This window comes from Lupinus angustifolius, chromosome LG15, assembly GCF_001865875.1.
Source record: "Lupinus angustifolius cultivar Tanjil chromosome LG15, LupAngTanjil_v1.0, whole genome shotgun sequence".
NCBI classification, from domain to species: Eukaryota; Viridiplantae; Streptophyta; class Magnoliopsida; order Fabales; family Fabaceae; genus Lupinus; species Lupinus angustifolius.
In genome coordinates this window covers 3,148,128-3,220,216 of record NC_032023.1, presented here as the reverse complement: position 1 = coordinate 3,220,216, position 72,089 = coordinate 3,148,128, and the positions used below count along the sequence as shown (strand labels likewise).

Sequence of the window (72,089 nt, the reverse complement as noted above, 5' to 3'; positions counted from 1 at the left end):
GGATTGAAAATCTAATTTAGGGAGAGTTCCCAGGATAAGGGTTACCGCCTTTACACTCACAAATCTTTATTTTGCTCTTTTTTATGAACTTTAAGTTGTGAGTGTGAATTGCTCTCGAGCTCTGACACGTGTACTCAATTGAAGTCGCATCTACTCTTGTGGTACAGTTATCAATCAAATCATTTACTTGGATCTTTCTATCCAATCACTTCGTAGCAGCCCAAGGTGAATTCCAGAAACCCCTAAGAATCTTAAGACTACTCTCGTGAATTAGGATTCTAGTTTGAATAACTGAATGGTCAGATAGTTGAGTTCACCTCTTAGTCCTTCCCCAATGTATCTAAGAGGTGTAATTTGTTGGCCAAACAACTCACACGAATAAAACTCAGTTTAATGATTCAAATCACAACACTCAATGAAATAGAAGTAAGAACAAGTGTTTATTGAATGTAAAAGGGCATAGCCCCAATCCTAGAAACAAAGGGAATTACTCACTCATCATGGAGAAAAGAATACCAAATTCTAAATTAGAGATTTGTAATGTAAAGTGTGAAGTGTTTCCATCCTTGAGGGAGAACTCTCATTTATCCTAATTACAAAATATTGGGCTAAACCCAACAAAACAAATCTAAAAAATAGGAATATAATAAACATTTATGGCTTCTTTTGACCCTTCTATTGGTCTTCGCATAGCCTCAACACTGAATTCCATCTTCTTACACCCAATCTTCATTCTTTTTGGCTTTAATCCATCCAAACTACACAACATAGCCAAAAACACCCGCTCAACCCGAACAAAGAGAAATAAAAGCTAAAAACAATCCTAAAGTCCTAATTATGTCCTAAAATGCAAGTTAAATGCAATGCAAATGCAGCATAATTCCATACTCATCAATTCCCATGTAACTTAAGGAGAGATGATTTGTTTCCTTTTGTGGTCATGTGATGCAAAGAGAGGGCGATATGATTTATTTCCTTTTTGGATTACCATGTGAGTTATAGAAATAGTTAAGAATGTTTTATTTGTTTCATTTTATAAGTACTCATTTGAATTCAAATAATTAGTACTTTAATGTCACGTGGTAAGATTTTTGTAAGAAAAAACATGTGGATTGAGAGTTGATTGCAATCAGCCATTAGTTGGTCATTGGTATCATAATTAGGTCATTCAAATGTTGATTTTTAGTGTTAATTTCGTGGAAGCCAAGTTGGCTAGCCACACATCTATATGTAACCGAATTTGACATAATAAATGATAACTTGGAAATTATTTTGGATTAAAATCCTTTTACTGAGCTTTGTCTCCTAAGTTCTTGGTTGAACCAAGACTCCCTTGTTCTTATCAAGAACCCTAAAAGTTCTTGTGGTGAACTACACCCTAGCTTATCAAACAATTCACCATTGTTTGTGGCGCCTTTGTTCTTATCAAGAATCTTTTCTTGTGACGAACTTCATCTCGGCTTATCAAACTCTTGTTTGTGGCGCCATCCCTCTTTATATATTAATCATCTTCTTTTATCCAATATACATAAAATACATATACAATTCTGCTTCATTATTATTCGTTACAATTCACAACACATGTCAAATACAGCAACTAATAAATGATCGTCCAAAAAGGAATCATCCCAAGAAGGTTGTTATCATTATTACATGTTATAAGTCAACTATACTCAAAGTACGACCTGACCAGGCCACTCGACAAGCATAAAGCAGCCTCCTAATCAGGAAGAGATGGTCGACAAGTCCAAACGGTTGTCATTGTGAACAACATTAGTCAGAGAATATTCCATGCACCCTACCACTATAAATAGAGGACTCACCCCATAAGGAAATATCATAATCTAACTGATTACCTATTCTCATATCTTGAACCCTATCTTTATCTTGAGTTATTACTCTCCTCTCTTTCTCTAAGTCATCTATTGACTTGATCGTCAGAGCACATTTTCAGGTACCTCCATCGTCGGGTCCAAGCTCAACTCAGGCGGGTCCAAGTACCACTATAAATAGAGGACTCACCCCATAAGAAAATATCATAATCTAACTGATTACCTATTCTCATATCTTGAACCCTATCTTTATCTTGAGTTATTAATCTCCTCTCTTTCTCTAAGTCATCTATTGACTTGATCGTCAGAGCATATTTTCAGGTACCTCCATCGTCGGGTCCAAGCTCAACTCAGGCGGGTCCAAGAAGCTTCCCAACCCAACTACTACTCGACCAGGCTCAGCTCAACCCGATGAGAAGACCCCTAAGCTTGCCTACTACTCAGCTCACCCTCATGTCTCCATAATGGAGAACAACCCTATTATTTTTATTTTACCATTTTAGTTATTAGCTTATAGGAATAGCAGTTTTCCATCAAGAATTCATTGAAATAGTATAAATTGTTGGAAAGTCCTTGATTTTGGACAAATGCTAAAATTTCCTTGAAATTAAAAAAAAAATAAGTTCTAATATATTTTGTTTCAAATTTTTGTGTTGCATCTAATATAATTAGATTTTTTTAAAGTTTAAGTGCTCCATTTTATTTCACATAGGGCCAAAAAATTATCAACACTTCTATCATTTAATAATGCCATGTGAATTGTAAAAAACATATGAAGTGTATGGCTAACCCAAAATCGAAAGTATCATAAGACTATGTTTGGAAGTCATGAGGGAAAAAGAAAGAGATGGATCAAAGAGTTGGGAAGGGGGAGGAAAGGAAGGGGAAATGAATGCAATCATCTCCATGTTTGGAGTATAAAAATTAGATGGGAAAACTAAACTAATGATAATGTTAGAATGTTTTTTATTATTCCTTTAAAAACGTAATTAACAATGAAAAATGGACAATAATATATAATTTTATAATTTTATTAAAAATATTTAAGTATTTTTCCATTTTGTCTCCGGAAAAAACCAAATTGGATGAACTATAAAAATAGACACATTGAGTGTTTTAGAGGATTTGAGAAACTCTCCAAAATATTCCTCTCTCATTCACTCAACTCCTAAACAATGGGAGGTTTTTTAAAGTCATCATTTTTCTTCCCCTCCAAAATCACATTCTCAAACAAAGCCTTAGGGAATTGGAGAAGACTACTATGAAACAAAAGATCTTCTTTTTAAAGAATTTGATTCGAAACTATGATACGTCTAAGGTTCAATATGAAAAAAATTCAAAGGTTTTCCTTGACTTTGTTTGTGTCAACAAACAATTCGAAATATATCAACTTTGTATAGCCACCCATTAGTCAAGTTGCAAAAAAACTACATCTGTATTTCAAATTTCTAATCATAGAGTTGAATGTTTTAAATTATGGTTATATTGAAAATCATGAGAAACTGTGACTAATACCACTGTTGTTAATATCGTATTGGTCATTAATTCGGTTAGGATACTGGTATAGTGGTATAGCGGTTCAACCGGTGGTTCACTAATTAAACCGCATACCAGCGTTAAATATAAAAATATAATGTATTATTATTAATGTTGAAATATCAATAAAAATCAATATTTTTTTCAATTTTATTAAAAAATTAATTTTAAATAAAAACTTGTCTTACCGGTACGGTTCAATTGAAAACCGGCCGGTATAACCGGTTTTGGCCGGTTTTAACCAGTATGATTGCATGACCGGTATAATTACTGTACCATACCGGTATTGAGACCGGTTCACCGGTTTATCGGTTGAACCGGCCGGCACGAACCAGTTTTTATAACACTTACTAATACTATTGCAATATCATTGTTGGTCACAATTTAAAACACTAATAATGTTTAACAACTGGTATAAAAAATAAAAACTGAACCCATTAACATCTTTATACACTATATCAAATCCACAAACATAAATCTCATTTTAGAGAAGCTTCATACCTCCAACAATGTATGTGAGAGCATCAGTCAAAGAAATAAAAAGTACTCTCCCTTCTTTCTGGTACAAAACATCTGTATTTTAATCTCTCTCACCAAACTCATTCTTCTTTAGCCACTCAGTCCCATTCCAAAACAGATCATCACCACATACTAAAAAAAGAATAATATGGAAGGAAAAACAATTAGACATATACCCAAGATTAGAGTTCGGTCTGAGTATAACATTATTATATTTCGTGGCTGCTAATTTAATATATGGGGCTGGCTAAGATATGTTGTCTCAAACTATATCTCGAACTAATGATATTTAATAAAATTAGAAAAATAATATATATTTAATTTTTTTAAATTAACATGTCATGTTTTTATTGATTTTAGATATACTTTAAAATACAAATCTTAACTACGTTTGATATTGTGTTCTTCAAAAGTTGGACCAGATTAGAGTCCGCGTGATACGAGTACTTGCAAATAGCATGTACCTGTATCAACTTTGAGATCTAAGAGTTGATTTGCTAGAATTGAATTAGCCATTATATACTGTCCCCATCTTATTCCATTTGCAAATTGGATCTTAGTTGTTCACCATAGCAAGTTCTTTGTATCAAATTAACTAGAATTTTATATTTATGTACCTAAGTGTAAAGTTTTTAATGATTAGTATATTATACAATGTTAATTTATATTTTTTAAGAGTAAATAATAATTAACAGATAAATGATAAATAATATATAGTGCAAAAACATTTACAATATCGACATTTCATATTAAATTGAATTAAATATCTGTTTCCATAGATAAAATGGATGCTTATATAGGTTTTATTAACGCGTTCGTATAAAATTTATTTGGTAGGCTATATATATATATATAAAAGGAGTAATGAGTAATGTTATATCCTCCTACTCGTTCTCCTATTTAAAATAAAGTAACACATTTAACTCGTAAACAATCATTAAAAAAAATATCACTTATGAGGATATTTTATTTTTGATGTCAAAGTATGGTTAACCAACTCAAAGAGAAATAAAGGAGCGCATGTTAAATATATATTCTCTTCTGTTAATGTATCTCATTAATATTCTTGTCCATTGGAAAGTGCCAAAAAAATCTTAATTTATTGACATTATATTGCTTTCTTGCGATGAAGTTGATGTAGTACGATTCCAATGAAGCCATTAAGTACAAGTGTGCAGGCCTACAAGATTATGAGTATTTAAATACTACATATAACATTCTGCAATCACAAGCACATCATTTTTTTATATATTTTGTCGAATATTAAGCACATGAAGCTCAAAGTCGTAACACTTGTGTTATTTCATAAGCATTCAATTCAATCTTATTGGAATTTAATTAAAAATATATACTGAACATTACAGCACTAATTAGCAAGGGATAGCCGAGTTGACTATGGTATAAGCTTTGGCTAGATCCCAAGTATTGTATAAAGTCAAATGATCAATGTTCCAACTTGAAGTGATATTTGTCTATGGTTACCATGAATTCTAAAAATTGATTTTTTGTAGGTATTTTATTACTTTATTGATAAAGATTTAAAAAAAAATTGTGACAATTCATCGCAATAAATGTCTCTCTCAACAATTGAATACTTAATATTTTAAAATCTAATGGAGACCTACATTATTTGACTAACATTGTAAATTCTAAAATTCATTGATTGTTTACATAAATAGGCTTGACGTTGACTAAAAACACCTAACAGGGCTGTTTGCATTGAATTATATATTCGGACAAAGAATTTTGCAAGGCTTCCTTATTCTTATGGAGTAATGGGATATATATTCAACACCCTTATTAATATTTTATACTTTTAAATTTATATGTGAGGAAATTACACTGACACCTCATGAGTTGTAGTGAAATTACATAAATCACTCCTCACTTTTTTATACTTATACAACTTCTCCTAGTTTTTATATTTTTGTTACATTCGTCAGCCCTATATAAGAAATAAGTGTAATCTTTTAAATAAAATATATAATAAATGCAATTAAGTTAAACAAAACATGATATATTGTTGAGAGAAGTCCAAATCATATACAAATCAATATATCTGCATTATTATTTTTACAAAATACGCCAATAGTTCTAAAGAGATATTGTTTAAATCACTCTTATATTTTATCGTAACAAACCAAAAATAATAAAAAAATATTAATTCATATATTAGTTGGACTTGTCTTCATATTATACTATGTTTTGGTTAACTTAATTGCATTTATCAAAAAAAATTATTTAAAAGATTACACTTGTTTCTCGTGCAGAGGTTATCAATGTAATGAAAGTATAAAACTTAGGGGGTTTGTGTAAGTATAAAAAAGTAAGGGTATGTAATTTCGCTAAAATTCGGGTGTCGGTGTAATTTACTCCTTACATTTTTATTTCAGTAGCATTCAATTCGATCTTATTGGATTATGAATTAAAAAAATGTAATAGTTAGCAGAGCTGTATGCATTGAATTTATATATGTAAATGGACAATGAATTTGCAAGATTTCCTTAATCTCATGGAGAAAAGACATATATATTCACAATTCAATACTCACATTATTTTTAAAAAAATATCCTATTATTTTCTCAGTGCAGATAATTCTCATGAAGATGAACCGGAATTGGTTATGATTTTTAATGTGTATATTATAAATGAAACCATAATTTATCAGTTGTAATCATTTATGTCCCTTAACACCTATACACAAATAGATAAAGGCCCCTCCTAAACAAGTGTGATCGCCTAATATCCACGATAATGAAGGATCAATTTTAAATAAAAAAAACCTCTAAATATCTTCATTTCTCTACTTTATTTTATTAGTATGTTTATTTTCATAAACCATACAATGACTTTATTATATATTTTTACTTGAAGTTCATTTAGAGACGACAATAATAGATATAAGAAGATTAAAACTTTAGAAATCTTTCGAATTTTAAAACTTATAAATTGATTTTTATTCTATTTTTTATGCTAAAAGTTTAAAAGTCACTAATGAAGAGAGAGTACCCAATAACTACACAATATTCCAAAAAAAAAAAAAAACTTTGCCTGCAATTTTGATTGAAGTGTAATATTTATACACTAATAGTATAAAAATTTATACACTATTAATGTATAATCCACGATTCATTTGGATAACTTTTAAAAAAAATCAATAACGACTAAAAATGAGTAGTAAATAATATAGGAACAATGTATAAAACTCATATAAAATGTATATATCTCTTTTTCTTCTTATTAGTTTCTCTTCCCATTTCTATCTTTCTCTCAACTTGCCCTCCCTTCCCTTTTTTATTGAGCGTATGACACTTTCAAAATCCACAGCTCTCTTTTTCTCCATTACTGGATCAATATTATACATATGTCAACAAGTATGACGATATTAAAGTAGTATAGCCTAAACTTTTATTTCAATTCAATAAGTTACTTCTTGGACAAAGATTATTTATCCCAATGATAACTAATTTATTGTCTTAAGTTAATTAGAATGTTACTTTTTATTTTTAATTTTTTTTTATTAACTATATAATAATATATGATTAGTATGAGATAAAGAATAGATACAATAGGACAGAGATAATCTTCACTTCTTTTTAGTGTAGTTGCTATAATTTGTGAAACACTTGTGTAGACTATAGGTCTATATTCATTTCATGAAATCCAAAACATGAATAATTGACCACAGGAAAAAGACAATTACATGCTGACTCAACTTTCTTGTTCTGAGCCAAGCATGCACGATAAGGATGTCTACATAATAAATAGAGGACGCAATTTATCCTTAATAAAAAGCATTCTATATGACTATCTTTATCACCAATAAAAATTAGTCACTTCGTTAAAAAAATAAAGATAATCATATAGAATACTTTTTATTATGGATAAATTATAAAAAAGTTGTCAAAACTTTTAACAGATGAATGTTTCTTACAAATAACAAGAATTATGATATAAAATATTGAGTGTAGAAGATTTCTGTTCGATTTAAGTGTTTCCTAATTATAAAGTTTCTAATTATAGTACCCTAATTTTTTATTATATTTATGTGACACTGCTTACTTGTTTTAAAATGCTACGGAAATAATTGGAAAAAAGGTATTTTGCTGCTTTGTTCAACTTAATTAGTTACGTCAAAAATTTAACAATGTAGAGTGTGAAAGTGGAGACGTTTGCAATTTTCGAGTACCTAATTGTATTTCTTATCTCACGAGGTTTTCTCACACCTGTGACACTAATCATCTTTAACAGTATCCATGTTGTCTTTCTCGGATTACTATATAATATGATGAGTTTGATATCTATGTATTGTCAGTGTAAAAATTTATATAAAATTATTATATTATCTACCCTTCATTTAGATTATTTTTTTGAAGAGTCAATGATAATTAAATATAATAATAAAAGATATAGTGATAATATATATAACAGTGTATAGATTATTTTCTTTGTATTATATATGAGCTATATATGACTTTTAGGATCATTTGGTAGATATTTTTTTTTTAGGAGAATGAATGAAAGAGATGGCTTGCAATTATGAGAAGGATCTCAAAATATTTTATTTCCCTTCAATCTCCTTTAAAAACATAGATATATTTTAACTTTTTGAATAAATTAAGATGTACTTTAAGATCAAAATTCAAGCAAAAGATTAAAATGTTTAATATTGCTTGAACTTCATAAGCCCATTAAGAATCACACTTATGATGACACCAATTCTAGATAGACCCGGGCTACCTTTGATGTAAAGAGGAGACAAGATGGGTCTACAGGATTTAATTGAACAAAGAAAAGAGTTGAAGAATAATAGGCATATGAATGAGGTAACTCTTACCAATTTCATGAACAAAATATGGGCAATAAGTCCAGCTTGATTTAAGGGCAATTATATTTGCATTATGATAAAGTCTAGTTACATCACTCTTTTATATGATTGACCTTACTTCATTAAACTCTAATATGGCTTCTATATTAAACCAAACTTGGCTTGTATATGCTTTGTCAAAGGCGCACTACTACTATTATTATTAACTTTAATGAAATATTTAATTCTCCTAAATAGTTTGAATTTGAATTTGTTTTTGAAAATATTTATGAGATTAAACCTCGTAGTAAGTTTGTTGCTCAAAAAATATAAGTTTAAATCCTAAAAAAAATATTAACTTTGTTAATAAAGTTACATAAATTCATTCTCCTCAAACCTCACTAATAAAAATCTTTTTATTAATAGAGATGCATGAGGTAAATCACAAGAAGTTAGATGTTTACCTTCTTTACTATAGTATATATTTTTAGTTTCAATTTGAATTGAAATGAATTTCATTTTTAGAGGACGATCTGCAATAAATCCCAAGTTATAAATAAAATATAAATTAATAGATTAATGAATTTAAACTTTGATATTATTATAATTAAATAGAAAGGCAACATAATTCAATTTAAGTAATATTATAGAATTTAATAAAATAATAAATTATAAATAAAAAAAATTTATTTTAAAAATAACATGTGTGGAATGGAAATTTTTCGGAACTACCTTGACTCAAAAATGATGTCCCAATATTTTTTTGGTATAACGGAAGAAAGAAAAGACTAAATAAATACAAGGTCTATATCTTTGATGTTGCATACTTTTATAGGAATTGCATCCTAAATTTTAATTGATCGGAACCTTTTGACCAAGTTTGACCATAAAATTTGTCAACATATTTCTCTTTCTTAAAATAAACTGTACTTGGATCAGCCAACTCTACACAAGCAAACCTCTCATGTTTTTTACAACACGACAAAGTAGATGCATACGAACCGAAATTCCATAAGGAATGATCTTGATAGCCTCTAGGCAATCACACTCTAGTATAACATGTCGATTACCCATATTTCAAGTCATCCTCAAACTTTGGTCCATAGCCATGAGTTTCATTATTATATGATATCCAATACCAAAGTTTGTCAAAAACCAAGATAGTCATATTCCCTCCTTGTTGCAGATGATGCCACCACTATCAATTATTTTGCCTCCCACAATACAAATTCAATCAATATTAAGCTTCTAGAAACACCAATGAACTTCAGGTAAACTATCATTATTATACTCATAAATATTGAAACTGGACCGGTCCTTAAAATCATAATGACTATTGCAAACCACATATCTCACCTTATAGTTCCAAGTATGTAATTGTTCCTCGACCAGATTAATATATATAGAGAATTTATTAACAAACTATTTGTAATTATGAGTTTTTTAAACAACGCCTAAGGCCAAGAGAATGAAAGGTTCCATAATAATAGGATGAGGAATCGCAACTCCCTTATCATGGTAAAGTAAAGGAAAATATAGGAGTATTTTTGTGAGATGGTTTTTGGAGTATAAATGATAAAATTAAAAAAAAATGATAGCATAAAATATACTTGTAAAATGATTTAATTCATTTACTTTTATTTATTCTTCTTCAAAGCTCACAAAAATATCACAAGAGACATGATTGAATGAAACAAATATGTAAAGTTCAAACAATATTCATTTATAACTACAATGTTGGGTTTGTGCTCCTTTCCTATATGGAGAAAGACTCAATTGGGCAAAACTTATTTGGCTCACTTAATCTAATGGATAGGAGTCTGATGTGGTAAGAGTGAGAAATTAGTTCAGGTAAAAGGAGGCAATAGAAAAGTGAGAGAGAAGTTGAAAGAACCCAACCCGCAGGAACTCATAGTAGTTGTGGGAGATTTGCGATTGCGTCTTCGTTCACCGTTGGACTAGGATGAAATTTGGACATAAGGTTCGTAGCTTCTGGTACTTCATTCTGAATGGTTGGATCAGTGAGAAGTCATCCGATGTGGTAGATTATGAGCCAAAACAGGGCCTGTTTTTTCGGGTTTTTCTACAACTTTGTGTTCTCATTTTCAAGCTTGTTGCTCTGTTTTATACTGTATTGTTGAACATGTTTTGTGCTGTATTTTAGAGACACTCTTGTATTCCTATTTTGATCAGAGTGAAGTTTGATTGACTGGCTTGTGCCCGTGGTTTTTACTTCTCAATCGGGAAGGTTTTCCACGATAAAAGTCTCTTCTGTGTTCTTACTTAATGCGATTATTTGTTATTGCTCCTCATAGATTCTAGCCAGTTGGGGAAATTATTATCCGCTGCATATACTCTATTAGATTTTTCCTTGTTATTGTGTTGAATTTCTCATCAGAGTGGCATCAGAGCTCTTTGATTTGATGTTATTTGACTTGCTTGAATGATGGAGGCAAATACATATAGAATGATATGTTTGAATGACACTATTAATCACTTGTGGAAAGGCAAAATGAAAGATTTATTATTTGTGAAGAATTTGCATATTCATGTGTTTGCTATTGAGAAGCCAGACTCGAAGTCTGATGACGATTGGAGTTTTCAACATCAACAAATTTGTGGTTTCATTCGAAAATATGTAGAAGACAATGTCTACAATCACATTGTTAATGAGGAAAATGCAAAATCTTTATTGAAGAAAATTGAGTCATTGTATGCTTCTAAATCAGGAAATAATAAATTATACTTGTTGAATTCCTTGATGAATTTGAGGTACAAGAGGGAGCTTCTATTTCAGATCACTTAAATGATTTTCAAGGGCTCATAGATCAATTATCAGGAATGGGTATCAAGATTGATGATGAACTGTTGGGACTATGGCTACTGAATACTCTACCAGATTCTTGGGAAGCATTTCGAGTTTCAATTACAAATTCAACCCGTGATGATATTGGCTCTTTAGAGAGTATAAAGGGAAGTATTCTTAATGAGGATATGAGAAGGAAATCACATGGTACTTCATCTCATTCTGAGGTGTTTGTCATTGAAAACAGAGGAAGAAGTCATAGAAATGAACCGAAAGGTGATAGAGAAAATGGCAGAAGTAAGTCCAAGTTCTGATACAAGAATGTGGAGTGTCACTATGTCAGAAAGCAGGTCACGTACAGAAGAATTGTTTTCAATGGAAATGGGAGAAAAAAGACAAGAAGGGCAAGCAAAACGAGAAGAATCGTGGTGATAATGATCGTGTTACTACTGCCACTTGTGACGATCTTGTTATTCTTTGATACCGTTATTCGGTTAATGTTATATCAGATGAGAGTATGTGGATAATTGGTAGTGGTGCTACATTGCATGTTACACCAAGGAATGAGTTCTCCACATCTTACACTTCTGGTAATTTTGGAGTATTAAAGAAGGATAATGATGGTGTGTCAAAGGTAGTTGGGATTGGTGATATTTGTTTGCATACCAACATAGGAGTGCAGTTATTGTTGAGAGGAGTTAAACATTCTCCAGATGTTCGTTTCAATTTGATCTCTGTGTAGATGCTTGATGATGATGGTTATGATAATCACTTTGGTTCTGGAAAATGGAAACTCACATAGGTAACTTGGTTGTGGTCGGGGAGAGAAATTTTCTAAATTGTATTGGCCAAAAGCTTTGGTTTCTTAAGAAAATGTAACTGTCATGGATATATAGGCTTCTTCGTGGCACCACAGACTCAGTCATATCAGTGAAAAATGGTTGAGTTGTTTAGCCAAAAATGATGTACTTCTAGGATTGAAGAGTGTAGAGTTGGAGAAATGTTTTCATTGCATGGCTGGTAAGCATACTAGAATATCTTTTAAGAAGCATCATCCCTCAAGGAAGTCAAAGTTGCTTAAATTGGTGCATTCATATGTTTGTGGTCCATTGAAGGTAAAGTCATTTGGTGGTGCACTTTACTTTATTACTTTAATTGATCATTGTTCAAACAATTCCATGTTTTGGTTGAGAGACATTCTGGTAAGAAGCTGAAATGCATTCGTACTGAAAACGATAGTGAGTATTGTGGATCGTTTGATATTTACTACAAGCAGCAAGGTATTAAACATGAAAAGACTCCTCCTAAAACTCCGCAGCTTATTGGCTTAGCGGAGAGGATGAACAAGACTTTGGTTGAAAGAGTTAGGTGTATGCTTTCTGAAGCAAAATAACCTAAACATTTTTGGGGTGAGCCTTTGTACAAGGCATTGCATGTTATTAATCTTAGTCCTGCAGTTGCTCTGAATGCTGAGGTAACAATCAAGATTTGGTTTGGCAAGAATATCAAGTACGATTATTTGCGAGTGTTTGGTTGCAAGACATTTGTGCATATTCCAAAGGATGAAAGGTCCAAGTTGGATGTGAAGACAAGGCAGTGCATCTTTATCGGTTATGGTGAAGATGAATTTGGCTATAGGTTGTATGATCATGTTAAGAAAAATGTTGTTAGAAGCTGTGATGTGAAGTTCATGGAATATCAAACCATTAAAGACATTGATAAGATGAAGAAGACTACACCCGAGGAAGATAGTAGATTGTCTAATTTTGATCCATTTTGGACGCCTATACATGATTTGGATATAGTAGAGAATAACACCCAAAATGGTGAGCAACATGATTATGTTGGTGATCAATAGCTTGTAGATGAGTTAGATTTTTCCATTGATATTGGTGAAGATGAACATAATATGTCACAAGATGAGAATCTTGGTGATGCTCCTAAACCACCTCAAGTTCAACTTCAGATGTCTAATAGGCAGAGGAAACCTTCTACATGGTACCCTTCTGATGACTATGTTGTTGTGACAGACGGAGGAGAACTTGAATATTATCATGAGGCCATGGAGAATGAAGAAAATAAGAAATGGTTGGATGCAATGCAGGAGGAAATGAAGTCCTTGCATGATAATCACACTTTTGATTTGATCAAATTCCCCAAGGGGGTGAAGGTTTTGGAAAACAGGTGGATTTATAGGGTGAAGCAAGAAAGTAATTTTACATCTCCAAGGTATAAAGCTAGATTGGTGGTTAAAGGTTTCAGATAGAGAAAGGGTGTTGATTTCAGTGAGATTTTTTCTCCTGTGGTGAAGATGTCATCCATTAGAATTATATTGAGTTTCGCTACTACTCTTGATTCGGAGGTAGAGCAAATGGATATAAAAATTGCTTTTCTTCATGGTGATTTGAAAGAAGAGATTTATATGAAACAACCTGATGGTTTTCTTGTTGAAGGGAAAGAAAACTATGTGTATAGGCTGAGAAAGTCTATATAGTTTGAAGCAAGCTCCACGGTAATGGTACAAGAAGTTTGAGTATGTTGTATGTGATCAAGACTATAAGAAGACTAATTCTGATCATTGTGTCTTCATTGGAAAGTTTGATGATGGTGATTTCATCATCTTGTTATTGTATGTTGATGACATACTTATTGTTGGGAAAAATATTTTCATGATTGACAAGTTAAAGAAGCAATTAGGCAAGTCATTTCTCATGAAAGACATGGGAGCTGCTAAGCAGATTCTTGGTATAAGAATCATGCGAGATAGAGAAAAGAAACTTTGGTTGTCACAGGAACACTATATTAAGAGAGTGCTACAGAAGTTCCAGATGAAAAATGCTAAGGCGGTAAGCACTCCTCTTGCTACGCATTTTAAGTTGAGTGCTAAACAGTATCCTTCAAATGAAGCTGAAAAATCATATATGCAACAGGTTCCTTATGCATCTGTTGTGGGAAGTTTGATGTATGCAATGGTCTGTACAAGTCCAGATATTGCATATGTTGTTGGTACAGTTAAGAGATTTCTGTCAAATCCAAGTAGAGAGTATTGGAATGCTGTGAAATAGATTTTGAGGTATCTTTGTGGTACTGCTAGTTTGAGGCTTTGTTTTGGAGGTGATAAACCTACTCTTGTGGGTTATACTGATTCTGATATGGTTGGAGAGATTAATTCCAGAAATTCCACTTCATGTTACTTGATTAAGTTTGTAGTGGGAGTTGTAGTATGTCAATCTAGGTTGCAAAAGTGTGTTACATTGTCCACTACTAAGGCAGAGTTCATTGTCATTACAGAAGCATGCAAGGAGTTGCTTTGGGTTAAGAAATTCTTGTAGGATCTTGGTTTTGTCCAAGACAAATACTTGTTATTTTGTGATAGTCAGTCCAATTCATCTTGGGAAGAAATCAAATTTTCATTCTAGTCCAAACACATTGATGTGAAGTATCATTGGATATATGATGCTTTGGATGCTAGGTTGCTGGAATTGGCTAAGGTTCATACAGATGATAATGGTGCTGATATGATGACTAAGGCCTTATCAAGGTGAAACTTAAAAAATTGTTGTGAGATCGTTGGTTTGATGATTCTCTCCACATAGTTGTGAGGAGAAGATTTGTTGGGTTTGGGCTCCCTTCCTATGTGGAGAAAGGCCTAATTGGGCATAACTCATTTGTCTCACTTAATCTAATGGATAAGGGTCAGATTTGGTAAGAGTGAGAAATCAGTTTAGGCAAAAAGAAGCAATACAAAAGTGAGAGAGAAGTTGAAAGAACTCAACCCGCAGGAACTCATAGCAGTTGTGGGAAATTTGCGACTGCGTCTTCGTTCACCGTTGGATCGGGCTGAAATTTGGACAGCAGGTTCACAGCTTTTGGTACTTCATTCTGAATAGTTGGATTGGTGAGAAGTCATCTGAGGTGGTAGAAAACGAGCCAAAACAATTGCTATTTTTTTCTACAACTTTAAGTTCTCATTTTCAAGCTTGTTGTATTGTTGAGCATGTTTTGTGATGTATTTTAGAGACACTCTTGTATTCCTATTTTGATCATATTGGAGTTTGATTGACTGACGTGTGCCCATGATTTTTACTTCTCACATCGGGAAGATTTTCCACGTTAAAAGTCCCTTATGTGTTCTTACTTACTGCCATTATTGGTATCGCTCCTCATAGATTCGAGCAAGTTTGGGAAATTATTATCCGCTACATATACTCTATTAGAGTTTTCCTTATTATTGTGTTGAACTTTCCATCATACAATACTTATCAAGCAATCACCCATCCAAGTTACAACACTATTACAAATAGACATTGGCCTCATCAACACTTTCACTCACTTGGCTAAAAAGGAGCACAATAAATTAATTTGAACATCCCTCCTTGTTATGCTATTTTTTATTGGTAATCTATTTAATATAAACTATAAATTGAATACTAAACTTTGTTCAAGCTTTAATCTTCCACAAATACTTAACAAAATATTAGACCTATCATTGACCGTGTAGAGAATTGGTTCAAAGATTTGAAAAGGCGTGAATAAGTTGATTTAATAGAAAAGTTACACGGTCATCAATGGCACACCTCCAACTTACCCTCCAAAAAATCGACATCGTGCAACATATAAGCAAACTCCTATGCTGGATCTTTTTCCTATAAAAAAACGTTTTCCCTCCAAACAAAATTTCTAATCCAACGACCATGAGACCAAAAGCCATAAATATGAATTAACTTACACTTATAAGTGGATATAACATAAACATATGGAAAAATGTTACTTAAAACACTGGAAATCTCACTATACATCCTCCGAAAATAAGGCATTATTACCACAATCAACTTACTTAGCTATACAAAAGAATAATTAATTCTCATAACTACCAAATCCTCTCATATTACACAAATCATTCCATCGCATAGAACTAGCTGCAAAGAAGGAATCCCACCTCGCTGTCAACTAAATTACAACGGAATTAACATATCTAGCATGAATGGCTCTAACCCATAAAGAATTTGTATCTTTCAACGGTTACTCCATTTGGAAAGAAGGGAAAAATTAAAACAACTTTCACTTCACCTAACTATGAACATCACTTACACCATGAAGAAAGTTTCTTTAAATACTACCAATAATCTTCAAAAACACATTTTAGTAGCCTGAAGGATAATAATAAACATATGTATAATCTATATATGCAATTTAATAAATAAGATCTATTAAATAAAAATAATTGTATATATATATATATATATATATACACCTTTTGTAATAATTAAATGATAAATTGAATCTTAGCATATATCTTCATATATTTCCAACCCTGAATCAGGAATTCAGAACCCGAACTCATACTTAGTGGGATTGAAAATAATGATATCATTCCCAATCTCGTTAGGTTTCGGGTAACCCGAACCCAACTAGAACCTGCCCAGTCATGATGGCCAAATATTTAACCACGCGCTGCCATATACCTATATTTTTTTAAAACCAACACCAAGATGCGCAGATGGTTTGAAAACAACAGAGATGAAGATGGAGAAGAATTATATAACAAAAGTATTCCTCCTTTAGAGATGCAAAGATGCCAAATGGTTTGAAAACAACATAATGCAAAAATCTGCAAATAATTTGTAAATTTTACAGTTTGGTTGCATAAAATACAATCAGTATGAGAAGACAAAGATGGAGCGGTGCTAGAAGAGATGCAATAAACCTTATTGTATAGTATTAAAATATATGGCTTTAATATATATCTAAGTTTACATCATTATATGGGTTCCGAGTGAATTCAGGATAGGATATCAATTGTATCATACCTGGGTAAAACCTGAACCGAGTTTCCCCAATAAATTCGGCCACATTGGATTTCCCGTTAAATTTGAGTTGGGTTCGAACATGTACGCACGGTTTCGATTTTCATTGTCATCCCAAGGTAGATGCAAATAGTCATACTTTATTTTTTTGATTTTATATTGTTTGCTTAAAAAAAGATAGGTCATAAAAAAATTATTTCCTTTTGTGACCTTACTCATTGAAGACAAAAAATCCATGACCTTCATTAGGAAAGTTATTTCATTTGGATGTAAAATGTAAATTTTAAAGGGGGGTGTGAAATTTTTTCATTCCTTTTATTTGCACTCTCTTTGTAGACACAGGGAGTCCTTAGAACTTTTGTCTGTATTCCCATTGGTACAGATATGTATGCATCCGAGTTACATGCTAGATTTTAAGGTTTAAAGGATGCAAAATGAAGTTTTCCTTACAAATTACAGCTGTTGTTATAGCATTTTGCTACAGTACTTCTTAATTTTGATCGTCAGAATTTTCGATCAGACAATATAAAATGGAACTAAGAGCATCTCTAGCACTAATCTAACAAAATAAGGTCTATAAATTTTGGTATAGCTAGCAGTGATATGTTCTTGTCCATAAATATAAAATCATTCTCTAATTAAAGCATAACTATTATTTCCACAAAGCCCTTACAATTTAAAAAATGAAGAAAGAGAAAGCCGCAAACATATTAACCAACAATGAAAGGGAAAGAAAATATAACAACTCTATTTTCTTGGGAGTTAGAGAAATATATATTTAACAGCACTCGTTTGAGTGGACGCAGTTAAAAGTAGACATTTAATAACGCTCCTTTGAGCGAACGCCGTTAAAAATAGACATTTAATAACACTCGTTTGAATAAACACTAATAAAAGTAGACATTTAACAAGTTTGAGTGAGCGCATAGACATTTAACATCGCTCATTTTAAGTGAGTGTTGTTACAAGTATAAAATAGATATTTAACAACGCTCGCATGAATAAGCACAATTAAAAATGTAAAGTTGATATTTAACAACACTTATTCAAGCAAGCGATGTTAAATGTGTAATTTCATTATTTAATAACGCTTGTTTGAGTGAGTACGATAGAAAGTAGACAAATGATGGAGTCCATTTAAAGACAAAAAGTGAGTTGCACCATTAGAGTGAAATGTGTAATTTCATTATTTAATAACCCTCGATTTGTGGGACATATTTAAGGATAGTAAATGGGTTGCACAGGATGCTCTAACAAAGAGGAAAAAACAAGATAGAAACAAGTGGTTGATAATAGAGAAAAGAGAATAAAGTATCTCTTGGTATAATGAGATAAGTTATTTCCTCTCGCCAGTAAAAGTATGACATCTGTCTTATTTAATTATTTTCTATAAAAATATTTCTAAAACTAAACAAAATAGTACACATGTCATACTTTTACTGTCAGGAATGATAAGTTATCTCCTGATACGAGGAGATACGAAAAAAGAGGGAGTATATATTGTACCACATCAATGTGTGTCACTTATGATTGATTAGAAGAAGTGTATCAACTTCATGTATCCCATCTTGTGATTGATCAAAAGATGACTAACTAATTCAATCAATCACAATAAGTGTGGTATAACTAATATGACACACTTCTTAATACAGAAGAAGTACTCTCTTTAGAGATACCAAATTCACAAATTACTACAAACAGTGATGTCATAGGCCAACAATTGCAGTGCTTTGGCTGCTTCGAAGAGACGTTGGTGAATAGTAAAAATCTACCCATCAACAAATATTCCACTCATACAAAACAAAGCTAAAAACTACTTAATAATAGCTTGGCATGGAACATAAAATTAAGCTAGTAAAATGACATATCAACTATTATATACTACATAAATTAGGCCTACTGGGCTATGTATGACTTCAGATACAGAACAGAATCTAACAACATATTCCTTATGTATAGCGGTAGTTACAAACATGTTAAAGTAGAAGCATGAACACATGAACAAGAAAGGACTCATTCATCTCGAGTAACAGGATCCATTCCTGCTGAAGGGCTATCAGCAAAATACTCTTGGTGCTTGACATTTACCCCATACTGTTCATATAAAGATAAATACACAGATTAAATGTAAAGCAATACTAACAGCTGAGAATTAATTAAAATGAAAAATACCTTGATCGGCTAATTATCTAGTCCAATTTAATAGAAATAAAATTAAACCCAGAAGAAACTTAAAAAACAACAAAAGAGCGGGTAGATATATGGAGGCATGCAGCCATACCCCCACAAGCGAAAAGACTATTTCTAGGATTTGAACTTATGCCCTTCACATTACAAGACAAGCAACCTTACCACAAGCATAAAAATAATTTTATGAAAATTTGACTTAGCAAACCAGTAATACAAGGAGCTGGTCCTTTGGTTGGACTAGTCACACCGCGAAACTGGGAAAATTAAAAACCAGTAAACCAGTCACGAGCCTATCATACTATCCAAAAAGCACCCAACTTCCCAGTTCAGTCCTTATCATCATTTCCAGTTTCAGACAAAACATGGAAAGGAAGAAGCAACAGACATCATAGGAGGTGATGGTGCGATTGGTGTCAACCTTTTTTTACTTTAAAACCAGATTTTACCAGAAAACCTGGTTCAAAGAACAGCGCAGTTTTCAAAACATTGTTCTACATGTATTCCCTTTAATATCATCTATATATAAGAAATTTGGCTTCCATTTAAATCTAGAGATTAATTCTTACCTCACGCAATGCCTTTGATAGGTCTTCCATTGTCAAAACTAGACGCTTATCCTGTTATTAACAAAAATGTAAGTACTAGACACATACAATGAGTTTATGCAGACAAAACCATATTAAAAGCTGTTAGCACCTTCTGCTGCTTGTCCCTTTTATCTTTTGGAATTGTTGCCTGTCTTGCTTTACAGTGCCTACAATTAACATCAGCATACCAGCATAGACAAGTAAGAGACAGATAGAACAACTTAAGACTAATAGCAATGCACTTATGAGTTGACCAATCGAAACATCGATGCACTAGTGGATGATGATAAACAGGTAGAAATGGCATTCCTAGATTTCATAGTGGTAAATCCAAGAAAACCAATCAACTTAGACAAAGGAACAAGCATTGCAAATACAAAGCCAGCAACTATTATGCAGAGAAGATACAACAAGGTATGTCTTAGGAGGTAACAGTCAGTCAACATCGTTAACTGATTTTTCTACCCTATGCACTTGGATAAAGCCCTACTGAATGCACCTCCTAACTAACACAATCATTTGCAAAAATCGGCTAATTAAGTACATTCCGTATACTCTTATAGACAATTAAGGCTCTGGTTACACTCTCTCCACTTTACAGTTCTCACTTACCACTAAGCATTCTTTATGCTTAATTCAAGTTTACGCATGAAAAGTGTGTTTTTGGGCTTTTCCAATGATGAACTATTCCTTTAGTTTAATGTGCTTAATAGTTGGAAAAAACTCCAGCCCGATGTTATACATGTGGATGCTTATTTCTGAAAACTTATTTACAGAGTATGGATATGAAAACTATGTTTTTGGGCAATGACATCGTTCGATCCATGTAGCCGGCGCCACCTAGTCAGATTAAGACTTGGTAGTTGTATTCATAGTTCAAAGAAAAATTCCAGCCCAACATCAATGTTATATATGTGGATGCTTATTTCTTAAAAACTCTTATTTACACTAAAGGTATAAATTGATGATGCCATGGGGAACATTTGGGTAAAAACAGGAAGAGTTTGAGAGGGAAAGACAATACAAGATATGGAAGAAAATCGTGTGGAGGTCATAGCACAAGATTTCAGTTACTCAAACATAAATTCTTACGGGATGAAATGATTAGTTGTAGTCGTAAGTATTTTGAAAGTTGGAGTGTACTTTTTGTTATATGTTTACTATATTCCTCTATAAAGATTGTTTTGATACTCTAGTCAAATACCCGCCATTACGTTGGCACCCAGACAAATTTCATTTTATTTTATTGGATAAAAAAAGAAGATATATTAGATGAGACATGAGAGGATGGAAGTTTCCAGAGAGAGAGGATAAAACATCCTCACGAAAACAAGAAGCTACGCCTAAAAACTAATCAAAAGGGTCATGCAACAATCACATTAATAACTCTACATGTCTATCAAAGAAACACCGCTAAAAAACCATGGTACAGAACACCAAAGGGAAGCCAAAACCATGCAAAATTTCATATATGAATTGGAGTTGTTTCATTATAGGTACTAAAAATATAATAGAATGAACAGATGGAACATTTCACTGACTTGTATCATGGTGATAACAGTACCTCAAAGGCAGAAAGGAACCAAATGAAAAGGAATACAGCAAGAATATAAAATATCCTGGTGTGTTAGAGAGTGCCTATTCACACTCTTTAGGATTATACTCTCCCCTCCTTACAGACTCACAAACCTCTCCCCTCATCATTGCTAGCTAGGCGGTTAGAGTTATTATCTTCTCTCCTGGCAAGGATTGGGTGCATCACACCTTTTTTCCTTTCCTCCTCAGATACTCCTAGGCAAACTCTGGCCTTGGGTCAATATCAGTTGTGCTAGACTTGGTTCTAGGTATGTAATCACAACTTTGGGCCTCGGGTCCACATCAAGGTAACCAAATCACAATCTTCTTATAAGATTGTGCAATACGAATTTTAGATCTTGTTGACACCGGTGGGAAAGACAGGAAAAGGCATAAGATCACAAGATTGACACGATTTCTACAAGTAAAAAAGCGATGGAAAAGAAAAAATTATGGATCAAACCACATGACCTGATCCCAATCACAATGTCAGAGGGTAAAAACTCCTAATACCAAAAAAACCCAAATCTCATCACATTTATTCACCCAATTTGAATATACTCAGTCATCAGTGTATTGCTTCTTCATCATTAAGTTGTCCCCCATATCGCCATTAATCATCGTTCACGTGTGGCTAGTGGTGTTGGTGACTCTATAGTGCATATTCCTAAGGGTGGGGGCATGGATCATGATGGAGGATTGGGACTATGTACCAACCTACATGCTCAGATTCGTATTTGTTAGCATTTTTCATGTTCATAAATTATTTTCATATTTATGTTATTTTATATGCATATGTTTATGTTTAACTATAATTTTTTATGCTTGGTATGATCTTAAGATCCATGTAACAATCAAACACATTACTTGTTGTGCACCCCATCCCGATCTTGCTTAAGATCTCCATTTTGACAACCTTGGTCCATATTATTTCGATGTATAGTGAACGGACATCTATGGTTAGAGACTTAGAGGAACATCTAATGATTCTGAGTCTTGGGTAGTTGATTTTATTAGAAATCCCCCCACTTACGTAACAAATGGTCAGCCAAAGACGAGACAACCAAAAAAATATAGAAAAGAATTGGCAAAGTATTGCAAGAGAAGTGGGTACAATGTTACATGTACAGATAAGGGGAATATGATGTGAATAATGATCCATCAGTAATGACAAATAAGATGAAGGACGTCCAACCACAAGAAAATTTCAATCTTATTTTCTCCGAAATTTTATATTAAACTTATGGGGTTAAAATATCAGTATACTAAATATTTGCTTTTTTTGCATTATCCTGATACTATTTTTTTGTTTTGGCTGGAACCATGGAATGAATAGTGGTGAGCTTTTAGGGCTCTGATATGACAAACCACTTGTAGAAAGTGTCATACACCAGTAATTTCTTATATAAAGATATCAGTATACTAAAATATGTTTATGATTCTTTTATGCATTTTATGTGTGCACATTTGGCTTGTCATGAGAAGTTGAAACTTAAGAATTTGGTTTGACCAAGTTTTGATTTCTGGAACATCAAAATCATATAAATTCTGTTATTAAGCGATACTAAAAGGGAGGGAAGGTACGTTAGATAAAAAAAAAAACTTCAAAACACATCAACATTTTCAAAACAGGTCTAATTATTTTAGACCACATTAGATGTAGAAAAAACAAATTTAGGTATTCAAACAGAGAAACAATTATCCAAATTTTGAAATGATATAAAATTAGAGAGACGAATGGCAAGAAGTGAAATATATGTGATTTGAGAAGAGAGAAATTAGTGGAAAGTGAAAAGAAATAAAGAGGAGAGATTTTTTTTTTGGCATAGAAAAAGAAATAAAGAGGAGAGAGTTTAATACAAAGGAATCTGCTTAATAAGTTGATTTTTCAAAGGATTGTGTTGCATCCATTAACTTTTCTTTATATCATCCCTCTCAAAATGTGTCTCACTGTAGTGTGTAGATTAATGTACCTTCTCTAAATAAGGGTATAAAAGCACAAAATTAAGTCCAAAAAATACTATTCAATTATATATACTTAGCTACATGCATGGACTACGTTGCCAAATGTCAAATATATTTTGAAAAATGAGAAATAGATTTCTACAGAAGAATATCATCCAAATTTACTATGTGCATAATAATTTGCTTTGATGCAGTGATTCAAGGTTAAAGTAAAGTAAATAAAACAGAATAAAAGAAAGTAAAATTTCAATTTGAAAATAAAGAAGGTAAAATGAACATACTGAAGTGCATTGCCTGCAACTTCTGCAACAAACTTCTGAGTAGCGACGGCTACCAGTCTAGTCCTGAAAGAGTGATTGAGCATCAATTCAAAGAAATGTAAGGATTAAAATCCAACTTAAACAAAAAGAAATCAATCAATAGTTGTAAATCAAAATGGAAGAAATGTTGAACCCCTAAAAATTCAGAAGCACCTATCCTCAACTTCATGGCATATTTCAAATAGCATTAAATATCAACAAAACCAAAATAAATCCAGAGTAGTGAAATGAAAAAGGAAAATGACTAGAAAGTCAGAGCAACTCAATGTGCATATCCCATTTTTCGTTGACTTAAATTGCAAAAACAACTTCCTGCCCTTACTAGTGATGGAATAAAGTGTTTTCTTTTATATGAAGGTTCCATATTGCAATGGTGGTCATGGTCACCTAGCAGCCATCACTAGATGATGCAGAGCAGTCTGTGCTGATGTAGACCGCAACTGCAGTTGAAGTGGTCACAGCAAACAGGTGATACATTCAGAGATTTAAGTCCCTACTTATATCTTCATTATTGTTAGGTAACAACTCTTCATACAACTTAAAAATTCTCAAATTGATGGGTAGATGTACACAAAGACACGATGGCATCCATGGCACGGTTGGGGATCAAAGGACTAAGTTTTTTCTCTCCCAGCAGAGATCAATTCTGCCTTTAAACTTATAACCACATACACAAAGATATCAAGCGAACTTGTCGGAATGTTAATGCCCTCATTCTTATTCAATACTACACTCCATTTGAACAACTGACCCTGACACCACTCTCTTGGGTCAAATCAGTCACAAAGGAATGCACAAGGCATGGTTAAGCACTAGTTTCCTCATAAGAAACTACCTTGCAAAAATTACATTCATTCTTATTCTCTCAAAAGTAGGGGACCAGCTGATACAAACATGGTCTACATAATATAGTAGAAACAGCAAGAACTTAATGTCAAAGGTATTTTATAAAATATATTATAACCAATTATTAAGTGCTGAATAAAGAAGTACCCACAATCGAACATCGGGACATTGAAACCCACTCTTAGCTAAGTAATGCTCCACCAACTCATCAGGTATCTAGAATAATTCAAAACAAAAGATAACAAAAGCAAAATTTTAACTTTTTTAGTTATTGAAAAGAAGTTAAATAAAATAGTCCATTAACGGTAAATAAAAGAAACTGACAGTGGGAGTATAATCCATTAAGGAAGCAAGGAAATCAGACAGTGCAACATCATCATCATGCCTCCCTTCACTCGATTGCGGGTTATGGTTCATCTTTACCTACCAATGACTGCTACATGCTCCATAAATATGAACAAAATTGAGTTCACAGAAATAACATTAATAAAAAGAGACAAATCATTGTAATGATCCCGAGTATTCCCAACCAGTGTTTTAAATTGCAGTCCACAACATCAACTAAGCTAACAATATTATGGTTTCGGGTGTCTCCGTAATGAGACGTGACCGCAATTTAAACACTGATCCCAAAATACAGTTAATCATATCCTGCTAATTTTATAATTTTTAAAAACTACAATAGTTGTTCAAAAGGGACAAAAAAGTAAGAATATCAACGAAAAGTAAACTATTCATTTTCAAGTTACTAATTTCAATGCAGAGTCACAAATCAAAACAAACATTACCTATGAGAGTTCGATCAATTTTTCCCCAACGATAAAGCAGCTTTCGATACTAATTTTTTTTCTTGAAGATTCAAATGTGATTTCTGCGAAGATTGGAAATTAAGAAAGAAAATGAAATTAAATAAAGAAATAATTAAAAAACAGTACCAGTAGGTAGAAGTAAGAGACACGCGAGATGAACACATCGATGCTGAAGTTTCAGGCTGATGAGAAATTGAAAAGCCGTAGAAACTGAAGAAAAGAAAAAACCCTCGGGACGAGAAAAATAAAAGGGTGGAAATTGGAAAAATATCATGTTTTAATTGTAACATATATTCTTGTTATTTATAATACATTTTAATTAAAGTATATCGTAGTTATTTTTAGTCTATCAACATGCTTTCATATTATTTATAATGTATAATTTGCATGGTATAAATATTAAATATAGAAAAAATGATAGTTATAATGTAGAAAATAGAAAAAACAATTAATCAAATAACATAAAACATGCATTGGATAGAGAGCGATATTGAGTTATATAGTTTATTAGTAGAAATTGGAAGAAAGTGAAGACAAAATATGGAATAACAAATTACACTATATTGAGTGGTGACATTGGGTTTTAGTTTTATTAAGTACTAGTGTGGTGACAGACACTTCGTGCGTGTCGGCTTACATTTTTACTTTATGAGATGAGAGATTGATTAATATATTGGTAGTGGTTATATATGATTATATGGTTTTTTTAGAAACTAAAGTGTCATGGGTAGTTACACCATATTTTTCCTTTATATATAACTAGTGTGTCCAATTATTTGTGTTTGTCAGTATTGCATAGTACTACGTATTTAATTTTTATATATTTCATTTTTTATAATTAAAATATAGTTGGTGTGCTTTATATTATATATTTTTTGTTTATTATAATGTGTAGTTTAAGGTGAGAGGTGTTGTTAATTAATGTGTTGGGTGGTTAATTGGGATTATATGGTTTTTTGTAAAAATTAAATAATGTGAAAGGCAAAATAGGAAGTGAAAATTACAACATGATGGAAGTTACACCATGTTTTGCCTTTATATATAGTATAGATAGATTTATCTTTTAAAAATATAATAAATTATACTTCAATCCTGTTTAATTTGGAGTAAATTATACTCACACTCTATGGTTTTAGTTTTAGTGAAATTATACAAATCATCCGTGTGATCTCTTTTAAACTTATACAAATCACTCATAATTATATGCAAACATTATATTGACTACTCACGTAGAAGAGATAAGTGTAATTTCTTAAAAAAATAGTGACGAGTGTAATTAAGTTAAACAAAATATGGTATACTGTGAAGATAAATCCAAATAATATAAGAAATTACACTTATCTTTATATTGTAACTAACCAAAATAATGAATAGATGTTGATTCTTATATTATTTTGACTTATCTTCACAATATACAATATTTTGTTTAATTTTATTATATTCATCATCATTTCTTGTTTAAGAAAGTACACTTATTTCTTCTAGACGGTAGTTAGAATGATGTATGTATATAATTATGGGTGGTTTGTATAGGTTTAAGAAATATAGTGTTGATTTGTATAATTTCACTAAATCTCAAGAAATTTACTATTTAATTTAATATTATTGATAGTGTTACCCAAAAATAGAAATAGAAAAAATAATGAATGTTGTTTAAAATATGTATTGTGTCTTATAAAAACTACCAAAACCTTTTGATTTTAATAAAAAGAACACTATTTTCTTTCAATATTTTAGCTCTTCCAACCAATATCTATAAAAAAAATTATTATGGTTAGAACATTTTAAGTCAAGTTGAAAATTACTTCAAACAACTTGGATTAACATTGAAGCTAGAAGCTTTTATTTATTTATTTATATATATATATATATATATTAGAATCATCAATTATAATTTAGAAGTGTAAAATATGTTAGAGATAATATTTTACCGACTCACATAAAATTTAGTGCAATTTGAGGAGCTAATAGAGTAAAATAATTTATTTATCTATATAACAAAAAAAAACTCTCTCATGATATATGTCAATATCTCAAGTCATCATGACATGTGTCAACCTCTCATCAAAATTAAAGGTCCCTCATGACATGTGTCAATCTCTCAATCAAAACTTTCCCTCCAAAACATGTCAACCTTCCATTTTTGTTCATTGTATAATTTAATTGTAATGATTACTGGGCTTATTTGTTTTTTATTCTATAAAGAAATTACATCTCACAATAAAGGGGTTTGAAGTCATTTTCACATGTGAATTACTTCGCTATCATTATCATTTCATATCTCCATATTTTTCTCCCTCTTTCATTTCATATTTCTCTCTTCTTCTCTCACATGTCTACAATCCAATGTTTTATTCGTTAATCTTCATTTCGTTAAACTTAATATGATGGCTTTTGTATCTCAAATCCATTTTCACATGTGAATTACTTCTCCACCATTATCATTTCATATATCCATATTCTTTTCTCCATTTCATTTCATATTTCTCTCTTCTTTTCTCACATGTCTACAATCCAATGTTTCATTCGTCAATCTTCATTTTGTTAAACTTAATATGATGGCTTCTATATCCCGATACTAAATCTTCATCATTGTAGATTTGTTCTTATTTTATAAATATGTTGTTTAAATTGTATTTTTATTGATTTTTTCATACATTAACCTAATATGATGGCTTCTATATCTCGTTACTCAATCTTCATCATTGTAGATTTGTTCTTCTTTTGTAAATATGTTGTTTAAAGTGCATTTTTATTGATTTTTTCATTCATTTGTTTACTTTTAGATATGTTCTTATTTTCTAGATATTTTAATTGATTTTTTGTTTATTATATATGTGTATTCTTATTTTTCTTTGATTTGTTTATAATGTATATATGGTAGGATTGATTTCATTATTTTGTAGATTTGTTCTTCAATAATCATCTTCCTTAGTGTATGATTTACAAGGATTTCATCCTTAACAATTACCAAACCCTCAATAACTATGTTATGTACCCGATCTCCATTTACATATATACACACATTTAGTTACACGTTACAATATTGTATTTGTTTGTTTGTTCTTATCAATTTATTTATCTTCTCATCTTATCTGCTTTTATCATTGTATCTCTTCATTTGAAGTTTGACTCTCCCTTAAAGCATATCTACGGGTTAGTGTTATGTCTATGTGTCCCTATCTTACTAAAATGTTCAATTTTATTCTCTTTGCACAATAAATGAATTTGTTTTTTTTTTCTCACATGATATTTGTTAAAATATTATTTTCCTGTGTGGTTATTTTTCTAAAGCAGGAAATACGAATTACCCATATTCTTTGTTTCGACATTTGTAGAAAAAAAATCTCACATCCTATAATACAATGATTAGAGGTTATATTCATTATATGATGTAAAATAATAGTTCTTTAATTTTATTATGTGTTTGTTCTTTTACATTCGAAATTATTTTTATCTGAACGTGTCAACTTTATATTAGTAAGAATAATCTTTAATTTTTTTTATTCTCATCATAAATAATTTGCCATGTTTAATTGTTGAATATGTATATTTTATCTAATTACTCCTAGTAAATGTGATCATCATATCAGTCATAACCACAAAAAATAATTTAATTTCATTTATATTCTATTATATAAGTAATATATTTATGGAATATTAATATTTAATTCCATTTATATTATATTTTGTTTGAATTTATGGATGAGTTACAGAAATATAATATAAATTTGCATAACTATAGCTAAAAAATTTGTGGAATGCTAATTGAGTAATAATTATCCACTAATGTATTTGAATGTATTAATTGAGTAATATTAATTGGTAGTTACACTTTAGAAACTGAAATTATTAGGCATGTTTGTCTTTGAATGTGTTTTGCTCTATTATCTAAAAACTAAATAATTGTCCTCCACAATTATTTTTATTATTTGATTTTTTATTGTGTTTTCGATTGAATTTTCTCTTTAATATGATGTAATAATGAAAATATTAAAGAAATTTCATTTGATTATGATAATTAATTGATTTGATTTATATTTTGATTAAATTATTTATGATTCATTAATTTTAAGCAATGCTCACTATAGATATAAATTTTCATAATTGTAAATAATAAATTTGCGAAATATATTTATATTCAATTCCATTCATATTCTATTTTGTTTGAATTTATGGATCAATTACAAACTTTGAATTTATAGATCAATTTATATTTATACGTAATTTGTCATGATTCATTCAACTCCATGACAAATGTGATTAATTGAGTATATTACATGATTAGTTTAACATTGAAAATTTAATGCATATTTATAATTATATTAATAAATAAATAATTAAATAATAATACCATAAAGAAACATAAAAGTTCAACATTTTTCAGCCAGTTACAAAAATGATATTATACACAATTAATCAATTGTTAGTTACATTTTAGAAGCCAAAATTATTTGGCATGATTGTCTTTGAATATCTTTCCGTTATCTAAAAATTAAATAATTGTTCTCAAAATTAGTTTTGTGATTTGATTTTTCATTGCGTTTTTTTGATTAATTTCTATTTAATCTTTAATAGGTTGTGACAATCAAAATATTAAATCAATTTGATTTGATTGTGATAATTAATTTGTTTGATTTATATTTAGATTAAATTATTTATATTTCCCTAATTTTAAGCAGTGTTTATTATTGATAAAAATTTGGCGTAAATAATAAATTTTCGGGATATTAATATTTAATTGAATTTATATTCAATTTGTTGTTTGAATTTATGGACAGTTACAAAATGAAATATAAATTTGCAGTATTATATTTAATGAATTTATGGAATATTAATTGAGTAATATCTACTCATTAATGTTTTACATCATTTCCGACAATTTGTTTATATTTGGATTCATTAATCTATAATTTATTATGATTTATTGAGTGCATAACATGCATAATTAATTGAGCATATTACACAATTATTTAACATTAGAAACTTAATGCACAATTATAATTATATTGATAAATAAATAATTATATTTTTAATGTCATAAATAAATATAAAAACTCAAATTATATGGATCATTTATAAAAATGACATTATATACAATTAATCAACTAAGTTAAACGATCAAATATAATAAGATGATGATACAACAAATTAACTCTATAATGTATGTGACTTATTTAAAAATAAAAGGAATATGATTAATTATGCAATATTAAAATATAATGTTACTATAACAATATTAAAATAATAATATGAATCATAACATATTGTTTGTAGTTATTTTAGAGTCAAATAATAATATTTATTTTTATACTAATCTTATTTTAGAATCANAATGTTGAGAAAGTCGAGCAAAATGTTAAACCAGAAGAGGTCCCATATTAAGTTTATCCGATTTAAACAGTTAAACTGTATGGTCTGACCGTATGATTTTATATATAATTAATAATTTTTAACAATATGAATGCACTGGTAACATATATGGTTTTAACCATGCGAATGCACCAACAACATACATATTCTTAATCATAAATGCACATGTAATATGTGTTCTTAATCATGCGGCAAAAAAAATACCGTCCTATGCAAATGCACGGGTAACTTGCTAGTTATTTCATAAAACTAGTGGAAGCCTTAAGAAACAAGGTTTAATGGGAATTTTTTGAAGTTATTGGAATCCAATGTTAATATATATTATACGAGTAAGATATCTCCATTAATAGAGATACAAGTACGATAAAATAATAATATAGTAAGACATTTTTATCCTATTATATACAATGACATAACATTATTGTCATTAAAAACACAAATAAAATTAAGTATTTGTCTCTCCATTAAGAGAGAATATTCTTCTGAATGAGCTTAATAAATGTTTGTCCCTTCTTCGGGACGAGCATAGGCTGAACAATGTTTGTCCCTTACTATTTCTAATTGTTGATTGTGTTATTTTTTTGAACTCGACCTAGATTTGAACGCTAGACTGACGTCAAATGTCGATCAAACTAACTTTTGATCCTGAACTTGACCCTGGACCCAATTAAATATAATATATACTTCTTTTATATAAAGTATTATTAATATTATCACCAACGAGTGTTGGTTTAAGTAATACATGTTTGATTCCCCTTAAGCAATGTCTTAGGTTCGAGTCTTGTGAATGGAAAAAATATCCGCTGAGAGAGTTAGTCCCACATACCTATTAATATTCCTGACTCGGACATGATTGCCTCCAGTGCGATGAAACCTATGAGAAACCAAAAAATGTATTATTTATTATCATGGATATGTAATTTGACATCTGAAATGATATACGTGTAGTTATTTTGTTAATCATTTATGTATATGTATATATGATAAAAAAGTTAGAGAATTAATGATATATGAAATAACATACATATTATGGAATTAAATCATTTATACAAGAGTGTCATAAATAACTAGAAAAAACAATTAAAATATGAAATTGTATTAACTAATATGCTATTAATAGAGATGTCATTACTATGTGTATAATTGGATATGCATGTACAAATATGAGTAAGTAGTTATCAAAGGATGTGTCAGTTTAGGTCATGTTCGTCCTTATTCAATCTTAAATATTGAACATGACTATTTTTTGAACTCGGATCCAACCCTAGAACTGATGAAATCTCACTATATTTGGGTTTGGTCATAGTAGGGCCAAACCAGGTGAACAAGTATGGTCGAAACCTACTCACCGCTAATGTAGGGGTTGTACTAGCTTATTTGGCTTTTTCTATTTTCTATGAGTTAGTATTAGAACGACAATGTAGGGCCTTCAAGTTCAAGTTATTGTGTTCAGTTAGAAATTGTGGATATCATGCTTGTGCACAGTCTATGATTATGATAGTTGATTGGTTTGAGACCAAGTTACATTAGTTAGTATCAAGCTACTATCCAACTGTAATGGCAGATCTCGCATATTTATCGAGCATGATGGAGAAGCTAAACAGAAATAATTATGATACATGGAGCAACCATATGGAGTTTATTTGATAGAACAAGATCTTTGAGGCATTGTTGGTGTCATAGAGACAATTGCACTAACAAACGAGTAAGACAAAGGGAAGTGGAAGATCAAAGTCGAGAAAATGATGTAATTGTTGTCTATCACCATATAATTTGAGTTCTTACAAAGGATCAAAGACCTAACAACACTGAATGAGGCTTATGATACCTTAGCGACGTTGTTCGCTAAGAAGTGTGATGCTAAATTACAATTGTTGGAGAATGAGTTAAAGCCTCTAAGACAAGGACATATATGAGACATGAAAGTAAGTTAGTATTTTATCAAAGTGTATTCTCTTATTTTCTTGAAGACAAATCTACAATTCGATCACCTACAACTTTTTGAATGCCAAATATTAATTAATAAGTAGTGTTGTTTCATCTCTTGTGTTTTCAACAGTGCCATCATATTGAGCAAGATCTCAAGTCATTAGAGTCATTGATGGGAAACTAGGAAGTGGTTATCTAGTTAATGTTTTAATGAGTTTAGAGTCACTCAAAGGTGTACTTCATGATGTATCTCATATCCTTGTATTGCCACCATCACATTGTCAAAGAGTTATGAATCATAAGAATAATTTACTTGTGCTTAATTAGGTGTCCATTGTCGTTAATGTAGAAAGAAACCAGAAATAAAAAGGAGAGATCATACTCATCCAAAACCTAATGTAAGTGACATCAACTTCTAAGTCTTGTTGACATCAACACTAAAATCCATCTGTCACATCATCACTTACACCATCACCTCATATCAACATCGCTAGTTAGCACATGTGGTTGCTACGCATGACTACCTCTGCATTGCAACATGTCCTGTCTTTTTTGTTCATTGATACGACTTCCCTTTCCATGTCGTCATTTTCTACTCCCAAATTTATGTTACACCGTCACATAATCTTCTCTCTTTTTGTGTCAAGTGTAGCCTGATTCATTTTCCTTTTTTATTTAATTTCTTATTTCCATTTATTGATAATAATAATAATAATACTAATTAAATTAACAATACTAAAATAATGATATTAATAATGTAAAATAATTTAGGCTTATTTTATTAAAAATTAATAAAAATATATTCGGTGTATTATTGCTATGATGATTTATAAATAATAAAATAGTTTTGATTTATTATGCCAACCAAATATAAAATGAATAATATCCAAGTAAAGGATAATTTTCTAAAAAAATAAATGATAATAAAGATTGAGGAAACTCGTAATAAAATAGCAATTTTTACTATTTTATTTTAGAGTAAAACTTCATTCGAGTCAAGATTCACAACTAACCAACTCAGTGTCTCAAATATTATGTTTACAAATTAAGTCCCTGAAAAATCAATTGTCCATAATGTTTGACCCAATCCCCCAACATGCATTTGGAATAGTACATGGGATGTGTTTGATATGTCACGTGATATGCATGTCGAGCGTCATTGGGACGCATCTCAAATGTACATCTGAAGCATCTCGAGTACCATGTGGGGATGTATATGAAATGTCACACTAGTCTTAAAGACAAATGTGTGTCCATTTTAATCTTTTAAGGACTTAGTGAGTAGCATAATCTTTAAAGAAATATAATAGATGACCACGAATCTTTCAATGACCCGAATAAAGTTTTACTATTTTATTTAAGAGTGAATATTTATATTGGTTCCTCAAAGTTTTTGTGCGTACCAATTTAGGCCTAATATTGTGAAAACCCAAACTAGTCCTAAAAATTATGAATGTGAATCAAAATAGTCTAACGTAAGAACTAAAGTATCCTAAAAATTGACATAAAATACTATAAAAGATTATTTGATCAATATTTGGTTATTCGAAAACTAATTAGGGTTTTCCAAATTTTCAAGAACCAAATTGATACTAACATATATTTTAAGGCCCTAAAGTAGGTGTTCATTCTAATAATTTAAAAGTAAATATTTAAATTGATCATTCAATTGTTTTGTATCTACCAATTTAGTCTTTAAAGAAATTTAATTATCAAATCAATCATTACATTTTTTCTTCCTCACCCATATTAATCCATCTATTACACAAACAATTTTCACTTTTTCGGTGTGACATTTTGTATTTCAAAACTATAAGTTTAAATATTGAAAAACCTATTTTAGTTCTTGCAAATCCTTCCACATGTAGCAAGCACATTGATGGTTATAAAAACCCATATTGCTTCATTCCAGTCTCGTATGTGACTTTGTCTTTCCACCTTGTAATAGTGAATGACCCAACTTTTAAAATGTAGTCTAACGTTAGTCCTTCCATTATTCTCAATCTGTTATGGCCGTTAACAACACACATGGTGATTCCACATTGGAAAATTTTGCCACCTTAGTGAAATGAAGTTGTTTACTATATTATTTTAGAGTAAGACATCATTCAGTTAAGATTCACGATTAATCAACTCAGTCTCTCAAGGATTATGTTTACAAATTAAGCCCCTGAAAGATCCTACTCATCCAAAACCTAATGTGAGTGGCATCAACTTCTACGTCTTGTTGACACCCACACTAACATCCATGTCTCACATCATCGCTTACGCCAATACCTCACATCAATGTCGCTAGTTAGGACATGTGGCCGCCACATGTGTCCATCTGTGTGTTGCAATGTTCCCTATCTTTTTCCTGCATTGATACACACCAACCACTTCCTTTTCCATGTCGTCGTTTTCCACTCCCAGATTTATGTTGCACCGTTAAGGAATCTTCTCTCTTTACCTGTCAAGTGTAACCTAATTCCCTTTCCTTTATTATTTACTTTCATATTTCCATTTTATTGATAATAATAATAAATAATAATACTAATTAGATTAATACTAATAATGTAAAGTAATTGAGGTATATTTTATTAAAAGTTAATAAATTATATTCAATGTATTATTGTGATGATGATTTATAAATAATAAAATAGCGTCTTTATGATATATGATGTCTACCAAATATGAAATGAATAATATTCAAGTAAAGGATAAATCTCTAAAATGTAAATCAGAATAAAGATTGAGGAAACTCGTAATAAAATAACAATTTTTACTATTTTATTTTAGAGTAAAACATCATTCGAGTCAAGATTTATGACTAACCAACTCAATCTCTCAAAGATCATGTTTACAAATTAAGCCCCTGAAAAAGTCAATTGTGCATGACGTTTGACCCAGTCCTTGCGACATGCATTTGGAATGGTCCATCGGATGTGTCTGAAATGTCACGTGAGATGCATCTTGAGTGCCATGTGGGATGCATATCAAATATCACATGTGAAGCATCTCAAATGTCATGTGTGATGTATTTGAAATGTCATATTAGTCTTAAAGGTGAACATGTGTCCATTTTAATCTTTTAAGGATTAGTCAGTAGCATAATCTTTGAAGAAATATAGTAGATGGCCATTGAACTTTGAGTGACCCGAATAAATTTTTACTGTTTTATTTAAGATTAATTTTAATATTTGTTCCGCGAAGTTTTCATGCATACCAATTTAGCCCTAATATTGTGAAAACATAAAATTAATCCTCAAAAATTACAAATGTGAACCAAAGTAGTCTACAGTAAGGACTAATGTATCCCAAAAATTGACAAAAAATAATATAAAAGACTAATTTGATTGATATTTGGTTATTCGAAAACTAATTTGGATTTTCCTATTTTTCAAGAACCAAATTAATACTAACATAAATTTTAAGGGACTAAAGTAGATATTTATTCTAATAATTTAAGAGTAAATATACAAGTTGGTAAATTAAATTATTTAGGGTGAGTAGGACCTGACCATACTCGTTCATCAGGTATGGTCTGATCGTGATCAAACCCGAATATGTTCTGTTCTAGGGTTGAGCTCGAGTACAAAAATTAGTCCCGATCAATATTTAGGGCTTGATAGGGACCAAACATGACTCGATCTGATCCGTCCCATGATCACTCACTCATCATGTTTGTATATGTCTCTATTCTATTCAAATGTGTACATAGTAATGACACCTTTTTTGTCGAAAGTATAATTGATTCTCTAATTTTTTCATCATATATAAATGATTAATACTATATACACATATCATTTTATATGTCAAATTACATATTCATAATAATGAATAATATTGAGAAGACTTTATCTAAAATGAGTATGCACTATATTTAATCGGGTCTAGGATCGAGTTCGAGTTTAAAGGCTGATCCGATCAATATTTAGAGTCGGGTTAGCTTTAGGTCTAAGGTTGAGTCCGAGTTCAAAAAATAATCCAACCAACATTAGAGTCGAGACCGATACAAGCCTTAATGCATCTCAACCTGGCGCATTCTCACCCCAATTACAAATTGTTACACATGTAGCAAACACATTGAAGGTTATAAACATCCATATTGCTTCATTCGTGTCTAGTATGTGACTTTCTCCTTCATTCTTGTAACACTGAATGACCAAACTTTTAAAATCAGAAATTTCTGTTAATGTTAAGAGTTTGGGGATATCGGAAGAATTAAAATAAGTTAACATTTTAAAAGATGAAGACCAATGACAATTTAAATTTAATAGAAACTAAGTTGATATTCACAAAAAAAAAAAAAAAAACATAAAATATCCAAATGAGTAATTACTTCAAGAAATAACATCGGATAAGGAGAAAAAACAAGGACTAATTTGATAATTTAATTTCTTTATGAATGTAGACAAAAATGGTCTTGGGTATTCACTAATATGAGTATTTAGTCCAGAAAGTTTGCGATTCTGTGTTTTGGCACAACCAAGTAGAATCTAACACCTTAACACATCGTGCCAAACCTCAAAACCCTTTTTCTCAATACACCATAATCCTTTTTTCTTTCTCTCTTTCTCTGTTCCAATGGAAGACGATGACGAGTTCGGAGATTTATACACAGATGTTCTTCTTCCCTTCACTTCTTCTTCTTCTTCTTCCTCTGTACCCGATCTCAATCTCAATCTCAATGTTAATCTCGTCTCTGATATTCCCTACGCTGCTCCACACCCTAATTCCGATGCACCCGATCCATCTTCCAATCAAATCACGCCTCCCGATACAATTAGGGTTCTTGATTGCGGTCCCACCGATGCGAAATCGGAAGATAGGGTTTTGCAAGATTTGAACGCGGAGCCGGTTAAGATATTAGAGGATAGTGGCTGCGGCGAAATTGAGGTGAAGGGTGTTGTTTTGATTGATAAAGATGTGAAATTTGATATTGAGGATGATGATGATGATGGCGGTGGTGGTGATGGAATTGGTGATGTTGGTTCCGGAGCGGTTATTCCAGGGCTGACGTATGACGCTGGTGGCGGTGGTGATGGAGGAGGTGGAGGTGGAGGAGGTGATGGTGATGATTGGGATAGTGATAGTGATGATGATTTGCAGATAGTGTTGAATGATAACAACCATATGGGTGGAATGGAAAGAGGTGGGATGGTGGAAGATGATGAGGAGGATGAAGATGGTGGACTTGTTATCATGGCGAATGGCGATCCGAATCTTGGTGGGGAGGAGCAAGAGTGGGGTGATAATGCAACATTACCTATTGATGCTGAGAGGAAGGATGTTGGTGAGTCCAGCAAAGTCGCTGCTGTTGCTAGTGGCGGTATGATGGTGGCACCAAAAATTGGGTATAGCAGTCATGGCTATCATCCAATTATTTCTCAGTTTAAGGTCAGTGTATGTCTTTGTCTTGTGTTGTTTAAAAGTGCAGTCATTTGTGTTTAGGGTTTCTTATTATAGCATGGAGGGTTGAAGTGTACATTTTTTGCTTTGTAATTGTATGTAGGAGTTAATTTGGTTTGAAATGAAATATGATGTTTTAAATTAGCTGGCTCTATGTTGTTTTCTTACAGTTTGTTGTGAAAGTTTGATTAAAAGAAAAAAAAGGCAGCTAAAAGTGGTTGTAGATTGTGACAAATGCAGCCAGTATAACATTGATAATGATGTGCTAATGCAATCTGTGTGGCAATGCCCTAAAGTTTATATTCACATAGTGTGTGTTATTTCAACAAACAATTATATTTATAATTGAAATTACTTGTTGTTTGTGAAAATGTATGGAAATTGAATGTGGGATTTATATAGAATGTACAGAGCTATGTAAGCATTACATCTAAATGAACCACCAACATAGGAAAAAGGATAGAGGACAATAAAATGCTACCTTCAATTATTATTGCTTTTTTAATAATTTTGTTGAATGCTTAAAAAATATAGATATTTGAAAAAGTTCGAAAATAGAAACTAAGTGTAAAGATGCCTCATATCTTATACCCAAATAAGTTCATTCTTCAAACTTCTGGAGCTCATCTCCCTTCTATTTGAGCTGTTGTTTCTCCTTTTTCAACATATATACAATTTTGAGATAACTTGTAAAACAGTTGGTTTTAAATTTTGTTATTGTTTATATCCATGATTCATGAAAATGGCATTCATAATCAATATAATGTGTATGTTGAACATACTTGCGCAGTTCTCTCTTTTACAGTATGCATCACATACCAAATTTGTCGTGCCATGCATTACGTACCTGGTCCATCATAAATATTTTTGTAAAAATAATAACGTAAAAAGTGATGAACCACATGATATGTTTGCACTATTTCTACTGCAGAAGACTTAGATAATCAGATGATTTTGAATTCTGTTTTAGGCTATATAGCTAGGCAGTAGATAACTGCCAAGATCAATGGATGCCTACTTGGTTTTTGTCAAACCCTTGCTGTTTTCCTCTCTTGTGTTAAGTCTTACCCCTGTCAAGAATAAAATACTATATTATGAAATTAATTCCCTTCAAATACAGAATGTAAAACTATTATAGATTTCTTCTCATCTTTTGATTTACAATAGCCAACACATGTTTTAAGAAGCTGGAGGAGCATCTTATCACATAAATGTGAGGTGTCATGTTCTCAAATTAATTTCTTTCTTATAAAAAAATCAGATAGAAAGTTGTGCCTGGATTGCAAAGTCATACCTAAAGAAGTCTTGACGACTCAACATTGAAATTTGGTTATGGATGTATGGGTTAAGAGTAGAGAGAAAATGGCAAGATAAGTCCCAAGAGTCTGAAGGGTGGGGAATGAAGGAGCTTCCAGAAAACAAAGAACTTCAGAGGAAAAGTTTTGAGAGACACAAGGAAATGCTAATGATATGTGAGATAAGATGGCCATAAAAATTAGAAAGATAACAAAGGAGACATTAGGTGAATCTAGAGGCTTTGGACCAAGGGTAAAGAATCATGGTGGTCGGACAAAAGGGTCCACGACAAAGTTAAAATGAAATGTTATAAATCATGATTCTTGTGTAAAAATACTGAAACTTGGAAAAAATACAAGGAAACTAAGAAAGGCAGCAACAAAGCAGTGAGTGAAGCGAGATATAGAGCATATGATGAGTTATACAAGATTACAAGTCTCTAGGCTTGCAAAGGGCAGGGAATGAGGGACAAAGACTTGGACCAAGTAAAATACATTAAAGATATAGATGGAAAAGTCTTGGTGAATGATAAAGATATTAAGGAAATATGAAAGAATTATTTTCATAAGCTTTTAAATGACAACTATGATTCTTTGCATTGTGATATGCTAAATTCTAAAGAGAAAGATCAAAATTATACATTTTATTTTAGAATTTAAGAGTTGATGGTGAAAGAAGCTTTGAAAAGGATGAAAAAATGATAACAGTTGGACTGTATAATATTCCATTTGAGGTTTGGAAGGTTATAGGAGAGAAAAACATTAATTGACTCACATAGTTTTGTAATTAGATTATGAGGTCTAAGAAGATGACAGACAAGCGGAAAAGAAACACTTTATCTTCTATTTTTAAGAACAAGGGAGATACACAAAATTGTATAAATCATAGGTTTCATATGGGGTGGCTGAAATGATGGAGTGCATCGACCTCATATATGATAGATCAATGATGGAGTGCAATGTTAAGTGAGATTGAATGTTAGGTGGTAAAATTTCAACAAGAGAATAAACTCAATGTAGCAGAGATGAAAATATTATGTTGGATGATTGGACATGCCAATCAAGATACTATTATGAAAGAATGCATTATGGAGATAGTTGCAGTGAATCACTTCTTAGGTGGGTTGAGCATGTGTGGCGGAGAGTGTAGAGACCATTAGAAGTCCCAGTGAGGAGAGTAAATTAAATGAGATAAAATCCAATTTCTTGAGGTGGAGGTATGCCAAGAAAAACCATAAGGCGAAACATCAAAAAAGAATTAAAGATCAATGCTTTGTCAATGGACATGATTTATGATAAAATATTATGATGTTGTTCGACTTGTAGCCAACCCTATCTAGTGGGACTATTGCTTGGTTGTTGTTGATGAAATTAATTTCACTTGCCTATTTTTTTCTCACCTACTTTTCAGGGATTGTGCCTTGTTGCAAACTTTTTATTACAATTGAACCTAAAACGTTTTATTTTCTGTGTGCATGTAATACTGTGGTAGAGCCCCATTAACAATTGTGCTCTTGGATGTATATCTGTCATCTTGAATAAAAAATAATTGCGTCCATGTCAGTTATTTATATCAGTAATCAGATCACCTAAGTTTGGCTGAAAGCTATATTCATGGTAAACTTGTAATAAACAATTTATGGGAAGGGGAAGCTATCCCATTTGAAGGCTAGCGCATGCAACAATCCTTAATGCGGGCTTACATTGTGATATTTACAGATTGCCTTCCAAGAGAGATTGGTGACAGCATGAATTGGACCTGTGCCTTTTAAGCGAAGTGATTTGGTTCTTATCATTGTGAATGTATCTCTTCAATTTTGCTGAGATTCTTTTGATCTTAGAGCTTAAACTTTAATTTAAAATTGTTGCTGTGATTTCTCGAAAAGTTAAATCTTTCATTTTCTTTACATTCATGATGATTGTTTCCTGGGCTTGCATATAAATATATCATGAATGAATTGTGGCTTATCAATTGAAAACATCTAATGATTTGTTTTTATCTTGTGTCATAGTATGTCAGGCCAGGATCAGCACCAAATTTGGGAGCTGCTACTTCTGTTCCAGGAGGACCTCCTGGTCAGATTCGTCCACTTGTTAACATGGCTGGTCGTGGCAGAGGGGATTGGAGACCACCTGGATTAAAAGGGGCCACACTGCAGAAAGGTTTTCATGCAGGACCTGGACTACCTGGTTGGGGCAATAGTGCAGCAGGGCGGGGTTTTGGTGGTGGATTGGATTTCACTCTTCCTTCTCACAAGTAATTATTAATGGACTACTTTATTGTCTTCAGTTGTACTAAGACACTAGATTTGAAGTAACTGTTATTAATTGGCTAATTTGGAAGGCTTTTATTTTAGTGGTTTAGTGGCAGTGCAATATGTTCACATGATTAATGAGTGGAAGGGCGCTAGCTCTAGTATGTCTGTTTTTCTTTTGCGTTTGGATCTCTATGATCATGTCTGACTTTTTGGTAATTTCAGCTTTTAAAATACAAATATGTTAGTTCAATTAGTTTCATATTTATCTATAATCTATTATATTGTGTAAAATAAAGTTTTTAGGCTACTATATTTTAGGAGAAGTGTTTGAAATCCTAATCAAATTTTTTTTGAGTGGCAGACTAGCTCTTCTTTGTCTGTTTTCACCTTTTCCTTTAGATCTCTGTGAATGTTTGATTTTTTTATTATTCTCGACTTAATAATATAAGATCAAATGTGTTAGGTTAAATTAGTTTCATAATTACCTATAGTCTATAATGTTGTGTATGTATGAAGTTGTTAGGTCACTCACCGTATGCATTAAATTCATTATTTACTTTTGTTAGAATATTATTGTTAACATGCATTTATTTTGGCTAGAGGGTGAGCCTCGATGCAGAGGTAAAGTTGTTGTTTTATGATCATGAGGTAACGGGTTCAAATCCTGGAAAGTGGAAACAAACTATTCGCTTATAGGGGTAATGCTGCGTACATCCACCCTCCCCAGACCCACTAGGTGGGAGTCTTGTGCATTGGGCTTCCCTTTAAGTATCTGTTTTGGCTGATAAGAAAATTGTATTTGTTTTGTGGTCTATCTCCTTTGTGGCATATGAAAAGAACTGTTCTTTCTTGTGCATTATTAATGTAGTGGTGTGCTATCATTTTTAAGAGCATTTTCTCTAACAAATACCATTAAATTTCTGATGAATAAGATTTAAAATTTCTGTTTATGGAGTTTGCCATTAAATTCACCAGTATTCTTGAGTTAGAATCTTAGAATGTTGAAACAGTAGCACATCTATTGTAGGATGTTTGTGTTTATTTCCAATATTTTGATGTTTTGTTGTTGTAAAACTAAATCCCTTTTATGTCTAACCCAATCAATACATATTTAAACCTGCCAACCAATATCAGGACTATATTTGATGTTGATATTGAGAGTTTTGAGGAGAAACCATGGAAATATCCAAATGTTGATGCATCGGATTTTTTCAACTTTGGCTTGAATGAGGACAGCTGGAAAGATTATTGCAAACATCTGGTAAAATATTAACATTCTTTCAATATTCTCCCGAAGTTTTTAGCTTAGACAAAAAATAATGTATTTGACTTTTTAGGAGCAACTACGCCTGGAGTCTACAATGCAAAGCAAGATCCGTGTTTATGAGAGTGGTCGAAAAGAGCAGGTAAATGTGCTATTGTGTTTTGATTTGGTTACTTATCACTGCTCTTGTGGTGTTCCGGTACACTTATTCTTTTATTAAGTTAACTATCTAGTTGATTTCATTCCAGGAGTACGATCCGGATTTGCCCCCTGAATTAGCTGCTGCTACTGGGATACATGATGTAACTGTTGCAAATTCTATGAAGTTAATTGTCGGACAAAGTGATGCCATGAAAGGTTCTGGACATGTGCGACCACCCCTAGTATGTATTTGTCTAAATACCATTTTGCATAAAAATTAAAAAAATATTTGTTACCTGCTTTATAGAAACTGTGTCATATTTGGGTCAGATGTGTGCTTTCTGTTTGCTTCTTGGCCTTCTTGCTGCTGGTCAATATAAGATAACATGTTTGTAGTAGTAGGTACTTTGCCCTTATCTAGTTCTGCCTTCAGGCTAATATATTGATTTACTTCCTACCAGCCAACTGGTAGAGCAATACAGGTGGAAGGTGGCTATGGTGAACGTCTTCCTTCGATTGATACCCGCCCTCCTCGAAACCGTGATTCAGATGCGATCATTGAGGTATTTGATGATTTTGTCATATAAAACATACGGCCATCAGATTAATCTTTTTTATGCCATCTCCTGCTTACGCAGTGTTCACATTATTAATTATTTTTCGTGAACAGATTGTTTTACAGGATATGGAGGATGATGGTTCCTCTGCAGGAACCGGTGTCCAAGATCAAGCGGTGGATGGAGAACTCCAGAGAGAGGATTTTAGAGAAGACCATGTAGATGAAATTCCAAGGTTGGAGCCTGAGCATTTTGATGGTTTTCCACAGGAATATAATGGTCGAAAGAAAGAGCTTGCAGGAAGAAGTATGCTATTTATGAAATCCAGTCCTGCTAACATGCCTAACGGAGATGAAAATTTATTCTTCCCACAGGAAGAACCATTTTCCTACTCTGGTTCTAGGGGTCCAAATCCGAGGTCCTATGGTATCAATCTCAGCTCTTCTCATGAAGAAAGGTTAGCAAATAGGGTATAAGCCTTCAGAATAAGGGCATAGGGTCAACATTTATGCTTTTGTTTTAACCACTGTTGTACTTCGTTGTTCTATCTTATTCCTTTAGTTCAATCTGCTAATTCTGGTAAAATTTCCCACTTCGAAACTATTTCACTTAGTCTTTCTCTATAATTTAAGTCACCATGAACTAGCATAGATTTAATATCTCAATAAACTGATTTATTCATGTTAAGGGTTGTTTTGATTGGTAAGAGGTTTTCTATGTTGTTAAAGAGTTTAGTTTGAGTTATTGGAGAGGCGAATCATGATTATGATATCATAATGAAGAATATTAAATATATGTTTTCTTGGAGAAAAAGAAGGGTGAATTTATGATAGAGATTATGTAAATACTTAGAGATGTAAAAGATAGGTATAAAGCTGATTTTCTTGCATCAGATTTTTATAAAGAAAAAAAGATTGCCCCACTTGTTAGATGCTTAGATACATATTCTTATTTTCTTTGCATTTTATGGTGTCTTTTGATGAAGCAGTCATCTGAACCTGATAGGCTTAATAGTTTTTATCTGCTATTTATAAATACCATCTTTTTTTCCTATTTACAGCCGGACACAGAAAAGAGTGCATGCTCAGTCACCTCCTATTACTCCTATCCGAGAACTGACATCTATTGATGATCAAAAAGAAGAGTCAGTTGAAAGCATGGAAGTCAAACATAGTGCACTTTCATCATCTCCTGTGATTAAGGATGCGAGGGAGTCCAGTGCGGAGAACAAAAATACTGAGCTTGAGGACTCTGTGGCAGCTGATGAAAGTTCCAGATTGGAAAAAGAAGAAATGAATTTAGATACAGTAGAAAAAGTAGATACCCTTGAGGATAGGAGACAAAAATTAACACCTGAAGTTGAGCAACCTTTGCTTGATGAAGTTGATGATCAAGAGGAGTTGAAGGCTGTAAGAGGCAGTGATAACAGCAAAGCAAGATCGTCAAGCAGCAGGGATAATCAGAAGCGACGGGAAGGTTTTGAGGAAGAAGTAGTTCAGGATCCACGACCAGCACGACTGGGTACCAACAGACAGCACCCTGATGAAAATGAGCAGGAGCTCTATAGAAGAGAGCATGATAGAAAGCAAGAACTCGAAAAAAATCGCATGGTACCTAAAGGTAGAGAGGGACCATACCCTTACAGGGATCGACATCCTAACTCAACTCAACAATTGCCAACAAATATTGATGGGCTGGAGAGGCAAAAGCACAAGGACAATTCTGACATGGATTGGACACAAAGAGATGATCCCTATAATAGAAGGATTAGAAATGATGAATCTAGAAAGAGGGATCGGGCTAAGGTCCGAGAAAATGAGAGAAGCAACAAAGATGAAAGCCTTCATTCTAGAAAACATTTGGATAACGGCAGCTACAGGGTTCCTTATGATAAGGATGTTGGGTCAAGAGATTCAAGACACAGGGAAAGGGATGAGGGCTTGAAGATTAGGTACGATGCTGTGGAGGATTATCATAGCAAGAGAAGGAAGGACGAGGAATACCTTAGGAGGGAGCATATTGACAAAGAAGAAATTCTGCATGGCTACAGAGAAAATGCAAGTCGGCGCAGGCGAGATAGAGATGAAGTATTGGACCCACAAAAGAGAGATGACCCAAAAAGAAGTAGAGATAACCTGGATGATCAATATGCCCCCAAGCAGAAAGATGACACCTGGCTACTTAGGGAAAGGGGTGATAGGCAGAGAGATAGAGAAGAGTGGCATCGAATGAAACAGTCCCATGAAGAACATGTACCTAAGCGTGAACGAGAAGAAGGACAGAGTTCTGTAAGAAGTGGAAGACGAGCTGTAGAAAAATCATGGGTTGGCCGTGTTAGGGCTAAGGATGAACCCAAAGTTTCTGACAAGGAATATCAATCTAAAGAAGCAATGCGACACAATGACCAATTGAAGAGGAGAGGTCGGATTCAGGATGAAAGTTCACATCACAAGGGGCGTGATGATGCTTATGCCCGTGGAAATCAATACAATAGTGAGGAAAGACGATCTAGGATGGAAAGGTCAAGTAGTCGTGATCATGCTGCTAATGCTTCAGATAACCAAAGAGTTCAGGATAGAAAACACAAAGAAGGCTCGAGGAAAAGCAAAGAACCTGATGTTAATAATCTTAATAGTTTAGGCCAGTCAAGTCAAGAAAATCTAAGTGGTCCAACCAGTGAGAAGGTATGTTTTATGCTTACATGTAAAATGTGAAGCTTTATTTGGAAAGCAGATATTCATTTTACATGAAATTTAGCATTCTCCATATGCTCCTCTTTGAATCAGGGTAGTTTAGAATTTTGGCGAGTTCGCAATTTAGTTCCTTGCAATATCTATAGTGCTGGTTCAAACCACGTAATGTATGGCAAGGCAGGCCTTGATCATGAATGATTAGCTTTTGCATTTTTATGATTCCTCTTTTCCTAAGTTCATGCCTTAAGGGGTTGGTAGACATTAGAAGAAAAGCCCTTCCGAGCACAAATTTGTTCTGATAGGATTGCCAACTTAAAAGTTGGGAGGTTTTTATAAACAATTGTATATGAGATTTAATAAATCCAGTAAATGTTATGCTTGATAGTAATTTATAAGATACAGCATTATGGTAGCCTTTCTAAGAACTGGAGATCTTATGTCAAGCTATTATCTTGAACTTTTAAGGTGTTATTCTGTTTATCTGTGAATGAGAGTATTATTTTGTGTCATTATTTGATTATACTTGAAACACCATCCAAGTGAATGGTGATTTTGAAGAAACCTTGAGATTGTGTTTTAGCACAATCCAGTTGCAACTTGCAAGCTTAGTCACTTTTGTGTTCTTCTCTGGTTTTTCTTTCGATGGCTGAGTGTACCTTAGAGGATGGTTTGTGTTAGCTAGCTGGCAACCGTTTCAGGACTTCATTGAATGTTTTTTTACTTTGATTAATGATAAAATTGTGTTAATTCTAGGTTGTAACCTTCTTATCGTAAAAATAAAAAATATAGATTGTTACTTGAACACATGCACAGGGAAAACCACTATAAATGACATTCCGTGAAATGTATCTTTGGTGTTATTTGGTCCATGTGGATTACCTCAACTAGGGGTGAGCATGGCCGGGTAAGGCTTGTTTCTTACCCGACCCTAAATATTTGTTGGGTTATTATTTTGAACCTGAACTTGGCCTTAGGCCCGAAGATAACCCGATCCAAAATATAATGCACACCCCTTTTAAATAAAGTCTTCTTAATATTATTTATTATTATAGATATGTAATTTGACATATGAAATGACATGTATATATTGTTAATTATTTATATATGATGAAAAAATAGAGAATCAATGATATTTTTGACCAAATAGATATCAAATATGTACACAATTGAATAGACACACATACAAACATGATGAATGTGTGACCATGAGACGGGTAAATATTGACTAGGTCTAATTTTTTAACTTGAACCCGGCCTAGACTTGATGGAACCTGACCATATTTGGTCCAATCATGAACATGCCAAACTGAGTGAGCAGGTAGGGTCGGTTCCTGCTCACCCGTAACCTCAACTACCGGATAAGGCTTGGTTTATTTGTCTGAAACTGGATCTAAGATTTGCTTTTAAATTTGTGCCAATGAGTTGTATTTGACAGCTGGATTAATATTGTTAGCAGAGCTCCAGTTGAGACTTTGTTTGCTGGGAAAAAGGAATTGTTGTTTCTTATTTCACAGACATGTTTAATCATGTAGTAAGCCTTGAATTCAATTTTGACTGCATCGTGGAATTCTATTTTAACTGCGTTTTGCTTTAGTCTGCAATTGTCCCCCTTAACAAAAAGTATCTGGGAAGCACTCTTCAATTTGTTGTTCTGCTTTCAAGCTCTTATTGCTAATGTTGGAGTTATCATTAGATGTTTTTCTATTTTGTGGTTAGTTTTTGTCTATTTTTATAGTGATTTTCTATTTGTGAAGGACTTGAAAGGCTCTGGGGATGAAGAACGTGCCGAGTTTGAAATTCCAGGGCATCGCCTGTCCAGAAAGCGTCGGGAAGACATTTCAGATGATGAACAACAAGATTCTCAAAGAGGACGTTCTAAGTTAGAACGCTGGACAAGCCATAAGGAAAGGGATTTCATCATCGGCAGCAAGACACTCAAAGGAATTGACAAGGATGATAAGATTGAGTCTTCTGAAGCTGGGAAACCAGTGGATGAACCTGCCAAACCAGGTGATGTTGATAACCAACATCACTTGTTGACTGAAGGGAGAGATTCCGTAGATATGGATGGTAAGGATCAGCAGCTTGACACAGTTGAGAGGTTGAAGAAGCGCAGTGAGCGGTTCAAGCTTCCCATGCCTAGTGAAAAGGAGACTCTGACTATAAAGAAGATAGAGAGTGAACCAGTACCTTCTGTCAAAAATGAAGTTCCGGTGGATTCAGAAGTCAAACATGAGCGGCCACCCCGAAAAAGGAGGTGGATCAGTAACTAAATGTGAAACCCGATGCCATCGTTATTTGGCTGAAAGTCTTCATGAACTTAGTTTCTGCTTGGGCAAATCCTTTTAAAAGTCTAGAACCTTGGCAAGTCAGCCATGCTTTAAATTTCAGAAATGACACTACAGGGGTTTGAGATAATTTCTAATTCAGTAATATCATTTTGTAACCTATACATTTACTATACACTGTATATACAGGTAAAATGTAAAACATAAAACATAAACTGGTCCTTACAGGTGCCCTCTTAAATGGTCTTTTTGATTATGAGGATTATCATGTAGGGAAGGTGACCAAGGTTGGATGCAATATGACATTCAGAAACCATGTGGGCATGACTTGTGAGGCAATAAGCCTGATACTGGCACCTTCATGTGTGGCCTTCCAGTGGAGTTGGAATTGTCGTCGAGTTCTCAGTCTTTGGAAACGTTCAGTCATAATCCATATGAAATCTATGAACGCATTAAAATTCTCCAGTGACATATATCTTGGTGAAGGGTGCTCCAAAGAGATGGTGCATGGCTCCAAAACAATATATGCTTTTTTATTTATTGAACCATAGATTTCAGGGATTGTTACACTTTGTTATAGACTGTAAGCAAGAACTTGATTACTCTTCTTTTTTTTTTGCCAAATTTGCTTTTCATTTTTATGCGGGAATCATGAGACTTACTAGAGAGCCTTTGTTGTATCTAGAGATAAAATGACATAGTTAGGGATTAGGAATTTCAACAAGGAATGAAAAAATATAGCAGCATAATTTTTTGCAATTTTAAAATCTTATCAGAAGTTTTTTTTTTGTTCCTTGCTACATCCTTAACAGAAACATATCATATTTAGACAAACCTGCGAACAACATATATCAGATCCGCCACGATAGAAGAATCTTTTGTTAAATGTTAAATGGAGTATCTTATATAAGATAGAAGAATTTTTATATCCTATTTTATTTTTCATTCAGTTGAGAGTCCAACTGTTGTCCTCGTTTCTCCTATCCTCAATGGTAAGAATTACCATTCTTGATCAAGATCTATGAATCTAGCTGTTTAGTCTAAGAACAAGTTGAGGTTTATAGATCAAACCCTACCTCAGGCACATATGACACATTTTTTGTATGGACAATGAACTAGATGCAACCCTATGGTTTTGTCTTGCATTCAATACTTTGTTGATGAAGCAATAGTGAAATATGTCCTTTGCATTGATAATTCAACAAAAGTGTTAAAAGATCTTCATGATAGATTTTTTCAAGGGGGTCTATTTCGTATAGCTGATCTTCAAGAGGAATTTTACAGATTGAGCCAAGGTAATCAACCTGTTTCTGATTACTTTACCCAGTTATAGATTCGATGGGAATAGATAGAAAACTAGGCCAATAGGAGAATGCAAATGTGCAGTCCCTTGTTCTTGTGGCGTTGTTGAGTTAATGAAGAAGTATAGGGATCAAGACCATGTAATTCGTTTTCGAAAGGGATTGAATAATCAATACTCTCAAGTATGATATCAAATTATGCTAATGGAACCTGTACGATAATTGATTGCACCAATTCTTTCAACCATGACTGTTGAATTTAGAGCTTTGACAATGCAATCATAGAGCAATGGCGAGTTTAGACATAATTCGAATAGAGGAAGAAGAAACCATTCTTATAGAGGAAGGAATAGATTTCGAACAATGCTTCATGCAGAAATCAAATGGGAATGTTCTGCACTTTTTGTAAGAGATCAAACTATATTGTTGACACATACTTTCTTAAACATGGTTATCCCCGTAGAAACTATAATAACAAGTCCAAGAAGATGGTGAATAGTGTACCTGGTTTCCTAGTGGAGGAAGAATACAAATTAGGTGATTGGTCTTTGGCTGTGTCTAAATGGAATGGAAGTGATGTAAATCAAGGGGACGCTTATGATTTGTGGAGGACAATCTTAAAATCAGGAGAAGCACTTGGAGTTCATATTCATGGGAGGAAATTATGATAGTTTTTAGTCTATTTATTTATTTGCTTTAATTCAAATAAAAGAGACTGCATTCTCATATAGTCTTAGGTTTAATTTTGTTCAAATAATTTCAAATCAATAAATCATGGGAGGGTTGAGAATTTATTTATTCCTTTATATCATAGTTCATTCATGGTCAAGTAGTTTGATTAGGACAATTAGAATCCAGGCATGATGAAACTCTTACAAGGCATGATAAGAAATAAATTGATTAAATCAAAGGAGATAAAGTTAAGAGGTTGAGCAGCTACAATCAAGGATTCAAGTAAAGATAGATTTGTTTTTTTTACCAACAACTTAGCTAAACATTACCTTTTCAACAATTCAACCATACCAAGTCAAGGGTCTCGGCTATGACTCTCAAGGGTGCAACCCAAAGTGAACCAAAAATCTCAAGAGGGCTCATGGCTAATCCAACTCAAGGCCCTCGACCAAGCACCCAAGGATCAAGCAAGTTCGGTTTAAGACCCAAGGCTCAATAAACCAACCAGATTGGATTAGATCTTATCTACTTGATAAATTAGGATTTTAAATTTCATTATCTTCACATTATCTTAGGATTATTAGGATTTTCGTTTGCATTTCAGATTTGATTAAAGAGGATATTATCTTTTAGTATTCAAAGATAATTATGATTTTATCTTTAGACTTATCCTTAGTTTTTTTTAGCCAAGGCAAATTCGTGTTTTTACCTTTGGCTTATTCATTAATAAGGTAAGTTTAATTTTGAGAAAACCTTGTGTTTATTTTAGTTGAGAGAATTCTCCTAAAAACCTTCATTGTTGACTTTAGCCACCATTAATGAATTATTATCAAGCTTCCTAGCTTGTGGCAAATAACACTAGCTTATCAAGCATTCTTGCTTATGACGCTTCCCCCTTCTAATCTTTCTCATTTCCCTCACCAAAACAACCCCAAATTCCTCATAATTCACCAAAACTGAATTACAACTTAAAAAAATCAAGACTTCAAGCTAAAACGATCCTACAATCAAAAGCATCCCCTAGAGGTTGTCATCAAGTGGTATCAAAGCTACATTTAGCTTGAAGAAATTCAAGTCATGGTCGAGGAGGCCAACCAAAGGACCAACATTTTCCACTCTAGGTGTTTAATCTAAGGAAGGGTCTGTCTATTAATTATTGATGGTGGCAGTACCAACATGGTTAGTTAATGTTAGTTTCAAAACTAAACCTTGCAACTAGGCCACATCCCACCCCTTACCAACTACAATGGTTAAGTGAGATTGGAGAGATAATTTTGAACCAGCAAATGGAGTTTTCCTTTTCAATATGGAGATACGAAGATGTAGTTCTTTATGATGTGGTTCACATGGAGACCATCCATATACGTTTGGGCCACCCATGGCAAATGTACAAGAGAACTAGCCATGATGGATTCTCAAACAAGTACACCTTTTTTCACCAAAACCGAAAGATGGTGTTATGTCCCTTATCTCCTACGCAAGTGATTGAGGATCAGAGGTCTTTGAAAAATAAAAAATGAGGAGGAGAGAAAGGAAAATATGTAGAAAATTGAGAGTGAAAAAAAAATGAGGAGAAAATAGTCTTTGAAAAAACGAGGAAGGTTAGTGAAGAGGAGGGAAACTTTCCTACAAAAATAAGTAAGGTTGGAAATGTTTTGGGTCCAAAATAGCCCCTACCCCCACTCTAAGGTGGAATTTTTTTTACCACTAACAACTCTTTGCCTGGTTTTGTTCAAAGTTTTTACAAGACATTGGAGTAATCTTCCTCAAAGAAGAATCACCTAATCATCCAGCCTTATGGAGAGCTAAATTTTACATTGGTCAAGTTATTCCAATAGATGTGATGATGACAAGCCATGAAGACTCAACTCTTACATTATTTTTTAAAGATGCACGTTTTTTACCAACAAAGATTATGGGTGTTCTCCTTATTGCTAGATTATTCATCAAGGGTATAACTAATGATGAATATGTGGATAGTTGATTCCAACAATTCAAAAAGGTGATCTTTGATAGAGGAGGTGATGGTACCTCAAATTTGAGAACAAATTCTATTCAAGAATGAGGGTATGATGTAAATAAAAGAGGGGGGGGGGAACCTATGATTTGTGGAGGATAATCTTAAAATTAAGAGAGCCACCTGGAGTTCACATTCATGGAAGAAAATTATGATAGTTTTAAACTTATTTATTTATTGCTTTAATTCAAATAAATGAGACTGCATTCTCATATAGTTTTAGGTTTAATTTTGTTCAAGTAATTTCAATTCAATAAATCATGGGAGGGTTGAGAATTTATTTATTCCTTTATATCATGGCCACTTCGTGGCCAAGGAGATTGATTAGGACAATTGAAATCAAGGCATGATGAAACTCTTACAAGGCATGGCAATGAATAAATTGATTAAATCAAATGAGATAAAGTTAAGAGGTTGGGCAACTACAATCAAGGATTCAAGTAAAGATAGATTTGTTTATGACCAACAACTTAGCCAAATATTATCTTTTCAAAAATCAGCCATAACAAGTCAAGGGTCTCGTCTATGACTCTCAAGGGTGCAACCCAAAGTGAACCAAAGGTATCAAGAGGGCTCATGGCTAATCCAACTCAAGGCCCTTGACCAAGCACCCAAGGATCAAGCAAGTTCGGTTCAAGACTCAAGGCTCAATAAGCCAACCAGATTGGATTAGATCTTATCTATTTGATAAATTAAGATATTTAATTTCATTATCTTCACATTATCTTAGGATTAGTTAGGATTTTCGTTTGCATTTCAAATCTAGACCGGTCCAAAACAAAAATCGCAAACCGATCCAAAATAGACCGAAACCGCAAAAACCGAATGTATTTGAATCGTATTGGATTTATTTTTTAAGGACCGATCGGTTCGGTCCGGTCTTCGGTTTCATGTCTGGGATCCAGACCGATCCAGACCAGACCGATATTGTTAAGTGTATATCCTAATTTTTACTAAAGTATTCGAGATAGGCAGTGACACTATAGAATCCCTAATTCCTCATTCCTAAATCCCTAATTCCTCATTCCTCAATTCTCTCTCCACACCCTCCTCCGTGCCTTTGTCCACGTCCTCCTCCACTACGCCCTTGTCCACGCCCTCCTTCACCACGCCTCTGACCACACCCTAAATCCCTATTGTTGTTTACTTTTTGTTGTTGCGTTGCTGTTTTTTTTTTTGTTTTTTGATTGATTGGAACATGGAATTGTTAAAAATGATTGTATCATTACACTATATTGATGTTTCTAATCTTACTACTAAAAGAATCAAACTTTTCTTCATTATTCTGATTGCTGCCTTGTTGGTGTTGTAGGCTGAAATTGAAAGGATTTATATGTTAATATCTAAAAAAAAGACCGATCCAAACCGGACCGAAACTGCATATAATATTTGGATCTGACATCTTAATATAAATGAATCGGACCGCATACTAATTACGCATTTGGATAGAATGATTTTTTGCTTAAAAACCGATCCAAATGGACCCCTACCCCCCATTGTCGATTTAGGGGGGAGGAGAAAAAAATTAATATAAACCCCTCCCCCCCCCCATTGACGATTTAGGGGGGAGAGTGTAAAAAAAAATAGCTTTTAATAAAACTCCCCCTAGTGTTGATTTTGGGGGAGTGAGAGAAAAAATTACAGAAATCGACAATTTCATTGCCGATTTCAAGAAAATTACACTACTTTTGTAATTTTCCTAAAAGGTGCACCAAAACCGTAATTTTTCGGTCAAGGTGCACCATATGAGTGAATTTGCCCTTTAGAATCTCTGAAAGTGTTTGACTGTCTAGCTTATGCTAGTACTCATACTTCTAGCATCGGCAAATTTGATCCTAGAGTTAGGAAATTTGTTTTTCTATGCTATAAAGAGACCCCTAAGGATTATTTGTTATATGACCTTAGTTCTAATGAAGTCTTTCTCTTTAGAGATGTAGTTTTCTATGAAAATTGTTTTCCATTATTGCCATCCACATCTTCTCCTCCCACTCTACTCATTAACTCAGATTCTACTCTTTATCCTTTTGATTGTGAATTCCCTCCTCTTGAGTCATCTTCCCTTGTCATACTACACACAAATCAAAGTCCTCATTCTTCATCTAATGAGTCTATTGCTCCTATCATGCCTTTCAGACAGTCTCAAAGACCAAGAAAACCTCATTATCACTAATATGATTATCATTGTGATCTTGCCAATTCCATTAATGTTCAATCTTCATCCATGTCCTCTATCATTTATCCTTAGTCTTGGAATACTCAAAATGATCTACTAGATATAAGAATATTTGCTTGACTATAACTAGCAATCCAGAGCCAAATACATATAAACAAGCATCTCAATTTCCTCATTGGCAAGGAGCTATGCAAACTGAGTTGAAAGCTCTTGATCAAAATCAAACTTGGTCTCTGGTTAGTCTTCCACTAGGAAAGGTCCTCATTGGTTTCAAATGGATATACAAGACTAAGTATCATGTTGATGACACCCTTGAACGAAACAAGGCTAGGTTGGTTGCAAAAACATATACCCAATTGGAAGGTGTGGATTATTTTGATACATTTTCTCCAGTGGTTAAGATTATCACAATTCATGTGGTTTTGGCTCTAGCAGCAATCAAATCATAGTTCTTGGATAATCTTGATGTGAATCATACTTTCCTCCATAGGGATTTACATGAAGGTGTGTATATGATTTCCCTTCCTGGTTTATCTCTCTACAATGCTAATCATGTGTGCAAACTCCACAAATCCTTATATGAATTAAAGCATACCAGCATATAATGACACACAACCTTGTCTCCAACTCTAATTTCCTTGAGATATTGCCATTCCTAGGCTGATGAAACACTTTTCACCAAATCATCAACCTATTCTTTCATTTCCATCTTGGTTTATGTCAATGACATGGTTTTAACAGGTAAAAATATGGCAGAGATCAATCATGTTTAGAAATTCATTGATCATTCTTTAAAATTCAAGGATCTTGTTCTCTGTATTTATTTTTGGGTTTGGAAATTGCTAAAACTAAAGAAGGAATCCACTTGAATCAGTAAAAGAATGTCTTATCTCTCTTGGAAGACTTATATCCATAGCCACTAATCCCGTTAAGGTTGCCTTTGATCCTTCACTTAAGCTTCATCTTAACAAAGGTTCACCCTACCCAAATGTATCTTACCATTTCTAGGCCTGACATAGCCTGTTGTTCAACAATTGAGCATGTTCATGGCTTAACCTATGGATCTCCATTACAAAGCTACATTTAACGTCCTTCATTATATCATGTCTTCACCTTCCCAAGGTCACTTCTTATCTTTCAAATTAGACATCCAACTTGCAGTTTTTGCTTATTTTGATTGGGCTTGATGTTTGGGTATCAAAAAATCTATTATTTGATTTTGCATTTTTCTTGGTTCCTCTCTTGTCTTTTGGAAGTCTAAGAAGCAAAACAATGTTAGTAGATCTTCTTTTGTGGCAGAATAAAGAGCTCTTGGCAGCCTAACTTGTGAACTTCAACAACTCAAGTATTTGTTCAGATACTTATAGACTGCTTGGTCAAAACCTGCCTCTGTTTACTATGATAACATGTCTGCCATTTATCTAGCTCATAACCATGTTTTATATTTATCTAGCTCATAACCATGTCTTCCATGATAGGACCAAGTATGTTGAGATTGATTGTCATTTGGTTCGTGAGAAGATCGAACAGTGTGTCATCGACCTCATGTCCATTGCTTCTACTGACCAGTTGGTTGATGTGTTCACCAAACCCTTGCCCAATTCTCCTTTTGAGTCTGTTGTTTCCAAGTTGGAATTGTGTTTCATCCACCATCCAACTTGAAGGGATATTGATCATAGTCATATGCCTAATTCATGTGCTAAGTAGGGTCAGGATGAGCCATGTTGGCCAAGGCCTATGCGACAACACAAATAAGATCTTGTGTGTGCATAATGACTCGAGCGAGTAAGCCTATGCATCAGTATTGGAGTGTGGTTTTATGTTGTGAGAAAAATTATTTGATGGGAAGATGTTGCAACACTTGAACAAAGAAATCGTTAAGGATATGCATGTAGAAACCTCCAAAGCGTGTGTTACCACACTGACGTTCGATTTGCCCCCACCAATTTAAGTATATTGGATGCAAATGGGATGAACAACGAATCTCCTTCAGGATACTTTGGAAAACCTTGATGTGTTTTGCACAAACACACCAAGCGTATCTTTCAATAGTTTCCTACACTTCTCTCATGATTTCTTAAGAGTGAAAAATTCGGATAATACTTTATGCCTTGAAGTGTCTCTTAATGACTATATAATATGACGATTCACTTTTATGTTGAGGAAGTATCATAGCCCAATAGCATTGCTTGACATAGAAGAGGTTTCTGGTTTGATCCCTTGCGGTTTCATTGTTTCATTTTTATTCACATTAATAATGAATAAAACATGAACAAAACTATCCCTTCATTGCCAAATAAATACAACCACCAAACCAATTGTCATTTTATTTCATTTTTTCATGAAACCAAAATATGTATATACTCATTATGTGAATTCAGATCTTTTGGAAATATATTTCATATATGTAACTTGGAACATGTTTCCTTATTAGTTATTCTAGAAGGAGGTTAGTTATTAGTTAGTTATTTTTTCCTCCCTTTTACTTTTCATATATATGTATTTATAAGCAACTTTGATTTTCATTTCTTGAATGGAATATACGCAATGAGAATTCTTCTATGTTATTCTCTTATTCTCCAAATCACTCTTTTCTTCGATTCTCAATACTCTTCTCTGCATGCCAAGATTGTAAACCATCTACATTAAAGAATTTTTATCTTCAACTCAAAAACACAATACTAATGTTCACTATGTTAAGGAATTTTTTCTATTTGGTATTTCCTGGCTTTGATATAAGAAAAAGTATCATATTAATTTTTCAGTCTTTAATTTAATTGTGATTATTTTGATTCAAAGAATAGTTAATAAAAATGTTCAACCTAGTGTAATTTGTGTTTATCGCGTTAGATAATTGATTTTAAGTGCTTATTTATTCAGTCCATTTTATAAGGACTTCATTTACTTGCACATTCTTTATGATTTAAAATATTTCAGTTAACATTGCACAAAATGATAGCACACAATCACACATGACCAATCAGGCAAGTAATAGAAATAATTTAATTTGGCTAGTTTCCATTGATAGGTTTATATACATCACGAAAAATTGAAAACCAATGTTTCTGTATCGAACAAGCTTAGAAAATTATCAATTTGTCATTCTTGTTGAGACTCTTTTTATTCTTTGTTACGCTGTATTTTATGAGTCGATCATTAGCATTTCCACTAAGAGACCATCTTAATTAGAAGAGCATTTTGTTTTGTAACATATCTGCCACTGATGCAAAATAAAATTTCATTTGTAAAGAATCTCAAAAGCAAATTAGCCTACAAAGTGCAATATTAACGTATTTCATTATCCAACTAGGTAACTTTGGTTTTTAACTATTATTACTAGCTAGCTCTAGTTTTAATCTGCCTTATCCACCAAAAGTGTATAGTTTCTGAATTCATTACACAATATTTATTATATATTTTTTATTATAAATTTTTTTGGAAGATAACTTTTACTTAACTTATTACCAAGTCAAATGTCCTAAAAAAAATTATAAATATAAGGAAAAGCGGATAGCCTGAACCAGTCCGGGTAAGCCCGGCCCGAGTCCGATATTAATATAACCCAGATGGGCCGAATTAAAAAATCTGAATTCAATAAAAATACTTAAAATGATACCCAAACATTATAAATTTTTGGGCTTCAGCGAGCCGTCCGACCGGTCCCGCCCATTTTAACACCTCTAGACACTCCAGTCTCCAATAATGAGATATTAGGAGAAACTTTGTTTATTTTATTTTAATTTTTATTGAAAATAACTATTTACACCACATATCTTAATCTCCATCCGGAGATGATATGAATTCAAGAAAAATACTCAAAAAGGGAGAATCAAATAGTTTCATATCAAATTGTCAAGTTGAATTGATATTTTTAAGTTGCAGGGATGAAATGAAATATTAATTGAGTTGATAAAAAATAGTAAAGTGAAAAAATTAAAAAAAAAATCATTTAAAGAAATAGAAATGGTTACGAGGAGAATTAGAAAAACAAATATACTCCCATTAATTTCACACAACTCTATAAAAACAAATTGTCAGACTAATTGTGATTCATTAGAAAAATACTTAATTATTAAACTTTTGAATTTAAATATTTTTTTTCAACTAACCAAAGCAAGTAACTCATTGATTCACACATTTTTGAGACAACAAATATACTGCCATTAGTTTCTCACAACTCTAAAAAAAGAAAAAGAGGTAACAAAAAACAAAAATAAAAAACATAAAATGGCACACTTGAAAATCTCAATTCTATCATACAAATGGGAATACAACATTGTTATTATTATTCTAACATACTATTGGCAATTAGGGCCGCCCTCTCCGTTCTTTCAATGCTCACACAATGTCCACCGAAATTAGGATATATATGTATATGTTCGTTTTTAAATAGGGCATGAAATATCATGCCCTGCCTACCCTAAACATGGGGAGGATGAGTATGCGAGCCGCCCTAAATAAAACTAAATAATATATACACAAATTTATATTCACTTCATATAAAATAAACAATATAATTTACATAGATGTATTTATCATAATAAACAATCATACAAATGAAACAATACATACAAAATATAAATCTAATATATAATACAAAAATACATAATTTTTATGTAAAATACAAATGCATATACATAATAAGAAAATGATAGTGTTTTCTTACATTTAATATACAAATGCATATATAACAAATTTTCTCACATTTAACAAAAATATATATACTTTTATATATTTATGTCAATACTTTATCTAATAATGCTCGTGGGCCACCCATTTTGTTCGTTAAAAATGCATGGGAGTGAATAGCATGTTGGACGGGTATTTTTGGACATGTAGACACATTTTTCATGCCTACCCACCTAATAAGTATGGGCAGACGATCCCGTAGACTTTGCCCAAATTGTCAATAATATTTTCACACTAGTCCAATAAGGGCATTGTATTAGTCATCCATAAAAGTTGGTTAATTTTCTTAAAAAAATAAAAAAAAGTAAAAATAAATCACATAATTTTTATCGAAATATTATATTTAAATTTATTAGATGTGATTTAATTAATAAATCACAAATTCAACTAGATAAAAAATATATGGCCTGATTGTTTATATTTTATATAATATTATAATATCATTTACCATTAATTGTATAATTATTATTGTTTCTTTAAAAGAATAATAAAAATAAATAATGAATAATAATACTTTCACTATAAGTCTTTAGAGATTATTAATACTCTCAACACCCTTACCAAACTATTGTATTACATATGAATATGACTTGTTCAAAGAGGCATATAATAATAATGAACAAAACTAGTTAGTTACTTTACCACAAGAAAATCCCATTGATTTCACTGTACACAGCACACACTATACCATCAAGATCATCACCATCATTGAATTAGATCTCAGTATCTCACAATCCCATTATAGATAGATAGATAGATAGAGAGAGAGAGAGAGAGAGAGAGAGAGAAATGTCAAGGGGTCGATCTGATTCTGGGGGTTGGTTAAGGCTGTGTTTGGTTGTATTTGCAATTGTTTCAGCCTTAGGAGTGTGTGGCCCTGCACTCTATTGGAGATTCAAAAAAGGAATCACTTTTCACAATTCTAACCTTTCTTGTCCTCCTTGCCTTTGTGATTGTCCTCCTCCTTTGTCCCTCTTCAAACTTGCTCCTGGTAACAATTTATACTTTATTACTTTTTACCCATTTTCAAAAATGTTAAGGGTTTCATTCCTAATATCGACACTTGTTGGAAAGTGTAGTCATGCACCTCGGTAGTGCCAAAAAGAAAGTTCACATTTTTAACCCCTTTTCAACGCTTCTCTTTGATTTTGGCACTTACCCATTTTCAAAGTTCACATTTTAAACCTTTTTTCTCAATGCTTGTCTTTGATTTTGGCACTTACCCATTTTTTTTTGTGGATGAGGGTTTTGAAATATATTGAATTTTTTATATGCGGTTCTCATTGGATCAATAGATTATGTAGAAATGTTATTAAGGTTGTAGTTCAGTATGTGTTTTATTGTGATTAGTCTAAGATTGTAACTAGAATAGATTATTGCATAGTTTTCATGCTATGATCTAAATTTCTGATTTTGATGATGATAGAGGAATTTCCACTCGTGGTTATATCATGTCGATCTTAATAATGGGTATTGGAACTACTATGATGTTAGATCTAACAAATATCAATTGGCTAGTAGTAATATTTAAAATCATGGACAATATGTTTGTTTCATGGCTTATGATTCTAATAGGGTTCATTTGAAATTTCATATGAACACACCTGGATGATGTGCTGGTTAATTAATTCTTAGATTCTAGTTCTTTGGGCTTCAATCACATCTTAGAGACAAACTTCCCCATTGAAACTTGAAATTTGTGTGTAGTTTCGAAATTTGTCGAATTGTGATGATAAAATATTCTGCTCTACAGAAATATTAACATACAAGGAAGAGAAAATGAAATAATATTGAAAAAGAATTTTATAATGGGTGTTGCCCATTGGTATCTGGCAATTGCTCTTATCTCAGATAAGCTCATTTCTTCACAGTAAGGGTCAATTTGGTATGGGTAAAATTGATGGATGAGTTTTCAATACAATTTTAAGAATAAAACTGATCCATGAAACATGCTGTAAGATTTGTCTTTTATTATTTCTCTTACCCCCTTGACTTGTGTTTTCTGTCCAATCAAGCTATATGCCGTTTTCTCATATTTATTATTTTTAGCTCTGGTGTTAAAATTGCATGAGAAAAATAATTATGACTTATAATTCCATTGCAAACTTTACGCTTAGCCATTATGTCTTGTTATAGTAGATGTCAATTATGATACTTATATGTTTAGAACTACTTTTTAATGTGATGTAAACTTCTACTTGTTTACTGATATATTTTTGTTTTGTCAATATATAGGGCTGGCCAATCTCTCTGTCTCAGGTTAGAACTTCTCCGAATGGCTTTTCTGAAATGTATACTTACGCAAGTTCCTTATTAGTATGTTTTTTTATATGAGCTATCCCATCAAAGGCAATTCCCAAGCAACCAACATCATATAGATCTTTATCATATTCGTTAGGTTTTTTATGTGGTATTTCAATTTCTGCATCCGTTTTGTGAGGGATTAAATGGTGCTATGTAAGCACTAAAAGAGCTAATCAACAAACACAACTACAATGTGCTAACTTCTATGAACATTAACAATTATTAAGAGCTAACTACTAAGAGCATGAAAAATCACTTATAACAATCTTCTAAGAACATGAACATCTTAGAATATAGCCTTTTATGCCATGTGATTTGACCTTTTATTTGGACTTCAAGTCTTAACTGGTATTATGCCTTTATCAGCATAGATGATCGAAATACGCGTTCACTGTAGTAATGTATACTGTTTAATTAAGACAAAAGAGGTGGAAGAGGTGATATTGGTTTGTCCATGATAAAATCTAACTCCACATCATGTGCGATATTTTGTAATCAGGGTCATGATGAATATAAGATTATGACAACCATGCCAAGCTTATGAAATTCGCAGAAGTTCGTTAATTTTGCTTCCGATAACTACTTATCATATGGATGACATATTCTGTGCTGATCAACAGATTGCGGAAGTAATGACCCGGATCTAAAGGAGGAGATGGAGAAGCAGTTTGTGGACCTTCTCACCGAGGAGCTTAAGTTGCAAGAAGCTGTTGCGGAAGAGCACACCCGGCACATGAACATAACTTTGGCTGAAGCAAAAAGAGTTGCATCTCAGTACCAGAGAGAGGCAGACAAATGTATTACTGCAACTGAAACATGCGAGCAGGCAAGAGAGCGTGCTCAGGCCATCCTCCTCCGGGAGAAAAAGCTTACTTCGGTCTGGGAGCAACGAGCGCATCAAATGGGCTGGGAAGGAGAGTAAATAAAGTTATTATTATTATTTGTATTCTTTATTGCTATAATCATGGTTTTACTTTTACACAAGAATGCAAGCAAAATGCTTGAGCTGTTAGCCAATGTAGTTTAAACTTTTTGTTATACTCTGTTTGAAGCTGGATTAACTATATGCTTGTATCAAACAATTTTTACTTCACATATATGCCAATCCAATGCATACAAAATGCATTATTACCACGATACAATCTTCTCCTGAGAGCTGAAAACTGATCAAATATGTTTAGTGGTCGTTATATTTTGGCTATTGCTTCCATTTCCATGTACTTGGAGTTTAGATTTTGCTGGTTTAACTAGTTGTTAGCTTTTTGATTTGAGACTCTTAGCACAATCCAACCTATATTGAAATGGTACAAATTTTCACCTGTGTATATTGGTCAGCATGTTGCTTAATGTGTATGCTTGTTTTACCACCTTATATATATTTATGGCTGGAAACGAGTTGAACCAAGTCAAATCAGAGCTCAGACGGTTCAAATCGATAAGGATTTGATCGGCACGAAACTGAACTCAAGTTCGAAATGCTCAGCTCGAATTTGGCTCGATCGAAATTTGTCAATTGTTCGGTTTGACTCGTAAGCTCAAATTGGTTTGGTTTATCAAGAGTTCGCAAACTGTTGACTTAGCTTCTTGTTCTGAGACTCTAACACAACATAAATGCTATTGATGTGATTTTATTTTCCCCATTAATTTAGCACAACCCAACCCATATTGAAATGGGTCAAATTATCACCGGTGCATATTGGTTAGCAAGTTGCATAAATTAGATGTATCTTCGTCTTTTACCAGACTCATTCAATGATGAATAGATGAAGACAATTAGCTTATTGCATTTAAAAGGCTTATTTCAATAAGTTAGGTTTATAAGCCCCTTGAGATAGTTTATGAGCTTATTTCATTTTACATTTATCAAATAATATTGATCAAATTAGCTAACTTACCAAGTAATCTTACCGAACAATATTAGTATAATCCGTAATTTGTTAGCTCTCAATTTTCAACTAGTTCTTTATAAGTTTTGAGTTTTTCTTTTGGTTTCCCACATGTACCCTTATACTGGAGGCAATCATGTCCGAGCCGGGAACATCCACAGGTATGTGAGGCTAACTCTTATAACGGGTATTTTCTTTATCCACAAGATTCGAACCTGAGACCTTACTTAAGGGGAATCAAACATATACCACTTGAACCAACCATTGGATGTGTAAAATATATTAATGAGCATATAATAGATAAGCTTAAACAAATTAAGAGTTGGTTATGTACTATGAATGAAATATAAAATCTTCACACATGGGTTACTAAGAGTGACAGTTCTCAAGAATCATGAGGCTGCACATGGGCACACTTCAAGATTCTAGGCACATGTACCACTATTGTGATCCATCCAAAGGGTGTCGGCTCATATTTTTATTAGTGATACCAATTTCATTTATTAAAAGGTAAAAATTCAAATTAGTCATTAAAAATCGTGAATGTGAAGCAGAAGTGTCTTTCATCGGTACTGAAGTGTTTCAAAAATGAGAAAATTATATATGTTATGATAATGTAAGAGTTGCATATATTATTATTACATTCATCACTTATATTTAATCATTATTAACGCTTAAAAAATAATATAAATGAATTGTGAACAATGTTGTATAACTCTTTACATAGAAAATGTATGAAAAAATGTCTAAAATTTGTTTCCATTTGAAAATTTTAAGTTTTCTAATTTTCAAATAACCTACAATAGATTTTTTTGACAAATAAAATTGATTCAAGAAAATATCAATACAGATTTGTCCTTAGTACTTTGAAATAATTATATAGAATAAATTTGTAAAGAACTAAAGATAGAAGGAAACCAAGTTTTATCCTTATTTATTTGAACAAAACAAACAATATAATTTTTTCTTAGGACATAAAAGTAGTGTCTTAATGAGAGAAAAATATTGCATGGTAAGTGAAGTTGCAAAAAAAAGGTTTATGCAATTGTTGCATTGCATTATGTTTTGTATGTTTGAAATTTTAACCGAAATCTAGCTATAATGAGATATTTCATAAAAGAAACTGATTCTGTCTTGTCGCCGACACCTACTTCTAACAAAGTCAAAGACGCATGTTATTCCACCAAACGCGCTTTCAATTTCAGATTCATGCACACATCCATCCCAGCTGTGAACTTCAATAATATCATATTATCATGGTGATACTCTAACCCCACTAAATTTTTTAGATGATAAAAAATCAAATATTTAATTCCTAAAAATAATATTTGTGGAAAGAGATAATCACACGTTATGAAATGAATTAGTTCTTTATCTAAAAGAATGGTAAATTGTATCTTTGTTAGTATAAAAAATTATAAATTTTAATAAGAACACTAATTTATTAGTTTTTTATATTGTTAAGATTCTACTATGCCATTTATGTATTAACTTCACCAACTGTTAAATAAAAAACATATATACCGAAAGTACAGGAGTTCTATTCATACTCTATCAATACATCATCTATCACTCATATTTAACTATCGTATAAAAATAATATAAATAAATTGTATATAATAATATTATATTAATCTTTACAATATTACTTTTTACACAAGTAAACTTAACGTGTGAAAAATGATAAACTAAAACCACTGGGATAGATCTATACTACAGTGACTACATTTATATTTAATTATTTTATATTTGATGTCCTAATCCTAGATCCAGAAATGTGAAAATAAATGAACAAGTTTCCCTTCTTTATACTGGTTTCTGAACTCAAAACATTTAAGGTTTAGTTAGGTACTAGATTTTTACTCTACACTTTTCTTCATCTGGGAAGTTTCTGGGGTATACCTTGTACCTATCCTAGGATCACTAGGACAATACCAAGTTTCTAAATATAGAAATAGTCAAAGGATCTCATTGGGATTAAACAAGTTTCTATTAATGGAAAGTTCCAAGAACAATAGAGTAGAGAAGAGAGGGTATGACTTAGTTGAGAAAGGTGATGATGATGAAGATGCACAACATCATGTTACTCAATCAAAGAAGCCTAAGCTACCAGGATTAGCAAGGTATTAATCAATACAATTTATAACTATTCATTCAGTTATTATGGTTAGTCATTAGTGTATTATATTTTGATGTATGTTTGGGTATGATCTTTTTTTAGAGTAATTGCTTGTTTTTGATACAAAATAAGAAAATCTAAATGCTAAATTTAGTTATTTGCTTCAAAGTTAATATGAAGTTTGGTTCTGTGCAAATACTCTAAGGGTTCGTTTGCGAGTTGAGTTTTGGAGAGAAGAAAATGAAAACCCGATGGTTTGAGAGTCGTGAGATACATTTATGAGATGGTTCTGAAGCATTCTCTTCCCTTATTCTTCCTCCAAAACTCAACTCGCAAATGCACCCTTGGGATTTTAACAATGTTATTGTCATTGTCAAACTGGTTCTTGCTTCTGTTGTTAATTATTGTTAATATATATAGTTGTTTGGATTAACTTCAGTTGTAACTAGATCTTGATAACATGATACCAGTTGTAGCATGTAGGGTTAAATAATTAATTGTTTGTGGCTGCTAATTTTGGAACTCACTAATGTAGAAATTCTTATTTTGAAGAATACTAATCTAAGTTGGATTTGAGTACAAATAATGTCATTTTCTTTTTGTAATCTTATATATATAAGTGAAGTTGGTTTTAGGTATATGCATTTGAAATGTTTTCAACTTTTGAGCTTCTAAACATTTTTCCTTTTTTGGTATCAGTTAACCTCAATTTAAGGTGTTACTTTTATATTTTTTTCAATGCATTTTATTGCAAAGTTGGTTACACTGACACCAATAATTACTTGAAATATGCAGTGTAATTGTGGAAGCTTTAAAGGTGGATAGTCTTCAGAGACTTTGCTCATCTTTGGAACCTCTTCTCAGGAAAATTGTGAGTTATAGTTACTTTCTGAGTATTTACTATTTAGTCCTGCATATGTTTAGAGGATTTGTCTTTTCTGTTTTTTTTTTGGTTCATAGAAATTTGTTTCATAAGCAATGACTAATCACTTTCTGATATAATAGTTATCCCTACGCTTGAACACCCTTCACAGAAGAAGTGATATAAAAGTACCTTTTGACAAAATTCAGTTACTGTGTGTTGTTTAACCCAAATGTAAAGTAGTCTACAAGAAAAAACTGAGTATACTTTTATTTGTGACCGTATTAATGCTTTTTCTAGAGTTTGATATTTCAATATTATGCTTATTGCTTTTGTCGGGAAGTAAGTCTCACATTGTCTGCCTCATTCTTCTAAGCATGGTTTAAATATTTGTTGGGCTACTCCCCTTATTTCCAATTGGTTTTGAGATGAAACATGTAATAACTTTCATTTAGAAGTAGCTGTATGCCTCTTAGTGAAGATCTACGGCGTTTCGTAACGTATTCTGTTAATCCTTCTAATTCCGTGGACTATAGGTTAGTGAAGAAGTGGAGCGTGCTTTGGCAAAATTGGGCCCTGCTCAACTGGCTGAAAGGTGTGTTTCCTTGTTAAATTAGAGTTATTAAAATCTTATTTTTAGTTACTAATGCTTGTTCAGTGTGATGCTGATGGCCGATGAGCGATTTAAGGGGATTAACAATATTTATGTACGCGCGGTCCTTATCAATATGATGAAATTTGGATGATGCAACATTAGTAATAACTATTATGTATTATCTGTTATCCATGATGTCGTTAATTACATTTTACTTGTGTCAGATCACCACCAAGAATAGAAGGACCTGGTGCAAAGAATCTGCAGCTTCATTTCAGAACAAGAATGCCTCCGCACTTGTTCACAGGAGGGAAGGTTGAGGGAGAGCAAGGAGCAGCTATCCATGTTGTCTTGCAGGATCCGAACACAGGCAATGTAGTTCAGGTCGGACCACAATCGGTTGCTAAATTGAATGTTGTGGTGCTTGAAGGTGACTTTAATGAAGAAGCTGATGATGATTGGACAAAAGAGCACTTCGAAAGCCACGAAGTAAAGGAACGTGAAGGGAAAAGGCCACTTCTTACCGGAGATTTGCAGGTTAGCCTAAAGGAAGGGGTAGGGACCGTAAGTGATCTTACTTTCACAGACAATTCTAGCTGGATAAGAAGCAGAAAATTCAGGCTTGGTGTTAAGGTGGCTCCTGGGTCTTGTGAGGGGATTCGTGTTCGCGAGGGAAAGACTGAAGCTTTTGCAGTTAAAGATCATAGAGGAGAATGTGAGTTTTCTAACAGTTTACCTTCTTGTTTTTGGCTTATGATAAAATAATTGTGTTTGTCTAGCTAAAATATCTAATCAATAAAAGTGTAATCGCAAGGTTTAGATAACAAAAGTTACAAAACTTTGAAATCAGAGATATAACGTGCATCCACCTAATAGGCGTTTTCGGAAGGTGATCATATACATGGTATAGAGCCTCTGTAACTTTGTCAGGAGTGTGTGTACTGTCCACAACCATTCTTCTGTAGGAGTTGGTTCTTGACACTTGTATAGTTTTATTAAGTGTCCAGGATAAACTTCCATACTTACAACGAATTTCCTCATATGTATAAAAATATTGGAAATATATTATAGAGTTCTTGAATCCTGATATATTGAAATATTTCTGTGTGATTTTCAGTATACAAGAAACACTATCCACCAGCTTTACATGACGAAGTTTGGAGACTGGATCGGATTGCGAAGGATGGGGCACTTCACAAAAAATTGATTCAAGCAAAAATATCAACTGTCGAAGATTTCCTGCGCCTTCTTGTCCGTGACCCACAGAAATTAAGAAGTGTAAGAAAGAAGTCCTACTTGTGCATAAGCATCCATATCATTCTTCTATAATCCAAACTATCCGAATATTCCTTTCGACAAACTTAATTGCTACCTTTACTACAGATACTTGGTAGTGGCATGTCCAACAGAATGTGGGAGAACACAGTGGAGCATGCCAAGACATGTGTCTTGGGTGGTAAGCTTTTTGTTTACTACACTGATGAATCCGGTAGCACTGGCATTGTGTTCAACAATATATACGAGCTGAGAGGCCTCATTGCCGACGGGCAGTTTTTCTCTTTGGATTCACTTACTCTAGATCAGAAGGTCAGTTTTTAGCACTAACTTAAAACACTATTTCTTGATCAATTTGATATAATTCCCCGACGGATCCACAAAACATCAAAGGAAGTGGCTGAATACATAAAATTAAAAAACAATCATATGTATAAGGGCGGCCCGATGCACAAGGCAAACAACCTTATTATTGCGCCGAGGATCACCCTCTTTATATATATAAATATATAGGAGGGGCAGCACCATGCTTTCCATCCTTTAATATGTGATCGACGCTTAAATTTTTGCACCTCCATTACCCTGTGTGTTTGTTAAATTTCTCGTATCTGCTCATTTATTGAGATTTTGAATAACAGATGTCTGTGGATTCCTTGGTGAAGAAGGCATATGACAATTGGAACCAGGTTATAGAATATGATGGCAAAGTTTTTAATTCCAAAAAGGGTTCAAGATCTTTAGTAACACCTATGTTGCTTCATAACAATGTCCAAGAGCAGCACTATACTTATCCAAAGAATAGGCTTCCATATGTCCCCTCTGAACCAAATCAACATTTGCAAATAACAAATAACTACTCATCTGGTCCCGAGTTGTCTGATTATCCGTTCGGAAGATCTGATAATCAGATGGTAGGGACATCATCAAATAACTCGCAAATAGCATTGTCAGGCAGCATGAATTACATACCCGATGAACATCAGGAAGTTGGAGGTACATATTTTCAAGGAGAGTGGTCTAAGCAGAGAAGTGGGCAAGGATTGGAAGACATTGTGGCCGAAGAACTCCGTCTTAGGAGTTCGGAGATGTTGGGGAGTGACGATATGCAACGGTTACTTAAGACAATCAACTATGGTCATTCTAATGAGGCTTGTTATACCTATAGTCTTCAATATGAGCCTCAGATGTATGATTCTTTCAGTGAGGATCATGGCAAGTCTTCCGGAAAAGCTGTTGTTGGATGGCTTAAGCTAAAAGCTGCTTTGAGATGGGGCATATTTATAAGGAAAAAAGCTGCAGAAAGGAGAGCACAACTTACTGAGTTGAATTGAGGTAAATGCTTGAAAGCGGGAAATTTTCATCTCATTTCAAGCTAGGAGCTTGCTTAAATTATGCTCGGACCCATCGTGTAACCGGTGTTCAACTCATTTCAAGTTAGGAGCTTGCTTAAATTATGCTCGGACCAGTCGTGTAACCGGCGTTCAACTCATAGAAGAATTTAGAAAAAGTTGTAAAGAAATGCATTATAAAGTGGAAACTATGTATTATGTGGCAACAAATTCAAGACTGCAACCTTAGGACATGCTTACATTACAAACCACAGTTTTCACTGAGATTAAATATTAGACATTCTGTGTTAAGCTCTCTCTCATTGTGGTATTTTTTCATTATTATTGTGTAATTTAATATGATTCATATTTTAATTTCTTAATTTTGTTTTTACTGATCTGAAGTTTGTATCTAATGTGAATTGTTTTTAATTATATTATGATACTGTATAAGTTAATATTTATGAGCTTATCCCACATGTGATAAAATAACTTGTAATGAAGAAAATTAGACAACTTTCATGTTCATGAGGCACACATATGATTCATCTCTGCCCAATGAAAATTAAATAATTTCCTTAAAGCTTAGACAGATTCACATCCCCATTTTATATAAATAAAGAGTTGAATTTGGTGATTCCAATTATATTTGCTGCAAATTTCAACATTGGGTATTGGGATAAAGTTTCATTGAATCTTTTTTTGGTGATGATGATTCATTGAATCTATGTCTCCACTACCTGGTTGGCTATAGAGTGGAGAAGCTTAGTGTTAGTTGCAACTTCCTTTGCAAGAGTCGTGTAACTAGTGTTTGACCGACTTTATGTAATCAATGTTCAACCGAAAATCAAGATGGGATAGTAAGCACCCAAACTTCAATGAAATCTAATTGTTGATGTTATTTGTGTTCATTATACATATTCATATAACTCTTTGCTCATTATTGCTCATGTGACTGATTCCCAGTTGGTGCCAATTTATTGTGATGTAAGATTCAAAGGACACATTCACTAGCAAAGGGACAAATCAACTGGCAAATGAGGAAAAAAATAGACATTGTTGTAATATTCTACTCATTTTCTCTAATATATCTTAGATAGATACTCTCCATTTTTATAGATGTAATCAACAAGTAGGTATCATTTGTTGCATGGACAAAATATAATGTAAAAACATTGTTCTATTCTTCTTTCTAGTGGATCTCCTATTATGCACCAAATATATAAGAGAGTTTATTCCGTTTTGTCTTTTTCTGACATGTTTACTAAATTGTATGTTGTGTTATGTTTGTTTGAGTAGATGAAAAATACAAAAAAAAAATGGTAAATATAAAAAATAATACCCAAAATGGGATAGAAAGATTGATTTTCAGTGTTGCTTAGAAAATCACTTTCATGATATTGAAATTGCAAGAAATTTACAGAATGGAGTTCAAACTAGTTGCATTTCATTTTTTAACATTTTTATACCAAGAATGTGCAAAATGATTTTTTATAGTACAATCTCCAAATCTAATAAGCATATGTGGAAAAGAAAGAGCACAGGAAGTAAGAAATAACTTCACATTACAATTATTCTGTGTAATGAGAAAAAAGGCAAGAACTATAAGGCACATTAAGTTAAAATTTTTGTAGCAGAAACATAGAAACTTAAGTACATCAAAGAGAAACTACACAATGAAACAGGTTCCAAATTATAGAGGCACATAGAAACTTAAGTTTCACAATTTTTTGTGCTGAAGCAGAAGAAATCAGATACATGAACCCACAGGGTAGGCATCAAATCCCATTTCTCCATTCATCAATATCAAATCATGTTGCTCCTGCATTAGAAACACTCTTATCATGAAATGATGAAAAACACAAGGTAATTTTCTTTCATTGCAAATCAAGACTAAAACCAAATTATAAAGGCACATAAGTTATATGTATACAACTATATATTCACACATCCTAATAAAGTATGTGAGTTCTTATGGAGATACTTATAACAAAGAAACCAAAGGTTATGATCCTAATACATCATAAACTACCACATCCTCGACAAAGATATATACCGGTTAAAAGACAATTCCATTCGA

At 32.6% G+C, this 72,089-nt stretch overlaps 5 protein-coding genes across 8 annotated transcripts in view; 3 read left to right on the top strand and 2 right to left on the bottom strand.

The window, feature by feature from the left end:
- LOC109327362 (transcription initiation factor TFIID subunit 10-like) lies at nucleotides 19,078-25,841 on the bottom strand. Of its 2 annotated transcripts, none has more exons than XM_019560472.1 (8): nucleotides 25,726-25,841; nucleotides 25,579-25,661; nucleotides 25,115-25,226; nucleotides 24,942-25,006; nucleotides 23,906-23,968; nucleotides 20,194-20,251; nucleotides 20,064-20,114; nucleotides 19,078-19,401 (listed from the first exon to the last, which is right to left on the bottom strand). In XM_019560472.1, exons 3-8 carry the CDS (start codon nucleotides 25,205-25,207, stop codon nucleotides 19,321-19,323), a joined length of 411 nt encoding a protein of 136 aa, XP_019416017.1. In that variant the 5' UTR covers nucleotides 25,208-25,226; nucleotides 25,579-25,661; nucleotides 25,726-25,841; the 3' UTR covers nucleotides 19,078-19,320. The 2 variants fall into 2 exon arrangements, with proteins under 2 accessions (XP_019416017.1, XP_019416016.1); XM_019560471.1 differs by having other exon boundaries at nucleotides 25,115-25,223.
- On the top strand, nucleotides 37,344-49,551 carry LOC109328121 (FIP1[V]-like protein). Its single transcript, XM_019561417.1, has 10 exons — nucleotides 37,344-38,280; nucleotides 41,600-41,844; nucleotides 42,980-43,106; nucleotides 43,183-43,251; nucleotides 43,358-43,492; nucleotides 43,712-43,813; nucleotides 43,921-44,264; nucleotides 44,868-46,491; nucleotides 48,255-49,169; nucleotides 49,255-49,551. Exons 1-9 carry the CDS (start codon nucleotides 37,468-37,470, stop codon nucleotides 48,771-48,773), a joined length of 3,978 nt encoding a protein of 1,325 aa, XP_019416962.1. The 5' UTR covers nucleotides 37,344-37,467; the 3' UTR covers nucleotides 48,774-49,169; nucleotides 49,255-49,551.
- Nucleotides 60,255-63,083, top strand: LOC109328236. Of its 2 annotated transcripts, none has more exons than XM_019561604.1 (4): nucleotides 60,255-60,385; nucleotides 60,420-60,631; nucleotides 61,876-61,899; nucleotides 62,565-63,083. In XM_019561604.1, exons 2-4 carry the CDS (start codon nucleotides 60,430-60,432, stop codon nucleotides 62,864-62,866), a joined length of 528 nt encoding a protein of 175 aa, XP_019417149.1. In that variant the 5' UTR covers nucleotides 60,255-60,385; nucleotides 60,420-60,429; the 3' UTR covers nucleotides 62,867-63,083. The 2 variants fall into 2 exon arrangements, with proteins under 2 accessions (XP_019417149.1, XP_019417148.1); XM_019561603.1 differs by having other exon boundaries at nucleotides 60,273-60,381; nucleotides 60,416-60,631.
- On the top strand, nucleotides 65,586-70,460 carry LOC109328235 (calmodulin-binding protein 60 F-like). 2 transcript variants are annotated; one of them, XR_002105408.1, is made up of 8 exons: nucleotides 65,586-65,953; nucleotides 66,745-66,820; nucleotides 67,348-67,406; nucleotides 67,631-68,121; nucleotides 68,524-68,684; nucleotides 68,790-68,993; nucleotides 69,320-70,096; nucleotides 70,148-70,460. XR_002105408.1 is itself a non-coding variant. In XM_019561601.1 (7 exons), the coding sequence occupies exons 1-7, from the start codon at nucleotides 65,826-65,828 to the stop codon at nucleotides 70,010-70,012; spliced, it is 1,812 nt and encodes a 603-aa protein (XP_019417146.1). In that variant the 5' UTR covers nucleotides 65,586-65,825; the 3' UTR covers nucleotides 70,013-70,460. The 2 variants fall into 2 exon arrangements, 1 of the variants encoding a protein (XP_019417146.1); XM_019561601.1 differs by having other exon boundaries at nucleotides 69,320-70,460.
- LOC109328468 (two-component response regulator ARR12-like) overlaps nucleotides 71,610-72,089 on the bottom strand; it is a 4,832-nt gene continuing 4,352 nt past the window's right edge. Inside the window, exon 6 of the mRNA XM_019561942.1 lies at nucleotides 71,610-71,831. Coding sequence (XP_019417487.1) covers nucleotides 71,760-71,831 — 72 coding nt within the window. The 3' untranslated portion in view covers nucleotides 71,610-71,759. The remainder of the gene's footprint in view (nucleotides 71,832-72,089) is intronic.

What these genes read in the sequence shown, in the direction of transcription:
- LOC109328121 (XM_019561417.1), top strand. Translation starts at nt 37,468, where the DNA reads ATGGAAGACGATGACGAGTTCGGAGATTTATACACAGATGTTCTTCTT. An exon ending in CAATTATTTCTCAGTTTAAG is followed by an intron (nt 38,281 to 41,599) that starts GTCAGTGTATGT and finishes CTTGTGTCATAG; the next exon opens with TATGTCAGGCCAGGATCAGC. An exon ending in AGCTCTTCTCATGAAGAAAG is followed by an intron (nt 44,265 to 44,867) that starts GTTAGCAAATAG and finishes TCCTATTTACAG; the next exon opens with CCGGACACAGAAAAGAGTGC.
- LOC109327362 (XM_019560472.1), bottom strand. Translation starts at nt 25,207, where the DNA reads ATGAACCATAACCCGCAATCGAGTGAAGGGAGGCATGATGATGATGTT. An exon ending in AAAGGGACAAGCAGCAGAAG is followed by an intron (nt 20,115 to 20,193) that starts GTGCTAACAGCT and finishes TGTTAATAACAG; the next exon opens with GATAAGCGTCTAGTTTTGAC. An exon ending in TATCAAAGGCATTGCGTGAG is followed by an intron (nt 19,402 to 20,063) that starts GTAAGAATTAAT and finishes TTATATGAACAG; the next exon opens with TATGGGGTAAATGTCAAGCA.
- LOC109328235 (XM_019561601.1), top strand. Translation starts at nt 65,826, where the DNA reads ATGGAAAGTTCCAAGAACAATAGAGTAGAGAAGAGAGGGTATGACTTA. An exon ending in AAGCTACCAGGATTAGCAAG is followed by an intron (nt 65,954 to 66,744) that starts GTATTAATCAAT and finishes TGAAATATGCAG; the next exon opens with TGTAATTGTGGAAGCTTTAA. An exon ending in CCTGCTCAACTGGCTGAAAG is followed by an intron (nt 67,407 to 67,630) that starts GTGTGTTTCCTT and finishes TACTTGTGTCAG; the next exon opens with ATCACCACCAAGAATAGAAG.
- LOC109328236 (XM_019561604.1), top strand. Translation starts at nt 60,430, where the DNA reads ATGTCAAGGGGTCGATCTGATTCTGGGGGTTGGTTAAGGCTGTGTTTG. An exon ending in CCTCTTCAAACTTGCTCCTG is followed by an intron (nt 60,632 to 61,875) that starts GTAACAATTTAT and finishes GTCAATATATAG; the next exon opens with GGCTGGCCAATCTCTCTGTC. An exon ending in GGCCAATCTCTCTGTCTCAG is followed by an intron (nt 61,900 to 62,564) that starts GTTAGAACTTCT and finishes GCTGATCAACAG; the next exon opens with ATTGCGGAAGTAATGACCCG.